This window comes from Thamnophis sirtalis, unplaced genomic scaffold, assembly GCF_051295495.1.
Source record: "Thamnophis sirtalis isolate CommonGarterSnake01/CBP01778 unplaced genomic scaffold, rThaSir2_p1.2 scaffold_1, whole genome shotgun sequence".
Taxonomy (NCBI): Eukaryota; Metazoa; Chordata; class Lepidosauria; order Squamata; family Natricidae; genus Thamnophis; species Thamnophis sirtalis.
This window is the reverse complement of record NW_028261381.1, coordinates 183,736,876-183,802,241: the sequence shown is the minus strand read 5'-3', so window position 1 is coordinate 183,802,241 and position 65,366 is coordinate 183,736,876. Positions and strand designations below refer to the sequence as shown.

At 54.8% G+C, this 65,366-nt stretch overlaps 2 protein-coding genes across 3 annotated transcripts; both read left to right on the top strand.

Annotated features, from left to right (window-relative positions):
* The first annotated feature begins 18,534 nt into the window (after positions 1–18,534).
* SLC5A5 (solute carrier family 5 member 5) lies at positions 18,535–38,665 on the top strand. Its single transcript, XM_087703422.1, has 16 exons — positions 18,535–18,690; positions 19,317–19,765; positions 26,888–26,953; positions 27,328–27,379; positions 27,956–28,023; positions 28,170–28,324; positions 29,278–29,418; positions 30,556–30,685; positions 31,330–31,418; positions 31,514–31,626; positions 32,624–32,694; positions 33,243–33,329; positions 33,777–33,982; positions 36,499–36,602; positions 37,060–37,130; positions 38,278–38,665. The coding sequence occupies exons 2-16, from the start codon at positions 19,388–19,390 to the stop codon at positions 38,473–38,475; spliced, it is 1,929 nt and encodes a 642-aa protein (XP_087559548.1). The 5' UTR covers positions 18,535–18,690; positions 19,317–19,387; the 3' UTR covers positions 38,476–38,665.
* A 5,511-nt stretch (positions 38,666–44,176) lies between these two features.
* CCDC124 (coiled-coil domain containing 124) lies at positions 44,177–50,477 on the top strand. 2 transcript variants are annotated; one of them, XM_087703421.1, is made up of 5 exons: positions 44,177–44,211; positions 47,680–47,856; positions 48,521–48,710; positions 48,821–48,932; positions 49,126–50,477. In XM_087703421.1, the coding sequence occupies exons 2-5, from the start codon at positions 47,698–47,700 to the stop codon at positions 49,328–49,330; spliced, it is 666 nt and encodes a 221-aa protein (XP_087559547.1). In that variant the 5' UTR covers positions 44,177–44,211; positions 47,680–47,697; the 3' UTR covers positions 49,331–50,477. The 2 variants fall into 2 exon arrangements, with proteins under 2 accessions (XP_087559547.1, XP_087559546.1); XM_087703420.1 differs by lacking the exon at positions 44,177–44,211 and adding an exon at positions 46,983–47,385.
* Positions 50,478–65,366: the final 14,889 nt, after the last annotated feature.

Below are 65,366 nucleotides of genomic sequence, written 5' to 3'. Positions count from 1 at the left end.
AACAGGTGGCAAAAGGAGTGGTGTAAAGGGGAAGTTAGTCCATAATGTTTGCAGCTGGTTTGCATCCCTCCAAGAAAGGGATTCAGTTACTCCCTGTTAAATCCTCTCTGTTTCCTGGAGAAGCATTTAAACCAGTGTTTCTCAACCTTGGCCACTTGAAGATGTCCGGATTTCAACTCCCAGAATTCCCCAGCCAGCGAATGCTGGCTGGGGAATTCTGGGAGTTGAAGTCCAGACATCTTCAAGCGGCCAAGGTTGAGAAACACTGGTTTAAACTGAATGAGAGAGACAGAGATAATAGATTCAGACCATTTCTGCCCCCGGCAATCTGAAACTGACCAGGCTATCAGCACTTCTACCACAAATGTTTGTACCGAACCACGGTTTGCTCTAACCAAACAGGGGGTAAGGAAGTCGGGGAGCTTAAGACACGAGGCAGATTAGGCGGAACGCAAACAAGGGATCAGTCGGTCACAAAGGACTCGGGATGCCTGTACATCAGCACGCAAAGTACGAGGAACAAACTTGAAATCCAAGTGGATGATACGATACCGTGGCCATTACGGAAACTGGGTGGAATGAAGCTAGAAGAATTTACACTGTTTTTTAAAAAAATCCTGGACCCAATAAAAGAGGAGGTGGAGTTGCGGTATATATAAGAAATATTTCTGCTAGGTTGGCAGAAGCTGGGACAAGTCACGGGAGCTCACTCCGTTATGCGGCGCTAGGGATTTGAACTGCCGACCTTTCTGATCGACAAACTCAGCATCTTAGCCACTGAGCCACCCCGTCCCTACAATTGTTGCCGTAGGATTATATTATAAGCCACCCAACCAAACAGAGGAAATAGATGAACTTTTTGCTAGTCAGCTAACTAAGGTATGTAGGAAAAACACCACAATGGGGGAGGCAAACTTTGCACCGAGGGGAAGATCAAACAGATTCCTGAAAAACCTAGCAGACAAATTTTGTCTCCCAAAAGGTAGAGAAGGGAACTAGAGAGTCAGTCATACTGGACTTAATTGTCAACAACAGACTTAATTCTCTCTGATTCTCTCTAACAAGTGTTGAAGTCACAGGGATTTTTTTGGGGGGATGGGACCATGTGATATTGGAATTCAACATGATACAAGCACAAGGAATGGTGGGGGAGGGGGGAGAGGAAATCAAACTAGAGCCTTGGACTTTAAGATTGGATGAGAATCCATGGATGAGAATCCTCAAGGGGAAAACAACCCAAGAAGCTGTTGCCCACCCCCCCCCCCCCCCGCCTCGAATGGTATGACTGCTGTGTGTTTTTTAAATTATGTATTGTTATGTTCCGTCTTTTTTACTTCTTGTCTGTACCCCCCTCCCCTGATTTGAATTGTGAGCCGCCCTGAGTCCCCCTTGGGGAAAAGGGCGGCATATAAATGTAATCAAATCAAATCAATCAAGCCTGGGAAACTTTGGAAAGTGAGATTATAAAAGCCCAGTCTAGCACAATTCCATAACCTCTCTCAAAAGAAACCAGCATGGCTGCACAAAGGACTCTCTGATAAGCCAAAAGACAAAAAGACAAGTATAAAAAGTGGAAAGAGGAGCACGGAACTAAGGCAGAATATTAGCAAATAACCTGAACCTGCAGGAAAGCTAAGGCTCAAAATGAACTATGGTAAATATCAGAAATAACAGCAGAAAGAAAAGCTTCTTTCAACATGTAGAAACTGTGAGGACAATTAACCGGTGGAACAGAGTTTGCCCCCAGAAATTGTAGATGCTCCGTCACAGGAGGTTTTTAAGAATAGACAGTCACTTATCTGAAACGGTGCAGGTTCTCCTGCTTGAGCAGCGGGTTGGACTAGAAGACCTCCAAGGTCCCTTCCGGCTCTCTTCTATTCTAAAGGGGAAAAAATCAAGGAAACGATCAGTCCATTAATGGGAGAAAATGGCAAGAAGGTGGTGACAAGCAGCAAAGAGAAAACGAAATAGCTTAACTCACTTTTTGCATTTGTCTTTACACAAAAGAAAAAAATAAATACTCCACCTTATTAAAAAAAAACCCACCATAAAATGTAGATTAGGAGTGCAAGATAAGATAATGGTAAGAGAACACCCAAGAACACCTGAGTTCAAATCGCCAGGTGGCTCAGGTGGATAACACACCCAGGGTTCTTCGGAAGGGATTGGCAGCCGAGATCTCAGAACCACTGAACGGATCTCTTTCAAAGATCCCGGAGCAACGGGGAACTGCCAGAGGACTGGAAAAGAGCTGGCGTGGTTCCCATCTTCAAAAAAGGGGGGCAAATAGATCCCGGAAACCACAGACCTCCTATCAGCCTGGCCTCAACACCTGGGAAGATTCTGGAGAAGATAATCAAGCAACAAATCAGCTAGCAACACCTAGAAGCAAAACAAATAATTAATAATAAACAAAGTAATAGCCAAAAGCCAACGTGGGTTTGTCAAAAACAGATCCTGCCAGACTAATCTCATTGCACTCTTTGACAAAGGGACGAAATTAGTGGGCCAGCCAAACGCTGTGGACATAATTTACTTCGATTTCAGTAAGGCGTTTGATGAAGGAGATCATATCCTACAACTTGATAAGATAGAAAAATGTGGGGTGAAAGAGCTTCACCCCTGGATGGATTTGTAACTGGGAAAGGAGCAAGAGGTGCCAGCCAAGGGGAGAAGCAACCTGGGATTTTCCCGACGGAAGAATTGATCAGTGGAATGGCTCCCCTCCAGAGGTTGCGGGGGCTCCAACACTGGAGAAAAATGTGGACAGCCGCTTGTCTGTAACATTACAGGGCTCTCCTGCTTGAGCAGGGGGTTGGACTAGAAGACCTCCAAGGTCCCTTCCGTGTCTTTTATTCTTTTATTCTGACATTATCCAAAGCACCAAAAGGGAGGGCAGAAAATAACAGATAGAGGAACATTAAAGAGCGATCCAGCTTAGAAATAAGAAAGGATTTCCCGAGAGAGAGGGCGGGAGAGGGAGAGGGAGAGAGATAGAGAGAGGAGAGAGGGAGGGAGAGGAAGAGAGAGAGGGAGAGAGATAGAGAGAGGAGAGAGGGAGAGAGAGAGGGAGAGAGATAGAGAGAGAAATAGAGAGAGGAGAGGGGGAGAGGGAGAGAGAGGGAGAGAGATAGAGAGAGGGGAGAGGGAGAGAGAGAGGGAGAGAGATAGAGAGGGAGAGAGGGAGAGGGAGAGAGAGGGAGAGAGATAGAGAGAGGGAGGGAGAGGGAGAGAGAGGAGAGAGATAGAGAGAGGGAGAGAGAGGGGGGAGGGAGAGAGATACAGAATAGCCTGTCTCCAGGAATAGTGGTTGCTCCACCGGACTAGACTGGACAACCATTTGACCTGGGTCCCTTCCAGCCCTCGGAGTCTATATTCCAAAATGGGCCATACTGGAGTTAAAGAATATTATTTAGTCTGCAAGCTATAGAGAACCATTTGGTGTTGTGGGGTTAAAGGCCCTGCATTGGAAACCCAGAGGGGGTGAGTTCCAGTTCTGTCTTGGGCACGAAGCCGGCTGCCTAGTCCTCAGGCCGGCCCTTCTCAGGGGAAGGAAATGGCAAAGCGGCATTTCCGAAAAGATTGCTGAGAAACCTTGAAGGAAATTCTCCCGAAAGATCCCAGGAATATGCAAATGAACTTCAGGCTGGGAAATAAAAGCCCGGAATGGAGTGGATGGAAGGGAGGCTCCAGAGACCGTCCGGCACCCCCCTTCGCTCAGAGACGCCAGCTGGCTGTGCCTGGGAACCCAGAACCCCCATCGGCCACCTGGAGCGGAGCTCCTTCTAGCCCAAATGGGCCTTTCAAGGGGTGTGTGGGGAGGGGACCCCACAGAAGACGGGGCCAGGAACCCCTGAAACAAGGCGGGAAATTAAAGCAGAGGGAAGACCCGGATGGAGACAAGCGCTCAGGAGGTGATTGTAAGTCTGGGCAGGCTGCCAAAAGCTACGACTAGAGATAACAGCAGGTCTTGAAAACACCCAAGGAATTCAGGCTGAAAATATCAGAACTCCGGTTTCCCTGCCGATTGGGGTTGGGGAAGAGAGGAAGGCAGAACTCGGGGCCATCGCTTCAAGCAAACCATGCAACTGTAGGAGCTTCAAAGGAACATCGAGTACAGGAAGGCCTGGGGCTTCCTCCCCAGTCTGCTTGCAAGCCAGGAACGCTCAAGCTGGCTCTCGCCTGCCTCTTGCCTTCCTTAATGGAAGAAATTCCGCTTTCTGGCAGCTGGCTTCCGTCTCCATTCCTCCTCAGCGACTGCCTCCCAGCTGGAGAACAAGCTCAGGAAACGTTCTTCCCAGGAGCAGCCCACCCTGCACTAGAGAGCCAAAGGCACAGGGAGCCCCCCCAGTTGGCGGATGTTGAGATCCATTACCAGTTCTGTGTATAGGGCGGCTATATGGCTGTCTGGAAACAGAGGCCCAGAGATGGATGCTAACAAAAACATTCTTGTTAGCAATAAAAAGTTTTCCTGTTAATTAGCGTACCACTCTGTACTAGTTTATTTAGCAGGTAGCACCTCAAAGGAATGCAGGAATGCGAGCTGCTAGCTTTCCCCCACTCTCCCTATCTCTTCACTTCCCTCCCTTCTCATCTATCCATCTTCTCCTGCCCAAGGACAAGCAGCCCCCTTTTTCTTATCCTCTTTTGCCCAGAGAGGAAGCCTTTTGCCACGCTGCATTATTATTATTATTGGATTATTTAGTCATGTGCCTTTTGATGTAATTTGTACACACCTTCTCTTTGTTTGGAACGAATAAGAAGGGCCCCACAGGCATTGCTCGGGGCCAGCCAGTGAAGCTCACCCCAAGAGAGATTTGTCCGGTGTCTTTCTTCTCATTCGGCTACAAACATGAGCGGCCCATCAGAAGCGTGTAAAAGCCGCAGGCGGATGGCTCCCGAGCTCCCTGGGGTTGCAAGGAAAGGCCGAGGCTCTCCCATGTTCAGGAGCAGTCTACCTCTGAACTGCTTAGAGATAACTGGCAGGGCAGGAGAGAGGGTGGCTCTCCTGGAGAGAGTCCCAGGGCTTCAGGGTGGGTGGTATGTTCAAACACATCTGGCTAGTATTTCTCAACCTGGCTTAACTTTAATAGGCAAGAATTCCCCAGCTGGAGAATTCTGGGAGTTGAAGTCCACCTATCTTAAAGTTTAAGCCAGGTTGCAAAAGTGGCTCAAGGAAAACCAGCAGGTGGACAGAACTCTACCCCATAGCCAAGAGCCCACTCTCCCCCCCCTTGTCTTGAGAAAGATTCTTAGGGGGCCCGGACACCCCTTATCTGCAGGACAAGCCTTGGGGCTCCAGATCAGAATTCCCCACTGAAGACCTCAGGAATCCTGTGTGTGCGCACACACAAACACACATACACCCCTCTGCCACCTAATACTTGTTTGTGTGTTTCACTACTGTATGATTACTGTCTGCATTGAACTCTGGGGGGGGGAGGGGGGAGGGGAGGGGGAATGCTTGGGGTATCTCCCCGAGATGCTGCTCCAAGGTTTGCCCAGCAGGGAGAAGAAGGCAGCTGCATACCAGCCTATGCTTGAAGGGACCGTTCTGAAAACATCTGGCTTCAGATGGATGAAGATGTTTAAAGATAAATCAGCTAAATGTTGGAAATGTCACCAGACACCAGGCTAGTACTAGCAATAGCAACAGCAGTTAGACTTATATACCGCTTCATAGGGCATTCAGCCCTCTCTAAGCGGTTTACAGAGTCAGCATATTGCCCCCAACAACAATCCGGGTCCTCATTTCACCCAGATAGATAGATAGACAGATAGATGATAGATAGAGATAGAATAGATAGATAGATAGATAGATAGATAGATAGATAGATAGATAGATAGATAGATAGATAGATAGATAGCAATAGCAGTTAGACTTATATGCCGCTTCATAGGGCTTTCAGCCCTCTCTAAGCGGTTTACAGAGTCAGCATATTGCCCCCACAGTCTGGGTCCTCATTTCACCCACCTCGGAAGGATGGAAGGCTGAGTCAACCCTGAGGGTGAGATTTGAACCACTGAACTGCAGATAATGGTCAGCTGAAGTAGCCTGCAGTGCTGCATTTAACCACTGCGCCACCTCAGCTCTTTTTAGATGTGGATCTGTGCAGAAGCAAAAAATATTGGACTAAAATACATACTGAATGTGGCTGGAAAAAAAATGCTACAACAACATATTGACTTAAAAGCTTGAAATATTTTTGCTGGGGAATTTTACTAGAAAATTATAGTAAAGAAAATGTTTTGCATCTTGGAGCGAAGGGAAGGGACGCGACAAAGCGGGTATGCAAACAGCAACCTTTATTTAGAACAGAGTGACTACGATTCAACGTGGCGTGGTTCGCGCCAAACATTTATACCTCCGGGTTTGAACGAGGAGCCAATGGGCCGTCGAGTAGCTCGACCAATCGGGGCGAGGATTGAACCGGCTCCGCCCGGGAACCAATCAGAAGGGAGTCCTTTATTCCCGCGCTTGGATTTCCCGCGCTAGTATTCAACACCCCTCCCCCCCTAGTCAAAGAGTTCCCTTAGGAAGGGCAAACATAGTCTTGTAAGTAGGTGGGACGGTGACGTTCTCGTCCCGACCTTCGTGGCTCCCCGGCGGTTGTCGTCGGGGGGGGAACCGCCGGCGGAGGTGTGTCCGTGGCGGGGCGGTGAATCTGCGATGCAGTCCCGTGAGATGGCGCTGGCCCCGGGCCCCGTGCCCGATGTCCATTTGCCCGGGGTGGCGTCTCCGTGGCAACAGGAGCGTCCGACAGTGGCCCCGTGCAGTCTGGTTGGGGTGTAGGTTCAGAGTCTCGATAAGGGCTTCGAGGAAGGGAGTAGCCGGGTGAGGCGCGTCTGTCCGAAAAGTTCGTATCGGCTTGTCCCCCGTTCCCCGGGTGGAGGCGGTCCGTTGGGGGGAAGGTCATCGAGGGTGGCTCAATAAATCCCAATAAATACCTAAATACCTAAATACCTCATGCTGAGAGCGGGTGTCTGAGAGGCTCGGGCCGTCTGTTTCCGCGGGGAGGCGTCGCCTTAACTGGTCCACGTGGCGCCTCCATTGTGTTCCGTCGGCCAGGCCGACCCTGAAGGAACAGGGGCCAGTCAGAGCAGTGATGGTTGCGGGAACCCACCGTGGATCCCCAGAGAAGGAGCGGGCCCATACAGGATCCCCTAACTTAAACGCGTGGGAAGGGAGGGCCCCCAGGTTGCTTGGCAGATCCCCTGCGTAAAGTGGATGGAGCCTGTCTAGGGGGGTTCGCAATCTCCTACCCATCAAGAGCTCCGCGGGACTTTTATTAGTCGTTGGGCAGGGTATGGAGTGCTGGCTCAAGAGGTAAGCCGCCACTCTTTCTTGCCAGTTGCCCTGGTCCATGCGGCCCAAAGCTTCTTTGGCTGAGCGAACTGCGCGCTCCGCCCGGCCGTTACTAGCTGGATGATAAGGGGCGGTGGCTGCGTGTCTGATTCCTTGTTCGGCCAGGAATTCTTGGAACGTGGTGGAGGTAAACTGGGGCCCATTATCTGAGACTATCACATCCGGTAACCCATGGGTGGCGAACATCTTACGAAGGGCCCTCACTGTACTCTCTGCTGTGGTGGAGGTCATGATTACCAGCTCCACCCACTTGGAGTAAGCATCGACTACTATCATGAAGTTTCGGCCGTGGAAGGGGCCGGCAAAGTCAATGTGTAAACGGGACCATGGGCCTCTAGGGATTTCCCACTCACGAGGGGCGGCTGTGGGGGGATTCGGCCTAGAGTTTTGGCAGATCCTGCATCGGCCTACGTATTCTGCAATTTCCGAATCTAGCAAGGGCCACCACACATAGCTACGGGCTAAGGCTTTCATTCGCGCTATGCCTGGGTGGTTTTTGTGGAGTGCGGGCAGGATTCGTGCCCGCAGGGCTGTGGGGATCACTACCCTATCCCCCCAGACAAGACAACCCCCGTGAAGGGCGAGTTCGGCTTGTCGTGCTTTAAATGGTCGGAATCCTTCCGCTACCTTTTCCGCGGGCCAACCCCTCAAAACCCATGAAGCTACTTGGGATAGGACGGGGTCAGCCTTTGTGCAAGCTGCGACGTCCGCGGCAGAGACGGGGAGGTCGGATTCGGCGATGGACAAAATAGAGAGCGCGGGCACGTGGGCTGTGTCCGTCTCTGGCAAAGGGCAACGGCTCAGGGCGTCTGCGTGCCCTAGCTGCTTACCCGGACGGTATAACAGCGTATACGAATACGCTGTTAGAAACTCCGTCCAGCGTGTCATGCGGGGAGACAAAATGGGGGGGGGGGGTTGGCTTGTCGCCTGCCAGTAGCCCCAGGAGCGGCTTGTGATCCGTGACAAGGGTGAAATTCCTACCATAGAGGTAGTCATGGAACCGCTTAATGCCGGACACTGCAGCCAGGGCTTCCTTATCGATTTGGCTGTAGTTCCGCTCCGTGGAGGAGAGTGTCCGGGAATAGAAAGCTATGGGGGCCTCTGAGCCGTTCGGGAGGGCATGGCTCAGGACCGCCCCTATGCCATAGGAAGAGGCGTCGCAAGTCAGAACTAGGGGCATCCTATCGCTATATTGAATTAGGACTGCCGACGAGGTCAAGATGTCTTTTATAGCCGCGAACGCGTGCGCTTCACGGCTACCCCATTGCCAGGCCGCTGACCGGTCAAGCAGTCGGTGTAGTGACTCAGCTAGCGACGCCTTATGGGGAATAAAAGGGGCGTAGAAGTTTAAAAGCCCCAGGAACGCCTGCAATTCCGCCCTAGAGGTGGGTGCAGGTGCGTTTTTGATGGCGGCAACTTTGGAGGGAGTGGGGTGGATGCCTTGGGCATCAATGAGGAACCCCAAGAATTCTACTTTGGGAACAGCAATTTCGCATTTGCTGCGCTTTAGTTTCAGTCCTGCCTCCCTAAAACGTGTGAGAACCTCCCGCAGTATTTTTAGGAGTTCCGAGTGGCTGGGGGCTGCGACCAGGACGTCGTCGAAGTAGGGAACGACGCCTGGGAGCCCGTGGAGCACCCGCTCCATGAGGCTCTGAAAAATTCCCGGGGCAACCGAAACGCCGAATTGGAGGCGGCGGCAACGGAAGGCCCCGCGGTGGGTGACGATGGTCTGGGCTGTAGCCGCATCGTCGTCTACGGGAAGCTGCTGGTAGGCCTGTGCCATATCTAGCTTGGCGAAAATGCGGCCTTGCCCTAAGGAGTGGAGTAGGTGTTGCACTACGGGAACCGGATATGGATTTGCCTGCAGGGCCAAATTGATGGTCGACTTATAGTCGGCACATATTCTCACCGATCCGTCGGGTTTGACCGGGAGGACTATGGGGGTTTCCCAACGGGCGTGATCTACGGGCTCGATTACCCCCTGCTCTATAAGCTTATCAAGTTCGGCGTCTACCTTTGCTCTCAATGCGAAGGGGACCCTGCGTGCCTTCAGCCTAATGGGAGCGACCTGGGGATCGAGGCAGAGGGAAATGGGGGTGCCCTTATAACAGCCCAATTTCCCATCGAACACATCTGCGAACTCATCTAGAATGCTATCTACGGTGAGGGGGACTACCCTGTGCACCCCCTCTATGGTGAGGCCCAAGGCGGGAAACCAATCCAACCCAAGGAGAGCGGGCAGATCGTTCCTGACGATTAGAACTGGGAGTTTCCCCTTAAAGTCTCCGTATTCCACCTGGATGTGGAATATTCCTGCCGTGGGAATCCCATTTCCCTGGTAGTCTAGGAGGGAGACCCCGACGGGGCGCAATTGGCTCTGGGGAACCCCGGGACAAAGGCGGGAAAACAAGGCCCAAGATAGGAGAGAACAGGAAGACCCGGAGTCCACCTCCATTCGACAAAGCTGACCTTCGAGTCGGACGGCGGTGCTGATTTTGTGATCGCCGGCGGGAACGTGGGAAGCCTGGTAGACCACGCAGTCGGCGCCGGAGGGCTGGTAGGTTGAGTGGCAGTCCTCAGCTCGCCTCGCAGGACGTGGCTGTTGGCGGCGTTGCGGTGCCTGGCGCTGGTCGCTGGGCTGCATGAACGATGGGGCTGGCACGAGAGCCCGGCAGACCCTGGCGAGGTGTCCTTCTCCTCGGCAGCGGCGGCAGACGGCGGAACGGAACGGGCAGGATGCGCGGCTGTGGCGGCCGCCGCATCCGCGGCAGAGTGCGTTTGAGACTGGCTGAGCGGGCGTCGGTGGTTGCTGGTGTGGCCTCCGCTTCGGCTGCGTCCTCATTTGTCCGACGGTTTCCTCCTCCTCATCTTCAGCAGGAGAGAGATCGTCGACGAGGTTCGTCTGGGTGGAAGGCCCCGCGGCGGTTTGCGCGGGGGGTTTCAGCTGGAGGCGTTCGATGTCGGCCGTGGATTGTTCGGAGAGCTCCGCTGCTCGCGCGGTCTCCACGGCTTGCACCAAGGTGATTTTGTGGTTCCGGAGCATGCGGCTGCGCAAATGCACGTCGCGGACCCCGCATACAAACTGCTCCACGAGGTTCTCCTCCAGGTCTGCAAAATCGCACTGGGCGGCCACTGTGCACAAAACCTCTAGAAACTGGCTGATGGATTCGTTGGGCTTCTGCACTCGGCGGCGGAAGGTGAAGCGGCGTGCGATCAGAGAGGGTGAGGGAGCGTAGTGGTTCCTCAGCCTGGACATTAGCTCGTCCCACCCAAGTTTGTAGGCTGGCCTCGGGGCGGCCAGGGCTCTCGCAGAGGCGAACATGGAAGGCTCACAGCAGGACAAGAAGAAGCTGCATTTCTCCTCGTCGGTCTGTGCCTGGTTCTTCGATGCGATTAAGTAGCACTCGAAGCGCTCCATGAAGCCGTCCCATGATTCTCCGGCGGATCCGAATGGCGCGAAAGGAGGAAGCGCTGATGCCATCGTGGTGAGGAGCCAGAGAGGGGGAGGAAGAGGGCGGAGAAAATTTTGCGTTCGCTGCCGGAGTTCTCAGCCTGAGGATAGCGTTCGTGCTGGTTCAGACGCGGTGGCAGCTGGCTTGTTCTTCTCCGTGGTCGCGGGAATCGGAATCCCATCCTCGTCGCCAGTTTTGCATCTTGGAGCGAAGGGAAGGGACGCGACAAAGCGGGTATGCAAACAGCAACCTTTATTTAGAACAGAGTGACTACGATTCAACGTGGCGTGGTTCGCGCCAAACATTTATACCTCCGGGTTTGAACGAGGAGCCAATGGGCCGTCGAGTAGCTCGACCAATCGGGGCGAGGATTGAACCGGCTCCGCCCGGGAACCAATCAGAAGGGAGTCCTTTATTCCTGCGCTTGGATTTCCCGCGCTCAACAAAATGTATATTTGCTTATTCAAGTTATAACAGCAGCTAGGATTCTATTTGCACAAAATTGGAAAAGTGAAGAGGTTCCCTACAGAGGAGAATAAGAAAATATTAGAATGTGTGCAGAAATGAACAGATTGACATTGGCTATCAAAGAGGGGGGAAAAATGAGAAAATTGAGAAATGCAGAAGGAAGTTACTCATAAAATAATGGAATGTGCTGAAATGAGCAAATTGACAATGGTTAGATAAAAAAACATGGAAATGAAAGATACTAGATCAGTGTTTCTCAACCTTGGCCACTTGAAGATGTCCGGACTTCAACTCCCAGAATTCCCCAGCCAGCATTCGCTGGCTGGGGGATTCTGGGAGTTAAAGTCCGGACATCTTCAAGTTACCAAGGTTGAGAAACACTGTCCTAACCACTGCTGGGGAATTCTGGGAGTTGAAGTCCGGACATCTTCAAGTGGCCAAGGTTGAGAAACACTGTACTACATAATGTTATTAATACAAGAGTAATAGAATGATATTGAATATAACATAAAGATATATTATTATTATTGGATAGATTGACGATGATGTAATGAATTATAAATGAACCCAATATTTAGTATATCTCGTTTAAAATGAAGGAATAATAGTGATAGTCAAACAAATGAGGTATAAGGATAATAATGTATACAAACATATTCTCTTTGACAACATGGGATTTTATATAAATTGCGAGTGACGGAAAAGATGCACAAAAACCTTGTGGCCAATCGACACACTGAATGTGATGGAGGATGGTTTTATGTTTTGTCTCTCGCTTGTCTATGTCTGTCTAAAAATAAAAGCCTTTGAAAATTAAAAACAAAAAAAGTTTCCATCCATTGTTCCTGGCCTTCAGGTGCCTTGGCAAATAGTTTGACTCCTTCCTCTCTGAGGACCCACCGGAGACTCTCTGGAGGGCCCCCAGGACTGCAAACCGCACCGGTGCCAGCCTCCCCCTTCAGTGGTCAGCCGCCTGAAGCGTGCCCTGCATCTCTGGCCTGGCATGGTGGGCACACTCAGTGCCCGGGTAGCCTTCTGGAAGGAAGGCTTTGATGTAGGCAGGGAGGCTCTCTGCTTGGCTGGCCGGTGTGCAGCACACAACAACAACAGTGGCGTGTGTTGTTTCTTTATCCCCAGGGTTTTCACCCCTGAGTCACAGATTTCCACACAGATGTAGAGATTGTGTGCGTGCAACACAACCCTCCACTCCTGCTTGTCTTCCGAACAAACCACAAACTCCCAGGATTGTGTTCCAATCGCCAGTTTTGTCCCCGAGGCTTCCAGGAGCACCAGCCACATCCTGCGCCCTGGGGGGAAGGCATGGGACAGCCCCCCCCTCCTTAATTCTCCCTGCTGCCCCTCCTGCTGCTTTCCCCACCAGCCCCCCCCCTTCTCAAAAACCCCAACTTCGTCCCTCCCGAGACGCATTGCCCGGGGAAGGTGCTCCTCCCTCCCTCCTCTGATCCAAAATGCCTTAAGGAAGGAGGTCTTGGGGAGGCAGCCCCCCCTCTCCAGAGACAGCTAGCACAAAGTCCCCAGCTTTCCCCCAAGGAGCCGCCTCTCCAGCCAGCAGCTGGGCCCCGGATCCTGGCGTTCTGCAGCCCCTCCGGCCCTCCCATTTCTTCTAAGGTGAACCCAGCCTCCCTCCCCACCCCTTCCTGGAAACTGACCATCAGGGGCACCCTTGGCATCCCGTCCGATCTGCAGATGGCCGGTTTGGTTCCTCTCAGCCCTCCCTCTTGGGCACCCCCAGGGGATTCCTGGGAGCTCCACGCATTTCCCGCCCCAGGAAGGCTGTGAGTCACCTCCACGGGAAGCCCCTGGAAGGGACGGTGGAGGGACCGGCTCCTCTCCTCCTCTTCCTCCACAGCTCTTTCTTCCTGCTCCTCCTTTCCCCAAATCCTTCCGGACGGAGGGGCACAACTGGCTGCGAGTTCACTTTAGTTGCGTAAAATAGGTTTCAAAGTATTTTAATTCTTGCCATTCACAATTCATTCTGTGCCGCCTTCGGCATCCTTTACGGAATGATTCTCTCTCACTCCCACTCGGTGGGGAGTTGTGGTAGGTCCCCTCCTGCCTTGAGCCAAGCCCCCTCTCCTCCCCCAGGGGTCTCAGGGTGGGCAGACCCTCCATGTCCCCCAGCGTTGCAGGCATGGATCTCCTATCCCAATTAGCCAGAACCCCTGAATCGGACTCTGCCTCCCGGCTATCCCTTGGGGAGCCCATCGCCAGGTGTGCAGGCCAGGCTGCAGCTCCGTGGAAGTGGCATTGCCCTGGTGGGCGTCAAGAAGCAGATGAGACCCCACAAAAGCTCCGGCTTCCTCAGCGGAGACGCTGCACAACCGAGGGGCTAAGGAGGCAACCAACCCCCCTCCCTTGAGGACCCACCACCCCACATTGCTCCCCCACTTCACAGGAATCCTGACCCGACCCCCGACCCCCCCACTGAAAAGGAAGTTGTGGGAGGCTGGGCATTCCCCAAGCGCAGAAGCCCCACTGACTTCATGGGAAAGGGAGGAGGGCGAGGAGGGTCCAAGGACAAGGGAAGGTGGAAGCACTGTGGCCGAAAGAGGACAGGAGGCAGGGATGGCGGCTCAGGGATGAGAAAGCCCCGGATCAGGAAACCCACAGGCTTCCCAGAGAGCCATGAGCCTCCCCCCTCCCCCCCCGAGACAACGAGGGTCCCGGACAGAGAAGGAAGCCCAGCCGAGGCCTCCCCCGCTCCTGCCTCCTGGGCCCCAAGGCAGCCCCCAAGCTGGGAATAAGAGAGTTGGAAGGGACCCTGGAGGTCCTCTAGTCCAACCCGCTGCTCGGGCAGGAGACCCTGTACCACACCAGACGAATGGCTGTCCAGGCTCTTCTTAAAACCTTCCAAAGGAATGTGCTGAAATGAATAAATGGACATTTGAAATCAGAGAACAAGAGGATGAACAATTTTATAAGATTTGGGACTTGTTTTATCAATGGATACAATTACCATAATCTTGAATTGTAATAATAGAATGTGATAGGAGATATTATAAAGACATATTACTTTTATATAGATTTTATAGATTTATAACAATGGAGCCGATGGACAGAGAATGGAAGGAGTTAGCTTCCTCCCATAATTGGGGCATACCAGGGGTTGTGACTTTAAATATATACCTTTCTCCATGGCTCAGCTGATAACGGATCAGAGCCTGTGGCTTAATGGTTAACACATCTGCCTAAGAGGCAATAGAGCACAGGTTCGATTCCCAGTAAGGGTATGGCTTGCTGATGAGAGCTAAATAGCTTGAAATAGATCTATACTAGTCTCCATTTATTTATTTATCAGCACAAATACTACATACATACATACATACATACATACATACATACATACATACATACATACATGAATTGAATTGAATATATAGATTCTATAGATTTATAACAAAGTAGTGGAATATTGGTATATATATATATGAATTGAATATTTAGAATATTCTGTTTAAAATGAATAAGTGTAGTTTGAACATATGAGATACAATGATAGAGATGTATTTATGTACACTTGATAGATATTTTGTGGTTTTACATATAATTGATACACAAATATAAAATGTTGGTGAACCTTTTTTTTTCTTTTTATATATACTGCAAGAAATACCAGAATGAAAGTTGATACCATAAAGATATGTTATTACTAAATAGATTTACAATGATGTAACAGATAATTAGCATACATATGTATTTAATATTTAGAATTCTAATGTTTAAAAGGAGGGGATTGTGAGAGTAAACTGAATATATGATTTACAATGATAATCAATGTATTAACGTACATTGGGTTGAAAACTACTGATTTTATATATAACTGAAAGCGGTGATGCACAAATGTTTGTGACCAAACGACATGCTAAATAGATATTTAATTGATGATATTTTGTATGTTATATGTATGTTTTTGCTTGTTTAAAAAAAAAAAAAACTTCCAGGGATAGAGCACCTACAAGGTCTGGTGGCAGGAGGTTCCACTGGTTAACTGTTCTCACTGTAAGGAAATTCCTCCTTATTTTTAGGTTGGTTCTCTCCTTGATTAATCAATTGGAATAGAGTTGGAAGGGGCCTTGGAGGTCTTCTAGTCCACCCCTCTGCTCAAACCATCCCAGACCCAGGCAAATGGCTGCCCAGCCTCTCCCGGGGGGGGGGGGGAAGGTAGCAGCCTTCCAGTATTTGAGGGGCCTCCACAAAGAAGAAGTGGGGGGGGGGTCAGCCTATTTTGCAAAGCCCCAGAGAGCAGAAGGAGAAGCAACAGGTGGAAGCTGATCAAGGGGAGAAGAAACGGTGGAGAAAGTTCCTAACAGTGAGGACAATTCATATTGGAATTACTTCCCTTCAGAAGTTGGGGGAGGCTTTCAAGACCGGGCTGCCATTCGTCAGAAATTGTTTAGGGTCTCGTGCTTAGATGGGGGAGGGGTTGGACTAGATGACCTCCAAGGTCCCTTCCAGCTCTGTTATTCTGCGTTCTATCTTAAAGCCTAAGGAGGAGCCCAAGAGAGAGAGATCCCTTTGACATTTGCCCCTCGTGAAGGAGGGAGCTTCTCCTTCAGGCCCCCCAACTCCACAGCCAGCTGTCTTTCCTCAGCCCCCCACCCCCCGCGCCCTCTTTGCACCGGCCAAAGCCCCTCCCCCTCAGGAAGGAATCGCCAGTCAAACATGGGCTCCTGGCCAGGCCCTTTCGCATTTCCTTGTGGCGTCTTTATCATCCTGACTCAGCAAAGAGTAAGAAGGGACCTCATAGGTCGGGGGGGGGGGGTCTCCAGCCTTGGGAACTTTAAGCCTGGCAGACTTCATTTCCCAGAATTCCCCAGCCAGCAAAGCTGGGAGTCGAAGCAAAGCTGGCTGGGGAATTCTGGGAGTTGAAGTCCGCCAGGCTTAAAGTTGCCAAGGCTGGAGACCCCTGTCATCGGCTGAGTGCAGGGTCCAGTGAAGCCCTTTGCACCAATGGCCTTCCAGCCTCTCTTAGAAGACCTCTGGGGAGGGGGGACCAGGCTCCTTCACAGCAGGCCCATTCCTGGGGCGTGTGTGTGTGTGTGTGTGTGTGTGTAGACAGCTCTGATCTCAGCAGTTTGAGCAGTGTGTGTGTGTGTGTGTGTGTTCCTGCCTTCTTCAGCCTGCAACATTCCGGAGTTGCCCTGCTGTCATGGATGGGGAGCCAAGAGCACCCCGCTTTCTGGGGTCCTCTGCCCACCCCACCCCCGTGCAGGTTCCTTGGGTGCTCTCCCTGAATGGGTGGGTGGGTGGGGGACTGTTCAGGGACGCTGGTCACAACATATGGACAGATTTAACCATAGTTTCAGTTGGGGGAATGTGACCACCGGGGCCAAGGGATGCCAGGGACTTTCCAGAAGCCTGGTGACAAATCAGCCATCGAGGGACACATAGAGGTCAACAACACCTGCAGACTCTGCAAAAGAGAGAGGAAGGGCCCAGCCCCCCCCCAGCACTCAGCACCCAGATCGGCAGAGATTAACTCCAATCAGGAAAACTGAGGAAGAGCCATCAGCAAGCAAGCCAATCAAAGGATCTGCAGGGCAGCCCCCTCAAGAGACAGGCAGGACCCCAGAATATAAACTGACAGCAAACCCCACCCCTTACCAGCACGGATGATGTTGCCTAGTTGGGTCATGAAACGTCAGCAAGAGAACAAGCTCAGAGAGCCCCAAGGACCCCCCCCCATTCAACCCTGAGCTACAAATATTCTCCATTATTGGTAGAAGATTGCTAGTCCTTTTCCAACGCCAAGAACTCCAGAAATCAAAAACCAAGATGATTAGGAGGCTAAACATACAAAGCTGGAGGCTGAAACATACGACGGACGGTTGCAGGAACCGGGCATGGCTGGTCCAGTGAAGAGAAGGACCAGGGGAGACAGGAGAGCAGCCTTCTGATACTTGAGGGGCTGCCCCAGAGAGGAGGAAGGGGGTCACGCTGTTCTCCAAAGCCCCCGAAGGCCAGAGAAGGAAGAATGGATGGGAACGGACCAAGGAGAGAGATTCAACCTGGAAATAAGGAAGAATTTCCTGACCGTGAGAACCATCAACCCATGGAAGAGAAGTTGCCTTTAGAGGTTGTTGGAGCTTCATCCATGGGAGCGACTGGACAGCTATCAGTCAGAAATGGTGTAGGCTTTGGGAGGGGGGGTTGGACTAGATGACCTACAAGGTCCCTTCCGACTCTGTTAATCTGTTAAATATTCTCTTTCATGATGGAAAAATTAAAATAATAATTAAAAAAAATCTGTCAACTCTTCTCCAAACCCCCCTTTTCTTCTTTGCCTCTTCTTTCTTCCCCCTCCCCTCCCCTGCACATTGCGACTGTCATAAATATGAATCTGTTGCCAAGCATCTGAATTTTTATCACATGACCATGGGCAATCTGCAATGGTCGTAAGTGTAAGTCACTTTTTCAGTGCCTTTATAACTTTGAGCGATCACTAAACAGATGGTTGTAAGTCGAGGACTATCTGTACTATAAAAAAAAATACATTTTCCTTTCTTCAAACACCCCCCAGCCTTGCTCCACAGGGGTCCCCCAATCAGCTCCTTCGGACTTCTGCCCCTCCTCCACCCCAAAAGGCCTCAGGATCTCTGCCCTTCTATGGTTCAGGCAGCCCCCAAAGCCCCCCCAGAAAGCTTGGCCTCTTCGGCCAAAGCCCCCCCCCCCATACCTCTTCCAGCCCGTCCACGTCGCGGAGCGCCGGGGCGCCCCGTCCTTGATTCAGGCGGGCGTCACTGACCGGGACCACAAAGCCCATCTGGCCGGTGGCAGCTGCGGGACCGGAATGGCTCTCGGGGCGTCTGGGGCGGAGCACACGCGGGAGCCCGGCGCTGCCCTCCGGCGGGGCTCCTCTTGTGGGCTCGGTGACTATTCGCCACGGCCAACTCCCCGCAAGGCAAGGGGCGGCGGGACCAGAGGGAGAACCTCCAAGAAACGGTGGGAAGGAAGGAAGGGGGGGGGGAGAGGGACAGAAGGGAAGGGAAGGGAGGGCGAAAGGGAAAACGAGTTTTATTTCGGTGAAACCGTCAAATAGACGCGTGAAATGTGTCCCACCGCCAGTTGCCCGTAACAAGTTGTCCGGTTCCCGCCTTGTGAGGCCGGGCCTCCCACCTACCCCCCGCCCGCCCGCCCCGGCGCCTCCCTCCGGGTCGACGGCCGAGCGCTTCTTAAGGCGCCGCCGAGTGCGGGACGCCCGCAGCTTCCGATCCGGCGCCCCGCTCTCCTCCGCTTGGGAAGCCGCGCGGCTCCGGACGCAGCGCTCGCCTTCCGCCCTCGGGAGGCTCCGGAGTCGGGGAGGGAAGCGTCCACCGCCTCCTGCTCGCTTCCCCGGCGCGCTCTGCCCGTTCTCCGGCTCCCTTCTCGCCTCCTCCGCTTCAGGTGATCCTCCCGGAGATCTTGTCTTCAACGGATTCAATGGAAATCCGCTGCGCAGATCAACGGGGCAGCTGCTGGGATCCTCCGCCGGTTGCTTCCACGATCTTTATTCTCCTGGCTGTTTGTCCACCCGACCGTCTCTCGTCTTTATTAACTACCTACGATCTGTCTGTCTGTCTGTCTGGTCTCTATTAACTACGTGGGTTGGTCTGTCTGTGTCTCATCCATCTTTCACCTATTGGTCTCATCTTCAGGACGGTCCCTATTCTCCCTCCTTCCCTCTGAATGTCCACTTCCTTCTGCTGACTCCTCCGTCGGCCTTTCTTGTCCGGCCCCAATTCTGGGATTTCTCCCCCCTGTGGAGGCGTCCTCCTCCTCCTCCTCCTCCTCCTCCTCCTCCTCCTCCTCCTCCTCCTCCTCCTCCTCCTCCTCCTCTCCTCCCTGCCCAAAACTCCGCTCCTTTCACAAGTTTGGCCATTCGGAAGGGAAAACTCCCCTCTGCCCCGTTTCTCCCTCTGCCTTAACGGAGGGAGGAGAAGAAGGACCGTCTTCCTCCCGGGGGCTGCTCAGAGCTGGGCTGAATTCTGGCACCCCACCCCCCCACACTTTATCCCGCTTTCTCCCTCCAGGCGAGGCTGCCTTCTCTGGCCCGCCGCTGCCCACCGCCCGCCCGCAGGGAGAGGAAGAGGAGGGGAGCGGGATGGAGGCCCCTGCCGCAGGTGAGCTGGCCGCCTTCCAGAAGGAGCTGCGGACCTTCAGCCTCTGGGACTACGGCGTCTTCGGCCTGATGCTGCTGGTCTCCACGGGCATCGGGCTCTTCCACGCACTGTCCAGGGGCGGCCAGAAGACCCCCGAGGACTTCTTCACGGGCAGCCGGGCCATGTCGGCCCTGCCGGTGGGCCTCTCCCTCTCGGCCAGCTTCATGTCGGCCATCCAGGTGCTGGGCGTCCCGGCCGAGGCCTACCGCTACGGCATGAAGTTCCTCTGGATGTGCCTGGGGCAGATGCTCAACTCCCTGCTCACCGCCTACCTCTTCCTGCCCGTCTTCTACCGCCTGGGGCTCACCAGCACCTACGAGGTAGGGCGCGGGGTGGGGTGGGGTGGGGGAGGTCCAGCAGGGAATGGTTGGGGGGCTGGGGGGGTGTTCAAATCCGGCGCCCATCTCTGAATATCTATTTATTTATTAAATTTATTTTGCACTCCTGACCACTTACAATCTGATAAGATACTGCATTAAAATCAACAAAGAAGTAGGAGAGAGAGGGACTGGAAGTGGAGGGTCTTCCAATCTGGCCACCCTCTCCAGAAAGAAACCCCAGGCCAGTTTCCCTTCCTCTTGTGGAGGGGGATTTTTGTGAAGTCAGCTGGATGCTGACCCCCTTAAATTGAAACCCCACGTCCTCCCCCTCCCTTTGGATTCAGGCTTCCCTTTCTTTGGGGTGACCCCTTCCCTCTGGGTCCTGGCACCCCAGACAGCCCTTTCTCTTCCCAGCCTGGTTCCCTTTGTCCTTCTCTCCTCCTGGGCAGAGGGACCCAGCCAGGCTGCCTCTGGGTGGGGGCCCCCTTCCGCCCTTCTTTCCTGGGCCCCCAGGCTGTCCAAACCCCTCCCAGTGGAGCCTAAACAGAAAAAAGCTTCTAGCATCACCGATTTATTCAGCTTAACCTGTTCATCTTTCTAGATCAGTGTTTCTCAACCTTGGCAACTTGAAGATGTCCGGACTTCAACTCCCAGAATTCCCCAGCCAGCATTCGCTGGCTGGGGAATTCTGGGAGTTGAAGTCCGGACATCTTCAAGTTGCCAAGGTTGAGAAACACTGCTCTAGAGAGCTCACAGCAAAGATGACAAGGTGCCAATTAATACACACACTCACACACACCCTCTTACCAAAGCCTCAGAGCCAGAAAATCCTCTGACTGAAGCTCTGACTTCCACCCAGGCCGGCTGGCATCTGAGCCCAGAAAAAGGGGGCTGCAGAGAATGCTGGGTTGCCCCCCCCCGCTGGGTCTCCATACAGGGCCGGGGTGGGGGGCTTGGGGAAGCTTTTGTGGAAGGGGGGGAAGGTCTTCTGGACCTGGCTCACCAGGGGGGGGGGCTTCTTCCCATTGGAAGAGAATCACCTTCTGGGGCTGGTTTGTCAGCAGAAGAACCCAAGGATGGCATTGCCAGGAACTGGGCCGGGCCCCTGGGCTCCATAGAGAGCAACCACCCAGATTTCCTGCAGAAGGGGAGGATGGTGGGCTAGGAGGCGCTGCTTCTTGGGATGTGGTTGGGGGGGGGAAGCATCAATGCGCTGGAATGGCCCCCCTGCCCGGGCCAGGCAGCCCCCTCCTCCCTCCCTGCTGGGGTTCAGGAAAATGCTGAATTGTTTCTCCTGACTTCATCCTTCTCCCCTTTCTTACGTTGTTGTTCCTGCTTGTTGGTTTTGCTGCTCTCCTCCGGGTTGTGGGTGTGATGTTATTGTTTATTGCCAATCACAACTGTGGATGTTTTCCCTTTTTTTGTATCGTTTGTCGGCCAGTTTAAAAAATAACAACAACAAGGCAGGAAATCCACCCAGCCAACCCTTTTGTCCCTCCAGGAGGGCCTTGGCCAGTCAGAGACCCCGGCAGAAAAGCTCTGGGACCAGGGAGGGGGTCTCTGGGCAGTGGAGGGGGAATCTGCCCCAGAGTGGAGGGGGGGTTGTGCCATCTTCAGCCAGGGGGCTCCGAGAGGAACTGTCCAGAGTAACAGAAGCTCTATGAGTTGGGACTGGAGCAGAACAAAAACCCCAAACACCCCCCCCTAAATACAGGGGTTTTTCTCCCCCTACCAGGAGCTGTGCACGGTGCCAGCTGTGCAGAGTTAGCTGCAAAGGATTGGATGCCCCCCCCATGGGAAGGCAATGGGGTCCCCCCTGGTTCCCATCTCTCCTGCAGCCTAAAGCCAGGGGACCTCCTGGGCTTGGGGGAGGAGGAGCTGAGGGGCAGGAGAAACGGGGGGGGGGGGAAGCAGCTGTTCTTCGCAGGTGTTTGTGGGCTTGTGCTGATCCCTGCAGAAAAGGTGCCACTTTGAGGTTAACCACAATGACGAATGGCCTCACTGGGCAAGGCCTCCTCCTCCCCCCACACTTTCCTGGAAAGGTCCCAAGCCCCCCCCCCCCCCCCCCCGGCCCCACTCCAGGGTTTCTGAAGAAATCGCTCTGGTCCCAAAGGGGCAAATATGGGTGAAGCCAAAGCCACACTAAAGGCGGCTTCCATTCAGAGGAAGAGATTTCGCAGCCAAGTGTGCACAGGTGTTGCTCACAGCTGACCACAGGTGAGGCTAAAAGTCAGGAGGGTGAGGAGGAGGGGAACTTCCTGGGGCGTCACTCTCGCCGGGGGGGGGGGGAGGTGGAGCTGGCTTATTATTTCTCTTTATCTTCTTTATATTTATTTATTTCCCACCTTTATTATTTTGTCCAAATAACTCAGGTCAGTAAACAGACCCCACCCACCTTCCCCCCCCAGGGAGCCCACGGCTGCTGCTCACGATCCCCTCTTCCCCCCCCCCCAGGTTGCCTATTTTGCCTTCGTCTTGCTTTGAAATTGTTTTTGGAAACTTGGAAGATCAACACTAGGATAAATATTGAACTGGGGGGGGGCAGGAAAGGGCCCCCCTTCCGGGCGAAGTGGGGCGATTGGCAGGGCCGGTCAAGAGGGACGGGACGGTAAACAGACCCCTCCTCCCCTTTGGGCAGTGGGTGCCCCGCCCTTCTGAAATCCTGGGGTCAGAGTTCATGGTTGGGGAGCTCGGAGGACCCTGGCCTGGGGAGGGGGCTGCCTGCCCATCCCCCCAAAGACTGCCGGCCTTTCACCCACTGAAGCTGAGAACCCTGGAAGAGCCCAGATGTCCTTCCAGCTTATCTGCCCTGGGAGAGTCAGCGGATTCCTGGCCCTGAAGGAGGCCTCAGGCCGGCCTGACCCTCCGCCCTCACCCTGGAGCCTTTGTGGGTCTGGAGCAACACAAGGCAACACACATGCCTGTCCTTCTTTCTCCGGGAAGTTTAAGTTTGTTTAAGTTTAAGTTTTATTTTATTTATATGCCACCCTATTCCCTAAAAGGCGAACAACTTAAACGGGAAGGGGAAACATACAAGTACAAAATACACATATTAAAATGACCAACAACCATACCTGTCGAGAGGGGAAGGGAGCTCATCACCCCCAGGCCTGCTGACACAGCCAGGTTTTGACGGCTTTTCGGAAGGCCTGGAGAGAGGTGAGGGTCCGAATCTCCGCGGGGAGTTCGTTCCAAAGGGCCGGAGCTGCAACAGAGCCGAGGTGGCGCAGTGGTTAAATGCAGCACTGCAGACTACTTCAGCTGACTGCAGTTCAGCAGTTCGGCTCTTCAAATCTCACCGGCTCAGGGTTGACTCAGCCTTCCATCCTTCCGAGGTGGGTGAAATGAGGACCCAGATTGTTGGGGGCAATATGCTGACTCTGTAAACCGCTTAGAGAGGGCTGAAAGCCCTATGAAGCGGTATATAAGCCTAACTATTGCTATTGCTATAACAGAGAAGGCCCTCCCCCGGGTCGTAGCCAGGTGGCATTGGCTGGTAGACGGGACCCGGAGGAGGCCGACCCTGTGTGGGTTCCACCACAAAAGCGCGTAGGACAAAATCGCGCTCGACAAAAGCGCGCTGTGACGTCATCACAGCGCGACGAAAAAGTTCGAAAAATGTAAAAATAAAGCAAAAACCTTACCCTAAGCCCCCCAAACCTAACCCTAAACCTAACCCTAAACCTAACCCTAAACCTAACCGTTAAAGTAACGAAAAACGTAACGCTAACCCTTATCCTAACCCTAACACTAACGCTAACGCTCTAAAGCTAACCCTAACCCTTAACCTAACCCTAACCCTAACCCTAACCCTTACCTTTATGTGAATCGGCTTGCTTTAATTTAATTTTTATTAATTTTTATTTGAATTTTTCGATCTTTTTCATCGCGCTGTGATGACGTCAAAGGCGCGATTTTGTCGATTGCGCTTTTGCTGTCCGCGCTTTTGACGGGTCACGCCCTGTGTGATCTAATGGGTCTTTGGGAGGTAATTGGCAGCAGGCGGTCTCTCAAGTACCCAGATCCAATACCATGAAGGGCTTTATAAGTGACAACTAGCACCTTGAAGCGCATCTGGAGACCGATTGGAAGCCAGTGCAGTTCGTGGAGGATAGGTGTAACATGGGTGTACCGAGGTACACCCACAATCGCTCACATGGCCGCGTTCTGGACCAGTTGAAGTCTCCGAATGCTCTTCAAGGGCTGCCCCATGTAGAGCGCATTGCAGTAGTCTGATGGCCTGGCAGCTTTTCCTGTAGGAGCCCTGGGCATCTCCTGCCCGTTCAGCCTTTGTGGCCCCTGGCATTGCCCCTTCTGGCCCCACTGCCCCAGGCAGAAAGGGACACACACACACACACACACACACACACACACGCAACAGTAGCAGAGAGGCCCCAGAAATGAGCCCTTTGCAGGAACCGCCTCAGGGCTTGCTTGTGTGGGTGGGTGGGGGGCAATTCCCCAGGGCTGTTGTGGAAGCCCCTGCCTGCCCCTCAAGGGGTTTCCTGCCAGTCTGGGCAGAGGCAGCAAATGGCCCGGCTGGCACTTCTCCCCTCCCCCACTTGCATTTTGGCTTCCTTGCAAGAAAGGGGGGGTGGAGGGTTGACCAAGGAGCCTGGAGACATTTTGCCCAAGTTGGAGGGTTGTTTTGGGGGGGAGGGAAGAGGCCGCCTGTCTGTCCCTCCCTGACTCCCCCCGTTTTAGCCAAGTGGCCCCCCCTCTGCCTCTTTGGGGCTCACTCACAGGCAATGTCAGCAGCAGAGAGACCATTAATCATAAGGCACCCCAAAAGATGGCCAGAGGTTGGGGGAAATCCTTGAAAGTTTCCCCACCCAGCATGGGGATCTGCAGAAGAGACTTTCTGTAACTTCTGGGGCAGCCTCTCCCCCCCCAAATTAGCCCTTTTCCTACAGGGAATTTAAAATCCCCCCTCCCCCCTCCAAGGTCTCCCCCTGTCCCCCCCCCCCCACAACCCTTCATTGGCTAGTTCCCCTCTGCTGCTTCCTCTCTCAGCCCCAGGGGGGTTTGAGCCAAGCACCCGGAAAAAGCTCGCCCCTCGCCCCTCAGGTCATCCAGCCCCCTTGTAGCTCTGCTGCTCCCCCAGCACTTGGGCACCTCCCCAGGCGTTGGGAGACTCACTCCCGATTCCAGCCCCAAAGATTTGGGGAGCTGGAGAGAGCAGCAGAGAGAGGGAGCCCGTCCTGGCGGTGGGAGGGGGGCAAAGGGCTTGGGGTGGGGGAGAACTGATGCTCCTGGGCGAAGGGAGGAAGGACATTGGCGGCTGCAGTTCCCATTTCTTCAGGCTGCAGAGCAGGGGGTGGGGGTGCTTGTGCCAGGGGGCTTCGGAAAGGACGCCCCCTGCCTCTTGAGGCTCCTTGGCTCTTCTTTGGGCCTTGCTTAGCCTCCTTCCAGCTGCTGTCCCCTGTCCCTGGGGGCATCTTCCCCAGACGGACGTGGCTGGAGGCAGGGGGGAGGGGCTCCTCCAAGGGGGCCAGCAGGGATGCAAAAGTCCTCCAGGACTCTCCCCTGCCCCCCCACCCCCATGCAGGACGGGGCAAAGTGCCTAGAGGGCTCTCAGATGGGTACCAGGCGCCACCCCAAAGGCCTCTCCAGCCTCTCAGCCCGGCTGGAGCAGCACTGAAGGGCTTTCCAGGGGCAGGAGCTCGGGGAGGGGGGGACCTGCGGGGGAGGGGTAAAGAGAGAGCAACCCTGGAGTCAGACCAGCCTGCCACCCCCACCCCCACCCCGGTTTCTGCCTAAATGGTTGCTGCTTCCCAGCAGTTCCTCCCCCCCCCCCCCCCGCTCCCCCACAAAAGCCTGCTGGCTGCTCCCTGGCTGGGGTGTGGCTGCCCTTCCCAGGTATGGCAGAGAGGGCAAAGCCACCCAGAGAGAGGGGCATGTGTAAAAGAGGAAAGCGGGGGGGGGGGGCTTTGATTGCAGAGGCCAGAAGATCCAGGTTTCCTGGCTCCTCTCCTGGGCTTTAAATACGAGTCCCCTCCCCCTTCTGCCGGGGGAGGGGGTTGGATGAAGCAGGGCCCCAGGGCTCTTGTTGGGTGGTGGGGGAAGACCTGATTGAGGAAGCGGATCAGCTGAAGCAGCCTCTCCTCAGTGACCCAGAGGCTCTGCGGCTGGATTCTGCCCTGGGGGCTGGAGGGGGGGGCGTCTGCAACCCCCTCTGGGATCAGCCGGGCGTTGGGGCTGCATGACGCTCACCGAGGAGCAAAGATCCTGGGGCAGAGATGATCTCTGGGCAAGGGCTGGAAGGGGGCGGGGGGGGCGCACGGATAGCCTGCGGGGGGTGCACGGCCTCCTTGCGGCTTTGCTTGATCCCCCCTTCCCCCTCCCGAGGGCGGAACAGCCCGCCTCGCCCCACGGCTGCCCCTCCCCCGCAGCGCCGGGCCCACGCGTGCCCCGACGGCAGCTCTGCGCCCCCAGGGCTCCGGAAGGGCAGGGCAGGCGGGGGGAGTCCTGGCGGCCGTGGCGCACGCATAACCAAAATACGGGCGGGGGGGCGGCGGGGGAAGGGTCCTGGCTCCGCTTGCCGCCCCCCGTGTCTCGCTTTTTCGAGAAGCGACTGAACTGAAGAAGCGAAAGTTCTTCAAGGGAATCCAGGAAAGTCCCGTTGCCTCTCGACAAAAGCCCCCCTGGGCGAGAGGAGGGTCCTGGCAGGGGCCGCCCAGCGCCCCTCTGCCCTTTGGAGGGGAGGGGAGAGTGGTGGATGGAGGCTCCCTGGTGCCCTCAGCACTGAGAAATCTTGGCGCCCCCCCCCTCATCCTTGGCACAAATACTGCACAAATTGCTTCAGGATTAATACACCGCGGGGGGGGGGTGTCCTGCTTTCCATGCCCCTCTTTTGCATGGGCATTTATTCGGGGGGGGGGAGGCTGGTGGAGCTGTTGACATTTATCCCAGGAACTTCACTCTGATGCAGAATCTCCTGCCCTGCCCCATGTTTCCAAATGCTTCGAGTCCAGTTTGACCAGGAGGCATGGCATGCATGCACACACGCGCGCGCGCACACACACACACACACAGCCCCCCCCCCCTTCCTCCCTGGGAGCTTTGGCCTTTGGGAAGACTCCATCTGTAGTAGCTCTCCCTTCCCCCCGCTTGCCTTGGCAGTACCTGGAGCTGCGCTTCTCCAAGAAGGTCCGGCTGTGTGGCACAATCCAGTACATCATTGCCACGGTAAGTGCCCAGCATTGTGGCTGGCATTCCCCCCCCCCACAATCCCTCCCTGCCCTTGAGAGGGGGGGGGGGAGGTTCCTTCCTTCAGCACTGGCTGAAAGGAAGAGAAGAAAGAGCCCCTCACCCACAACGGTCCCCACACGCGGACTATCGGGGGCTCCCCTTGGGTCCCCCCCCCAAGATTCAGGTCTTCGGAATGGAAGAAGAGAAGGAATGAGAAGGGCCTCTCCTAGCGTGGACTCCCAACACTGGTGCTGCCCTTGTGGACACGCCAGGAGGTCTGTTTCTGCATTTGTTTGTTGGGCACTTCCCCCCCCCCCGCATCCCTTCCCTCTGTTTTAAAAGCCTCTCCTCCCCCCCCCCCACACATGCAGGTGCTGTACACGGGAATCGTCATCTATGCCCCTGCCTTGATCCTCAACCAAGGTGGGTCCCCCCCCTGCTCCCCACTCGGAACCGGGCTTGGATTCTCACAGCCCACCCACCCCCAATCACTCACCTGAAGGCCCCGTGGCTGGCCAGGGCAAGGCCCAGTCTCCCAACATGCTGAGGGGCTTGACACGCGTGTGACACGCGTGTGCGTGCTGGTGTAAGGCCCCCGCTTCTTCAGCTTCCCTCTCCAAGGAAAGTTCCTGAGCCCAGTGGGGGTGGGGGGGTGTCATCAGAGGGAGCCTCAACTCCATTAGATCTGATTTGCTTTGGGCCTTCTGGCCATCCCTGGGACTGAGCCCACCTGACTCAGGAAAGGGCCTTGAGGCAGGAAAGGGCCTCCGTCCTCTTCAGGGACTCCATCCAGAGGTCGAAAGGGATCAGGTTCCCCTGGCAGATGACCTAGCTCCCAGCCCCGGGCAAGACGGCCAGCAGTGCCAGCTGTGCCCCCCTCTGCCCTTGTAGGGGAAGCTGTGCCCCCTCCCCGGCCCTCTCCTTGGGAAGAGAGCCCCCCCCTTTCTCTGCTGCAGACGAGGCCAGCTGGGAAGATCTCTGATTCCTCTTTCTCCCCAGTGACCGGTCTGGATATTTGGGCCTCACTTCTCTCCACTGGCACAATTTGCACTTTCTACACCACCATCGTGAGTCCAAGGGGGATCCGCCTCTGGCCTTGCACACCCCTCCCTCTGACCCCCCCCAGAGGCTTTGCGGGCTGCCTCTGGGCTTCTGCCCCAAGCCCCAGGGGGTCTCCCCGGAGAAGCTGAGCCGGACTCCCCCTCTTTCCTAGGGGGGCATGAAAGCGGTCATCTGGACGGACGTCTTCCAAGTCTTCGTCATGCTGTCCGGCTTCGTGGCCATCCTGGTGCAGGGGACGCTGCTGGTGGGGGGGCCGGGCCGGGTCCTCTCCATCGCCTACAACCACTCCAGGGTCAACCTGGCAGAGTAGGTGGAGCTGCCGCCCTTCGGGGGGGGGGAAATTGGGGCGGACGGTGCCTGGCTGCAGGCGGCTCCCCCAGCCCCCCTTTCGAGTCCTCTGCTGGGACGGGAGGGGGGGGGCTTGGGGTTAGGGTGACGATGGCGGCTGAGCAAATGGGGGTCCCCTGGGTTTGACCTAGCACTCAAACGAGGGAAAAGGGGACCCCAAATGCTGAATGGGGCCATTTTCACCTGAGTCACTTAGGGCAGTGTTTCTCAACCTTGGCCACTTGAAGATGTCCGGACTTCAATTCCCAGAATTCCCCAGCCAGCATTCGCTGGCTGGGGAATTCTGGGAATTGAAGTCCGGACATCTTCAAGTGGCCAAGGTTGAGAAACACTGTCCTAACCACTGCTGGGGAATTCTGGGAGTTGAAGTCCGGACATCTTCAAGTGGCCAAGGTTGAGAAACACTGTCCTAACCACTGCTGGGGAATTCTGGGAGTTGAAGTCCGGACATCTTCAAGTGGCCAAGGTTGAGAAACACTGACTTAGGGGAGGTGGAGAAATGAATGAAGGAATGAAGTGAAGGAATGAAATGGTGAACGAATGAATGAGGAATGAGTGTGAATGAGTGAATGCGAGATCATTTTCTTTCTTCCTGAATCTCCCAGAATTAAGGAGATTGGAGGGTTACATTTCAAGGTGGATCCCTTAGATATTTTTTTTTCAATTGGGGGGGGGGGGGAACTATCCCTATTCCCAAACAATGGAAGTCAGGCAAATAACTTTGAGTTCCTTTTTAGGAAATCTAAAGCTGCAGCCCCTTCCCCCAGGAGCCCCCGTCTCTCTCTCTCTCCCTCCCTCCATGTGTGGGTGTATGTGTGTGTCCAAAACTTCATGAGGTCTAGCCACATGTCGCTTGGCAGATGCCCCTGAAGACACCCCTTCCTCCTGACTCTCCCTCTCTCCCTCTCCAGCTTCAGCCTGGACCCCCACAGCCGGTACACGTTCTGGACCTTCCTCTTCGGAGGGACGCTGCTCTGGCTGTCCATGTACGGGGTCAACCAGGCCCAAGTCCAGCGTTACGTGGCCTGCAAGACGGAGAAGGAAGCGAAGCTGTGAGTTGCTCCAAGGGGCTTCCCTTCCGCCCCACCTCCCTCCTGGGGATCCCTCCGCTCAAAGGCTGGGGGCTTTCAGCTGCTCTCCTGAAACCGGGGGGGGGGCTCTGAGGGGCCCCCGGGTGATCTTTTGAGGGTCACCAGCAGCCTCCTGCCGGCCGTCACTGGGGCTGCTCCGGAAGCAGCGTGGACGATGGGAAAGCCAAGCATGGTCATCCCCCCACCCCCCCGGCTGCCCACTGGAATGGGGCGAGAGGCTGTGCCAGGGTGGCTTGGCTGGAGGCCATCTCTGCCCAGGGAGGAGGGAGATTGCGGCCCTCCTTATCTTTTCTTCGGCTGCTGTGGTTATCAGCAGAGGGAGGCCGGCCTCACCCAGCAGCCGCTTCCCCCCCCCCCCGTCTGAGTGCCCAAAGCGAGGCAGGTGGGCGTTCTCTCTTGCGAGACCCCTCAGCCACCCCTGTCCCGGGGGGGTGGTCCCGGGGCGCTCGGCCTCTGCCCACCAAGGCCTGTTGTCCTTCCAGGCCAGGCTCTCTGGGCCCTGGGCCACCAGGCAGGAGGGGGAGGGGAAGGTCGGGAGCGGAGGGAGAGCAGCCCCCCTCCAGCCTTCGGGGGGCAGCTGCCTCCCCCCACCTTCCTCGCCCCAGCCTGCCTGGGCCCTTCGGCCATGTTCTGGGCCGCTGCATAATTTTATTTATCTTATTCATTTCTGCTGCCCGTCTGGTGTGGGACGACCCTCGTGGCTGTGGAGGCAGCCGGGCAGAGGGGTGGGGTCCAGGCAGGCTCTGGGGGGGGGGTCCAGTTTCGGCAGGTGGGCAGGTGGTGCTGCCGGGGGAGGGGGCAGCCCAGAACCTGCCACAGCTGGGCTGATGGGAGCAGCAGCATCTGTAGGATTGAGGCAGGGGGCACATCCCATGTGGGGGGGGCAACGTGGGCAGGGGGAGTGCGATGCCCCCGCCTTCTCCTGCCATCTTGGGGCCAAGCGAGGGCTGTGCCCAGGCACTCCACCCCCTCCCCGCTCGGTGTGACTGGAGGGCTCCCTCCCTCCGTCCCTCAGGCCCCCTCTGCCCACTGACCGAGGGGGGGGGGGGCGTCCCTCCCGCCTGGGCCTAACCTCTCTCCTTGCCCCCCTCCCTCCAGGGCCCTCCTGGTCAACCAAGTGGGGCTCTTCGTCATTGTCTCCTGCGCAGTCGGCTGTGGCATTGTGATGTTTGCGCTCTACAAGGACTGCGACCCACTCGTGGCCGGATATATTTCGGCGCCTGACCAGGTACGGCCCCTTCATCCGGGGGGGGGGGCAGCAGAGCGTGGCAGAGAAGCCGGCGGGGGGGGATTGGGCAGGCGGAGGAAAGGCGAGGAGAGTTAGGTGAACCCCCAAAGGGCAGAGCGGGGCTGCCAGGTCCGTGGGGGGCACCCGGGCAGAGGGTTCCCTTCTTGGGGAGGAGGGGGAGGCCTTGAGGGAGGGGCATGGGGGGGGGGCTCAAGAGCAAGTGGATGCCAAGGCCGCTCGTCTCCCTGTGCTGACTTTGCTGCCCCCCCCAAATGAAACAGAGGCAGACTCAGTTGGCACTTAGGCACGAGAGCACAAGTGGTGCCAGGGCTGAAGTCCAGAGAGGGAGGGCGACCTCTCCCCCATGGTTGCCAACCCCTGCGTCACCCGGCCATTCACAGACCCCCATCGGATGCCCCTTCCTCCTCCTCCTCCTCCTGCTGCTGCCCCTGTGCAGAGGCCCCTCCCTGAGACACCCCCCCCTCTCCTCTACCCCAAAACTGAACCTCCTGCGCAGGGCAGGGTAGCCCAGAATTCAGCCGGTCTCTCCTTCGGCTGGCGCTTCCTCCCTTTTGTGCCCTGCGGCCGAGGGGGGCTTTGCCATTCTGCCACTCACGGCTGCTCCTCCTCCTCCTCCCTCCCAGTACATGCCCTACCTGGTCCTGGACATCTTCGAGAGCTGCCCGGGGGTCCCCGGCCTCTTCCTGGCCTGCGCTTACAGTGGCACTTTGAGGTCAGTCTCCGGGATGGAGGGCGGAGGCTTTGCTAGGCCACAGCCTGCCCCCCCCCCCCACTGATGCCCTCTCGCCCCCCCCTCCTCCTCCGCAGCACGGCCTCCACCAGCATCAACGCCATGGCGGCCGTCACCATGGAGGACCTGATCAAGCCGAAGATGCCCACCCTGTCGCCACGGAAACTCGCCCTGGTCTCCAAGGGGCTCTGTGAGTGACAGGCAGGGGGCCCCATTGAAAGGGGGAGCCCCCCTTTCCTTTCTCTGGGTGGAAAACCAGGAGGGGGAGGGGTGCAAGCGTCAAGGCCCAGGGAATCCCAGAGGATTTGGGGGAGGGGGCCACCTGGAAACACCCTCCTTTGGGGATGGAGCCGAGCACAGAATAACAGAGTGGGAAGGGACCTTGGAGGTCTTCTAGTCCAGCCCCCTGCTGAAACAGGAGACCCTACACCATTTCAAACAAAGGTCTGTCCAGTCTCTTCGTAAAGGCCTCCAGTGTTGGAGCACCCACAAGTTCTGGTGGCAAGGAGTTCCCCTGGCTAATTATTCTCACTCTTAGGAAACTCCTCCTTGCTTCTCTCCTTGGTTAGTTTCCACCCGTTGCTTCTTTGGTGCTTTGGGGAATAACTCAACGCCCTCTTCTCTGGGGCAGCCCCTGAGATATTGGAAGGCTGCTGCCCGTCCCCCCTGGCCCTTCTCCTCCCTGGAGGCTCCGTGCCCGGTTCCTGCCACCGTCCTTCGTTGTGCTTCAGCCTCCGGTCCCCTAAGGACCTCCCTTGCTCTCCTCCTCCGCCCTCTTTCCAGAGCTTCCCCCCCCTCTTTTTCACCGCGAAGGCTGCTTCCCACGTGGGCCCTTCCCAAGGCCTCCAGGGTGGCATTGGCGCCTCACCCGCCCTCCGGGTTCTCTCCCGTGCCAGGGAAGACAGGAGCTGGTCAGAGGGGAGATAAGATAATCCCCGTCTGAAGGCAGGAGGAGGGCAGTGGGTCAAAAGTACAGGCTCCCGGGCATGGGGGTCGACAGCCAGGGGAACCGCCTGCCACATGAGGACTTTAAAACCCCCAGTGTTTCTGTCTTTTGGAAGGCTCAGACACCCACAACCTGCCTGGAAGTGGGTCCCATGTGTACCCCCCTCCCCGACCCCCCCAACCCCCCCCAGGCTTCCTCTGCTTCCGGTTAAGGTCTGTGCGTGTCTGTTGTTTCCTTCTAGCCTTAATTTACGGCACTGCCTGCATCACCGTGGCGGCTCTTTCGTCCTTGCTTGGAGGGGGGGTGCTGCAGGTATGCAACTCCCCCCCCTCGAGAAGACCCCCTGTGGGCCTCGCACTGCCTCCCTCCTCCCCATTTGCCCCCTTCCGTCCACCGTTTCCCTCTTCTTCTCCTTCCCCGACAGCAGCAGAGACCCTGCCTGGGGGAAAAGCCAGCTGCCCACCCCAGAAGTGCCCCCTCTCCTCTGGTGGGGGGAGGGCAGGGGGTGCCAGAGGGAGGGGTCCCATTCTCTGAATGGTGCCCTGGATCTGGGGGGGGGGAATTATGGCCACGCAAATACAAGGATGGGAGCAGTGCTAGAGCTTCCTGCCCCCCTCCCGGACCCCTCCCCATGATGGCTGTTCCTTTTGGAGACCCCCCCGTAACCTTTTGGTGAATGGACTGGAGAAGCGGCCGGAGGGGGTACGGCCCCCCTCTCACTCCCACGAGACCCCTCCTCCCTATGACTGCCCCAATGCCCATCCTGTGTGTCCTGGGGAGGGGCCGCGGTTGTCAGGTGGGCTAATTCAGTGCCCCCCCCCTCACACACACCCCCTTTGCCTCCTGTGCTTCTCCGGCAGGGCTCCTTCACGGTCATGGGGGTGGTCAGTGGGCCCCTCCTGGGCGCCTTCATCCTGGGAATGTTCTTCCCCACCTGCAACACCTGGGTGAGTCCCACAGGGTGTGTGTGTGTGTGTGTGTGTGTGTGTGGTGGCCCAGCTTCTGGCCACCAGTGGGCAGCACCAATGGGGGGAGGGGCAAGGACAGGATCCAGACCTGGGGGGGGGGTCAGTGCTCTGGAGGGTGGGGGACTAGCCGTCTTCCAGGTGGGGCTCCTGGGCTTGCTGGGGGGAGAAAAGGGAGGGTCCATTTTGACATCTGGGAAGCTATTGGGGGGGGGGGAATAAGGAGCAAGTGGGGGGAGGCCAACCTGGCTTCCTGCCTCTGCTTTCCTGGGCTTGAACGAAGCCGCTTCTGTGAGTCTGGCTGCAGAAACAGTTGTGGGAATACGTCCCCCCCCTCCTGCCCAGCCTTTAGCCCCCTCCCCCCTCCTGTCCCCCCTCCCCCAGGGGCAAAGCAGGATCTGACTGGAGCCTCTTTCTCTTCCCTTCCAGGGGGTTTTCTCCGGCCTCGGCCTCGGCTTCCTCCTCTCCTTTTGGGTCGCTGTGGGGGGCACCCTCTACCCCCCCAGTGCCAGCACCATGGGCGTCCTGCCCTCCTACGCAGACCTCTGCCCCCTCTACAACGTCTCCCAGGGGGCCAACAGCACCCTGCTCTACGGGCCGCTGCCCCCCCAGACACCCCTGGAGCAGCCAGAGAGGTCAGCAGGGCCACCCTCCAGAGTCCGCCCCCCCCCCCCGGTTCCCCTTTTGGGGTTTTCTCCTCACGCGCAAAGCCGGACTGGCACCCTCTGTGGGCCTCCTCCTGCCCTGCCCCTCCCTTCCAGCCCCTTCCAGCCCCTTCCAGCCCCTCCACCCCTTTCCAACCCCCTGGGGGAGAGCAATCCCCAGCCTGGTTTCCATTCGCTGTAAGGAATAAAAATAGGGGGTTTTCGTGTGCCAGAGCGAAGCAGGATAACAGAGGAAGAAGAGTTGGAAGGGACCTTGGAGATCTTCTAGTCCAGCTCCCTGCTCAAGCAGGAGCCCCTATATTCCATTTCTGAGAAACGGATGTCCGGTCTCTTCTTAAAAAAACCCAGTAATGCAGCACCCACAACCTCTAGTGGCAAGTCATTCCACTGGTTAATTTTTCTTACTAGTTTCTCCGTAGTTCCATGTTGCTTCTCTCCTCCATGAGTTTCCACCCATTGCTTCTTGTCCTGCCCTCGGGGGCTTTGGAGAATATGTTGAGCCCCCCCTCTCTGGGGCAGCCCCTCAAATATTGGAACCCTGCTATCATGTCACCCCTAGATCTTCATGTCATTAAACTAGCCATGCCCAGTTCCTGCAACCGTTCTTCATATGTTTTAGCACCCAAATCCCTCATCTCCACTCTAGGAATCTAGTCTCCACATCTGTTTTTAAAATAAATAGATGGGTGTTTCTCAACCTTGGCCACTTGAAGATGTCTGGACTTCAACTCCCAGAATTCCCCAGCCAGCTGAGATAGATGATAGATAGATAGATAGATAGATAGATAGATAGATAGATAGATAGATAGATAGATAGATGATAGATAGATAGATAGATCGATAGATCGATAGATCGATAGATCGATAGATCGATCGATAGATCGATAGATCGATAGATAGATCGATAGATCGATAGATCGATAGATCGATAGATCGATAGATAGATGATAGATAGATAGATAGATAGAGATAGATAGATAGATAGATAGATAGATAGAGATAGATAGATAGATAGATAGATAGATAGATAGATAGATAGATGATAGATAGATAGATAGATGATAGATGATAGATAGATAGATAGATAGATAGATAGATAGATAGATGATAGATAGATCGATAGATAGATGATAGATAGATAGATAGATAGATAAATGATAGATAGATAGATAGATGATAGATAGATAGATAGATAGATAGATAGATAGATGATAGATCGATAGATGATAGATGATAGATAGATAGATAGAGATAGATAGATAGATAGATATAGATAGATCGATAGATAGATGATAGATAGATGATAGATAGATAGATAGATAGATAGATCGATCGATAGATGATAGATAGATAGATAGATAGATAGATAGATAGATAGATAGATAGATAGATAGATAGATGATAGATAGATGATAGAGATAGATAGATAGAGATAGATGATAGATAGATAGATAGATAGATAGATAGATAGATGATAGAGATAGATGATAGATAGATAGATCGATCGATCGATCGATAGATGATAGATAGATAGATAGATAGATAGATAGATGATAGAGATAGATGATAGATAGATAGATAGATCGATCGATAGATGATAGATAGATAGATAGATGATAGATGATAGATAGATAGATAGATAGATAGATAGATAGATACATGATAGATAGATCGATAGATCGATTGATAGATGATAGATAGATAGATAGATAGATAAATGATAGATAGATAGATAGATGATAGATAGATAGATAGATAGAGATAGATGATAGATCGATAGATGATAGATGATAGATGATAGATAGATAGATAGAGATAGATAGATAGATAGATATAGATAGATCAATAGATAGATGATAGATAGATGATAGATAGATAGATAGATAGATAGATAGATAGATAGATAGATAGATAGATAGATAGATAGATAGATAGATAGATAGATCGATCGATAGATAGATAGATGATAGATAGATGATAGATAGAGATAGATAGATAGAGATAGATGATAGATAGATAGATAGATAGATAGATAGATAGATAGATAGATAGATAGATAGATGATAGAGATAGATGATAGATAGATAGATAGATCGATCGATCGATCGATAGATGATAGATAGATGATAGATAGATAGATAGATAGATAGATAGATAGATAGATAGATAGAGATAGATAGATAGATAGATAGATAGATAGATAGATGATAGAGATAGATAGATAGATAGATAGATAGATAGATAGATAGATAGATAGATAGATAGATATAGATAGATAGATAGACAGATAGACAGACAGATATCCAGAGAGATACGGGGGGGGAGGGAGGGAGGGAGGCAGAGCCTACCAAGGGCCCAGGGGAAGGACAAGCTTGCCAGGGGGAGCCCGGCTGGGCAGGGGAGGGGAGGGGGTGGCAGTGCTGAGGTTCATGGCTGGGGGGCTCCAGACACTCCCAAGGCCGCTGACCAAGGGGCATCCCTTGCAGGCCGGCCATTGCAGACGACTTCTATGCCATCTCCTACCTCTACTACGGGGCCCTGGGCACCCTCAGCACGGTGGCTGCTGGGCTCTTGACCAGCTGCCTGAAAGGTAAGCAGGCGGGCAGGGCGGCCCGGCGAGGGCCCCTCTGGTGGGGACGGGGCACCCTTTCAAGGACCCTCCGAGGGGAGCAGAAGAGCCGGAGAGAGGCTGCTGCAGCGGTCTTTCCAGGCAGGGGGTGGGTGTAGATGATCTCTCGGACCCCTTCCAGCCTTAGGTTTTATGAGGAGGAGGTGGGGAGCTTCAGTGGCTGGGCGTCCTCAGCCCGCAGTTCCCCTCTGCTGGAGTGAAAAGGGGTGTCCTGAGCACACTCTCCCCTGCTCAGCCGCACAAGGGGACCCAGGCCCTCTTTGGCACCCCTGGAAAGCCCCGGGGAGCAGCCTCTGCCTGCCAGGAGGGCCCTGGGCCTGAGGGCCAGAAGGGGCCTCCCCATGCCCTGGAACAGCTGGGCTGAGGGGCCGGGCGTGGCCTGGTGGGGCTTCCTGACTTCCCCGGGGGTTTCTTTCAGGCCCTGCTGGCGAGGGGAGCAAGCGCCCAGCGGTGCTGTGGTGGGATGTCATGAAGAGGCCGCTGGAGACGGTAGGGAGGAGGGCCAGAGGGCTGGGGCTGAGCAAGGTTGGGGGGGACGAAGCCCACCTCTGCCCTGGGAGTTGGAGGATCCGTCATTCCTCCAATAAGGCCCCTGGGAACGCAGGAGCCCCCTTCCTCGGGCTCTCTGGGGACCCCCAAAGGAGGTTGGCCTTCCTGGCTTTGACAACGTCCCAACAGGGCTGCCCCATCGATCCAGGGACCGTCCTTCTGCGTTTCTGCAGGGGGGGAGGCTGGGCAATCAATCAAGGGGGAGATTGACAGCTCAGGGCTGGACGAGGGGCTCCTGGCTGCTCTCTCCACCTGGCAGTTTCCTTGCAGACATTTCACGGCCCAACTAGGCAACATCATCAGTGCTAGTAGGGAGGAAGGATTGGTGTCCTCTGTGTCTCACCCTCTCCGTGTCTTGCAAGTGCTTCGCTTGGGCTGTTTACTGTCGGGGTTTTTGGCATCCCCCGGGATGGGATATGGTTTACTTCTTGATTGCTGCCCTGATGTTAATCCCGGAGCTAATCTATACCCGTCTGGGTCCTGGTGGCTGGTGGGGAAGAGTTTCGATCTATTTGCTCACTTTTCGGCTTGTTGAGTGTCTCTTTGGCACGGGATGTAGGTGTCCCATTGGTGGCCAATTTGTCAGAGCGCCAGGCTTCCAGAAACCCCCTGGGGTTTTGGTCTAGGATGGTTTAGGACAGTGTTTCTCAACCTTGGCTACTTGAAGATGTCTGGACTTCAACTCCCAGAATTCCCCAGCCAGCATTCGCTGGCTGGGGAATTCTGGGAGTTGAAGTCCAGACATCTTCAAGTTGAGAAGGTTGAGAAACACTGTCCTAACCACTGCTGGGAAATTCTGGGAGTTGAGGTCCAGACATCTTCAAGTTGCCAAGGTTGAGAAACACTGGTCTAGGATGGTCCCAGTTTCCCAGCTGAAACTCTGGTTGTTCTGAAAGGGAAGAGTCTCCCACCCGTCTCCTGAGGGCTGGGGAAGCGGCCCAGGGTCTTAGCCCAGACACGGAGGGCGTTTCCTTCGCCCCCCTCCAAAGCTGCTCTTGGCTTCCGGGCGAGCGGAAGGACGGTCGGCCTCACTCGGGTGGGGGAGGCCCCGGGGCTGACTCCCCCTCTTCTCCTGTCCCCCCCACAGACCCCCGAGGAGGACACTGCTGGTCCGCAGAAGGAGGCGCTGGACTCGGCCTCCCTGGCTCTTGGCTTCGGGGGGGAGGAGAAGAGCCTGCTGGCCGCGGGGGAGGCGGCCCTGCCCAGGGGCTCCGCGGAGTCCGTCTGCACCTGCCAGGCTCTGGACCACGGCTGCTTCCACCTCCTCCGAGAGACCTGCGTCTAGGGCCGGAGGGCGGCGGGAGAGCAGAAGGACATCGGACTCTCCAAGGGATGAAGGCAAAGACCCCTCCCTAAGTGGACGGACACATTCCTCATCCGGGGGCCGTTTCTCCCCTGCGTCTGCCTTACGCCAGCCGCTCCTGAGGGCCCCATGCCAAGTAGACAGGGGTGTGTCATTGTGCAAAACACACACGCAGCCAAGAGGGGGCGGGGGACTCCTCTACCCGGACAATACTTCTCTGCGTTAGAAAACGGAAGCCCCCCCCCCCCCGGCTCTTTCCAAGTCCATAGTCCACCCTTTTCTGAAAAGTAGCAAGTGGTGGAGAAATGCCGAGACCCCCTTCGTGGCCGGTTTCTGGGCTTCCCCAGGGAAGGCTGGGAACCGTAGTTTGGAGACGTGGTAGGTGGTCCTTGGGGGTTCTCCCAGGTGCCTCCTGCCAATCTCCCACCCAGCTCAGCTTCAGGAAGGGAGGAAGGAGGGAGGGAGGAGGTGCAGAAAAGAGCAGTCAAACCGTGTCAGGGGCTGCTGTTCTTTCCCCAGGAGGACCCTCCCCGAGGTCAGAGGTCAGGCCAAAGGGGACCCTACCTCAGAAGCCTCAGAGATAAGAGGCTGCCTGAAGAATTGCCCCAGCCACCAATGGCCGGGGGGGGGGTCTTTTAAAAGAGGGTGTCACAATGGAGGGAGGGGATTCTTCACAATGACCCTCTGCCGGACGCTTGGCTCTCCCCAGGAGCCTGGAAGAGGCCCCTGAGGGCCCCATAAGCAGGGGTCTGGGGGCCCCCGCCCTCTTCCATCCTCGTTCCCCTTCAAGGCTCTTTGGGGTCCCTAGCCCCAATCTTTTTGAGAGCCACGCGAGCTACCGGCCCTCACCCCTCTCCTGGCAGGGACTCCCACAGTTCACTTGGGTACCCAAAGCACGGGAGTGGCTGGATCCAAGGCAGGGTCTCACTTTAAAAGGGGGGCAGCCCCAGCGTGGGGCCTGGAGGGCTTCGTGTCACCTGCCTGGTGGCGGAAGGGTCTCCTCTGGACCCCTGACCACCTTTCAAGGGGATGCTTCCACCTCCCTGGTTTATCTTGGATCCTGGTCTGGAATCTGAAAACCTTCCTGCTTTCCCTTTCAGAGTTTTGGCTGGGTAGCATCCCCCCTCCCCCCCCGGCTGCCCCCAGCCCCAAACTGCACCCAAATGTAGGCCAGTCAGAGAGACACAAACCCTCCCCTAAGATGCAGAGGGGTGAGGTGGGGTGCTGTGAGGAAACCCATCCAAAGCACTTTCACCGGAATCCACCTACTTCGCAGAAAAGGAAAGTGGGATGTTTAAAGTAATGTTTGGTAAAAATGGCTTCAGAGGAATGGCTATAAAACCCAAACTTGGCAAGCTCCATCAGCCGGGGGTCCTCCTGCCAATCTCTCTCCCCCCCCCCAATAAACCAGCCTCCTCTTTACCAGCCCTCAAGGCTCCTTCCTGGCCTTGGGGGAGCTTGGAGGGTGGGGGGGAAGCGCCAGTAGGAAGTGCAATAAATTAAAGGCATGTTTTTTAAAACAAGTTTGATCGTCCTGTGGTTTTTTTTCCTGCAGTCGGTGTGTGGTTGCCCAGGTGTGTCCTCAGGCACTTGTTCCTTGCAAATGGGCACATTTGGTGCTTGGGTATTTGTGCCCCTCTGGATCGGGTGGGGCAGATCTGTGTCCTGTTTCTCACAGCTCCTTCAGCCAGGCAGGATATCCCCAGATGAATTCTTGGGGACCTCTGAACCCCTAAAAGCTGAGCTCGATTGTCTCCTTCTGGAGATCTCCTGATGGAGAGCCTAGCACAGTGTTTCTCAACCTTGGCCACTTGAAGATGTCTGGACTTCAACTCCCAGAATTCCCCAGCCAGCGAATGCTGGCTGGGGAATTCTGGGAGTTGAAGTCCAGACATCTTCAAGTGGCCAAGGTTGTGAAACACTGGCCTAGCAGGAGAATGGGAGGTCTTGATTTTCCCCCTCTCCAACCTGCAAAAGCAGGAAAACGATAAATGTTGGCCCATTGGATCTCCTGGTGGTCTCTCATCCTGGTCAAGGCTTTATGCAGACAGCTTGAATTCCGCACGTATTGCGGGCTTCGAAGCCAAAGGCGCCATCTTTGTACAGGTTGTTGCCCTTACAACGGCAAGGGTGGAGCAGACTAGCGGGCAACCAAGCCGTTACCATGGCAGCGGGTCCTCGTACAATAGCGAGGATTGGCGGCCAGGTGGAAGAGCCCTACGTCATCCACTTGGGCTCGCCCATCGTTAGGGACAGGACTTCGCAGCGAGAGATGCGCAAGCGCAGAGAAATCCCGTGTCGGACCACCACCGGTGGCCATCTTGGTTTTGGGCAGCCCTTTTGTTCCTCTCCTTCCCGATCTATCTCAACGCTGAAAAAGCCTTCCCAGGCAGGGGCGCGGCCGTCTTGTTTCCTCCTCCCTACTTTCCACGCGGAGAGTTAGGAAAGCGCGAGAGACGGGAACGGCGGCCAGGCGAGAGAGAGGGGAACGCGGGCCTGAACTCCATTGGAGTTGCCCTCAACAAACATGGCGAACTTAAAGGGTCGCGACTTGCTGCTGGGATGGGATGCATTCTTTTTTAAAATATATATATATTTGTATTCTTTTTATACAAAACAACACACACAAAACAAAGCAAAAGAAGAGAAAAGAACAACTTTCCTCCGTTTCATCAAGCATGTCGTTTGGTTACAAGTTTTTGTGCATCAATTCTTAAGCTCAGGATTAACATCACTGGTTTACATGAAACATAACTGAATATTTCGCTGTCATTATGAGCATTATGTGTTCAAATTACCATTAATATTCTTTCATTTGTAGCAATCCTTGTTTCCTTAAATTCATAATTATCAAATAACAATGAGTCTTTAAAGTATTATAGCGTCACCTACCTCTAAGGAGAAAGAGCGAAGAATAGAACAAAGAATTCCCATTGATTTATAGTATACATTCGTATTTTCAATTGACCATAATGCCACCAATCATCCAGAATTCCAAGAATAGTTTCCCCCTATTAATTATTGGTTAAGTATTTCAATTCATGTATATATCAGGTGTTCCTTACATCATCATTGATCCATTTAATATACAAAGATGACATGCATTCTTATGGTATAAGGCAGTGTTTTTCAACCACTGTGCCGTGGCACACTAGTGTGCCGTGACATAGTGTAAGGTGTGCCGTGGGAAAATTACTTTATATATAGTCAATATAGGCACAGAGTTAATTTTTTTAAATATTTTCTAATGGTGGTGTGCCTTGTGATCTTTTTCATGAAAAAAGTGTGCCTTTGCACAAAAAACGTTGAAAAACACTGGTATAAGGGAACCAAAGCACACGGTTACTTTAGAAGACATTATATAAGAGAGGCTTTGTTATTAAACTGGGAGAAGGTTAAGAAATTGCATTATTCCAGTCTGGATATCAACCATTGAAGCCTCTTCATATTCAGTAATATACAAAAAGGAACAAACAGTTAGATATGCTGAACTATTAAATACAGAGGGTGAACTTAAATCCATTCAAGATTTGAAACAGGAAGGAATCAGGAAGGAATTGGTATTCATATGTGCAAATACATTCTAGATATAATGAAGATCGAAAAATGGAGGGTTTTTATGATAAAATGACTGAGTTAGATAAAATCTTAACAGGTACTGATGAAAAAGTAATTTAAAAACTCTCTGGCTACCTATTAGAGGTGAAACTTCAGGAAGAACAAGTCAAAGAAACTATGTTAGCCTGGGGGCGGAATTTTGGGCATGGGATTGACCTAGAGAAATGGCAAAAATTGTGGACTCAAAACTATAAAATGACAATGCCAACTGCATATAAAGAGAATTTGTATAAGATGTTTTACAGGTGGCACTTATCCCCAACGAGAATTTCAAGAATGTCTAAGAACAAATCCGAAAGATGCTGGAAATGTCATCAGACGCCAGGCTCATACTACCACATATGGTGAACTTGGACTGAAGCTAAAAGATATTGGACTAAAATCCACATGTGGTTGGAGAAAATAATATATAAACACATAGACTTAAAATCAGAACTTTTTTTATTGGGAATCATACCAGAAACATACAATAAAGACTTGAAATATTTGATTGTAAATGTCTTAACAGCTGCTAGAATTGTATTTGCAAAAAATTGGAAAAATGAGAAAACACCAACACAGGAGGAAACTATTTGGAAAATAATGGAATGTGCTGAAATGAGTAAACTTACATTTGAAATTGGAGAACAGGAGGATGAGCAATTTTATAAGGTATGGGATTTGTTTTACCAATGGTTGGATAAAAAAAACCCTGGAAATCAAATTGTTTATTTATGTACTACCAGAAAGTTATAGTCATTGTTATGAAAGGTTTTTTTTTGCTATGAAATAGTGTTTGATCAAACATATTATATATAAAGGACAATAGTGCATTTAAGGTATAAGAGTAGGATGATTTGAACCCTATGTATAATTGTAAGTATTGACCATGTTATACTGGAAAGATTTTTATATTGATGAAAGAAATGTCCTTCTGGGTTCAGCTCCAAGTGGGGAAAAAGACACTGGAGACATGGAGGCTGCTTGGAAAGATGGTTTATTGGTGGACGGGACCACATGGCTTGAGCCCTGAACAGAAAAGGTGATCACATGGTTCAATGTTGGTGGAGAAGAAGAGAAGGGCTGAGGAAGGGGCTTGCTAGGCTTTTTATAACCTGATCAGTCCCACCTCTGTGCTTCCTGTTCCTGTGTAAGAAATGCACTCTGATTGGTTGTCAGACTCCCATGGGGCCATGCAAGGGCAACTCTCTGGGCTGTATTTTGAATCCAGGTTTGGTTGAGTTCTCAGATGCTATGTGGTCAGTTGGGGCCAATATTATCATGCTTTCCTGTAACTGAAGTGGAGGTCTTTATTATATAAAGTGGACTAGCTTGGCCTTCTTAATGGCCCATTAACAATGTGGGGATGGGCAGGAAGCTACAGGCAGCTATTCTGTCTTTTAAAACATGTTCCTTTCTTTTCACATCCAGAGAAATATTCTGCCTTTTCAATATTTCCTAGGATATTTCATTTTTCTGGGAGAGGGCTGGGTGATAAACTTCCTACAATATGTTAAAGGGACTAATGATGATGTAATGAATAATTGATACATATATGAATTGAAATGTTCCATAACTTCTTGGATTAACAATGGAAAACTATTTCTGGAGTTGAATATGCCACATTATAAGTATTGTATACTCCAGTGTTTCTCAACCTTGGCAACTTGAAGATGTCTGGACTTCAACTCCCAGAATTCCCCAGCCAGCGCTGGCTGGGGAATTCTGGGAGTTGAAGTCCAGACATCTTCAAGTTGCCAAGGTTGAGAAACACTGGTATACTCTATGGATGATTAATATTAGCGGTAACCTGAACACATGATGCTCAATGATGATGATGATGATGTATTTAGTTATGTTTGACCAGTGATCTTATTTTTAATTGTAAAAACTGATGCACAAAAGTTTGTAACCAAGCGACATACTGGATGAAACTGAGGAAAGCGTTTTGTACGTGTTGTTTTGTTTTTCTTTGTTTTAAAAATTAAAAAGGAATATTTTATTTAAAAAAAAAACATGGCGGCGGAGGAGCGGAAGTCGTCAGTCGTTTCCGGCCTGAGGGGCGGGGCGCGCCGTGACGCCCAAAGGCTGCGACTCCCCCGGCGGCGGCGGCGGCGGCAGGTAGGGGCTGCAGCGGGTCGAGCCCGTCCCCGGCCGAGAGGAGGGAAGGCGCGGACTCTCCCGCCGGCCCTCTCGGCCTCCGCTCCGCCGGAGAAGCGGGGCCCGGGAAGGAGGGCCTGTGCGCGGCCCGGAGGGGCTCCCGGCGACCCTCTCTCCTCCCCGGGGAGCCCCGAGAAGGAGCCCCGGTGAGGGATGGGATGGGCGGGGGGTGGAACGCCCGGGAGCCCCTTTCTCCGCCCCAGCGGCTTTCAAGGCGCAGGAGGGGGGACAACTACAACACCCAGGGTCCCCCGGGCCAGAGGACCCGACCGGCCTCCATCCTGGGGGCCCATGGGAGTTGTAGTCCCCCCTCCTGCGCCCTGAAAGCCCTGGTTGGGGGGGCGCGGGGGGGGCGGAGAAGGTCTCGTTTTAAATGAGATTCGGATGAGCAGGAAATAAAGGGTGGATCCCATTTTGGGCCTGGAGCCAGGAGTCGCTTTAGATTACAGTGTTTCTCAACCTTGGCCACTTGAAGATGTCTGGACTTCAACTCCCAGAATTCCCCAGCCAGCGAATGCTGGCTGGGGAATTCTGGGAGTTGAAGTCCGGACATCTTCAAGTGGCCAAGGTTGAGAAACACTGCTTTAGAAAGGAGGGGTTTGGGAGGAGGGAGACGCGTTTCGAACCCAGAGCAGGCCATTAATCCCACTTGGGACGGGTTGACTTTGGGGTGTTTTTCCCACCTGTGGGGAGAATGGTTGTGTGTGTGGGGGGGAAGGAGATTTAAGTAGGTTTGGATTCCCCCCCCTCCCACCTTCTGCCTCCTAAGGTAGTTTTACACCCACACCCATCACTTCCCCCCCCCATGTCGGGCCTCGTCCGGACCTCCCCCCCCTTCAGGCACACCCAGGGAGGGTCTCTCTACCCTCCCCTCCCCCAGCCTCTTTGAGGGGAGTGGCCCACTCTGGTGCGGATCCTGCCTGCACATCTCTACGTAGGACCACAGTGGAGCCCCCCCCCCCCAATTTCCTTTGCATTAGTTCAATTGCGTTTTATGACCTTTGATGCCCCAGTTGTTGAGTGAATCCCTGCCGTTGTTAGTAACACGGTCGTTAAGTGGATCTGGCCTCCCCATTGACTTTGCGGGTCGGAAGGTTGCAGAAGCTGATCGCATGACACACACACACCCCCCCAGGACACGGCAACTGTTGTAAGTCAGTTGCTAAGTGGCTGAATTCTGATCACATGACCAGGATGGGGGGTGGATGCTGCAACGGTCGTCAGTGTGAAACACGGTCGTAGGTCCGTCGCTTTTTCCCCCAGTGCCGCCGTAACCTTGAATGGTCCCTGAGCGAGTGGTTGTTAAGCGAGGTCCGGCTGTAAGGAGCTGCAACACGGAGCCTCTTCTTCCCGGCTTCTGTTCCCCTGGAGAAGAGCGGCTGAGCCCAGCTGTCCTGCCCCCCCTCGGCCTTTGCCTCCAGGCGGGGCCTCTGGGGGGAAGCCCAGAGAAGCTGGGAGAGCGGGGGTCTCAAACCCAATTCCACCGGGGTTGTGTTTGGCCTCGGGTGGGCGTGGCCAGTTCCACACCCACAGGGGTCAGGGGCACCTATGGGGGCCAAGGGGTCAGGCAGGACTTCCCTCAGAGCCTCCCTCCCTCCCATTCTACCCTTCCTTTTTTCCTTTTCCTCTCCCTTCTCCTACCTTCCCCTCTTTCCTCATTTTTCCTTCCTTGCTCTCTCCTTTTTTCTTCCTCCTTCCTCTTCCCCCTCCCCCCTTTCTGTCTCTTCTTGAGGCTCAAATGCAGAAGGGGAAACATTTTGTTTTGCTAGCCCTCTGCCAGAGAAAACGGGGTTCGGGGGAAACACGCGTGGCCTGATTCCCCTGGGATCAGTTTTCGGCTGCGACGGCCTCCTGCAGCGCTCTGAGACGGAAAACGGAGCCCCACCCGAACTCCGTTTCGGCTGGCAGAGGCCCCTGTGGGCCCGTCCTTTGCTGCTTCCAGGGCAGCCCCATGGGGCAGGTCTTAGCCCCCCCCCCCCCCCCATGGGCCGGATGCAGACCCCGGGCTTTGAGTTTGACACCCCTGTTACAGAGGCATCTCTTAGAGACCCCGAGGCTTATCTGTACAAGCAGTCCTTGACTTACAACAATACATTCAGTTATGACACCGGAAGAAGTGACTTACGACCGTTTCCCACACATATGGCCACGGCAGCATCCTCACAACCATGGGGGAAGAATCTCAGGCGGCTGGCAATCAGCGGGTGTATTTATGGCAATTGCCGCATCCTCCCTGCTCCCTCCCCAGGCAGCCTCTGGCCAAGTCAGTGGGGGAAGCAGCACACTCAATACCACCACCACCCCGGACAGCAGAACCTCGCTTAATGACCGTGGTCATCTCAACAGGCGTGTAGCTGAATGTCTGTAGAGATTCTCAGTCTTCCAGGTCCTGGTTGCCCCAAAGGGCTTTTTCAGGAGGCAGCCGGACTCTCCTGTTTTTCCTTGAAGACGTTTCGCTCCTCATCCAAGAAGCTTCTTCCGGTCGTGCCCGGATTGGGAGGGGGGGAAATGGAAGGGTTTATATTCAGTTCCAAGAAGATTACACCTCCATTGGCATCCTGAGGGGGCAGAGGGACCCCCAAGCGGCCTCAGGGACTCTCCGAGAGAACAGCAAGGGGTATAAATCCTTCCATCCTCCACCACTCAATCAGATCCGAAGAAGCTTCTTGGATGAGAAGCGAGACGTCTTCAAGGAAAAAGAAAGTGAGTCCAGTTGGCCCCTGAGAAATGTTAACCTTTGGGTTAACAGTGGTAGCAAAAAAAGATTGTACAGTTGGGCCCCCCTCACTCGGCCACGGAGATTCTGGTCATAATTGTAAGTCAAAGACTTATTGCATTTATATTTTATGTATATTTACGCCACATAGTTTGAGTTAAAAGACACCAAAATTGCTACTTTACTTCTTCTCAAGTTAAATAAAAGGAGGGGGGGGGGAAAGAGGGGAAATCCAAGATTCCCAAGCATGCTGGCTCAGGATGATGGGGGCTGTCGCTCCTCCCTCCCAAGGCAGCCAACTTGGGGCCTTGAGAAGGAAAGACTCCCGACTCCATCGTTGGGGAAAAGGTTCCTTTGACTAGAAGCCAAGCGGTTCGGTTCCAGTCAGTGAAGGCAGAAGGAAGAGAAAATCCCTTGAGGTTAACTTCCCTCTCCCCCCCCTCCCCAATATCTCCCCCTTGTCCAAGTCCCCTTCGGAGGAGGCGTTTTGGCCGCTGTCCCTGCAGAGGTTGGGGAGGCGGGGGGGGGCCTTGGGCCGTCTCCAGATTTCCTTCTGTCTCTCCTTTTGGTTCCCCCCCAACACTCAGTTGTCCCCCCCCCCATAGCGAATGTCAGGCTGGCAGCTGGTGGAGCCCAGGGCCGAGCGGAGGAGGAGGGCGACCCCCCCCGTCGCAGCCCCTTTAACCCCCTTCTGTTTCTGGCCGGCTGCGCAGGCGCGAGCACCCTGCGGGATGCCCAAGAAGTTCCAAGGGGAGAACACCAAGTCGGCCGCTGCCCGGGCAAGGAAGGCCGAGGCCAAGGCGGCGGCTGATGCCAAGCGCCAGAAAGAGCTGGAGGATGCCCTCTGGAAGGACGAGGACAAGCACGTCATGCGCAAGGAGCAGAGGAAGGTACTCCGGCCGTTCATGCCTAAGGCAGGACTGGAACTCATCGCCCCCTGCTTCCCAGCCTGGCGCCTTAACCACTAGACCAGTGTTTCTCAACCTTGGCCGCTTGAAGATGTCCGGACTTCAACTCCCAGAATTCCCCAGCCAGCATTTGCTGGCTGGGGAATTCTGGGAGTTGAAGTCCGGACATCTTCAAGTTGACAAGGTTGAGAAACACTGCACTAGACCAAACTCCAGGCGGCAGAACAGCCAATGCAGCCCTGGGTCTTTCAAGGCCTCCGGGAGCCCCAGGCAGACTGAGGAAAGGCTCCCTTCGGCCTGCAGGGCCTGGAGAAAGACCTCCGGGGAGGGGAGGGGGATAAAGACCCCCAGAACTGCCTGAGGTCCCCTGGGGGAGGGAGGGTGGGGGGCAGAGAGGCTGAGGCCAGGCTCACCAGGCCAGGCAGCTGCAACTCCAGAGGGAGCCTGAAGGAAGGAGGGGGGGTGGAGGTCAGTGGCCTGGAAGGGCCGGATCTTGCAGCCTCTGGGGGAGACATGGGGGGGTTGCCACCTCTGTCTTAGGCGGTTGGTCCTGCGCCCCCTTCCAGAGCCCTTGGAGGGTCCCATTGAGGGGCCCCAGAGGCTCAGGGGCCTTTTCTGAGCAGCCGTTCTTTTGGGGGGGGGGCAGGAGGAGCGGGAGAAGCGCCGCCTGGAGCAGCTGGAGCGGAAGAAGGAGCTGCAGCGGCTGCTGGAGGAGGAGGATGCCAAGCTGAAGGGCAGGGCACCCAAGCCCCCCGGCCCCACCAAGGTCACCCGGGCCCAGATCGACGAGGTCCTCCGCAAGGACCTGAAGGACAGCCCGGACGTGGCCGCCGGGGGTGAGCCGGACCCCAGTGGGGGCTGGGGAGGGGACCCCGAGGGCCGGGCACGGAGGAGGCCTTTCCCCCGGGGAGGGTTTAACCCTGCCATTTCTCCTCCCCCCCGGCAGAGAAGCCGAAGAGCCACCTGGAGCTGCCCCTGGAGGAGAACCTGAACCGGCGGGTGCTGGAGGAGGGCTCCGTGGAAGCCCGCACCATCGAGGAGGCCATCGCGGTGCTCAGGTGGGGCTGGGGGTCAGCACTCCTGCGGGAGCCCCTTGCAGTTGGGGACTCTCCTCTCCTGGAGGGGCTGGAAAGCGGCATCTGGACGGGGGGGGGGGCTGCTGGGCGCCAGAGGAGAGGAGCCGTTCCTGGGGATGGGGGTCCTGTGTGGTGGTGGGGGAAGGACTGACCCGGAGGACTCCCCTCCCCGCAGCGTGGCCGAGGACGCAGACCGGCACCCGGAGCGCCGGATGAAGGCGGCCTTCTCGGCCTTCGAAGAGGAGACCCTCCCCCGCCTGAAGCAGGAGAACCCCAACATGCGTCTCTCCCAGCTGAAGCAGCTGCTGAAGAAGGAGTGGATGAAGGCCCCCGAGAACCCCATGAACCAGCGCCACGCCTCCTACAACAGCCAGAAATGAGGGCCCCCCCCCAGGACTGGAAAACCCCCTCCCCCCCCTCGTCCCCCTTCCGCTCTCCCCCCACGTGCCCTGGAGGGCAGGTAGGGCCCCTTGGGAATGGGGCAGGGAGTGCCTCCCCCCCCCCCCGAGAGACCGGAGCCCACTTGCCCCCTGCGGCCCAGTCCCCCTTCCTCAGCTGGTGGGGAGGGGGGGGGCGAATTCCTCCCAGGAAGCTCCCCCCCGTTCTTCCTTGTACCCTCCCCCCCCTGAAATGGGGGGCAGCCCTGCTCCCCCTCCCCCATCCAGCTGCCCAGCCCAGGGAGGCTGGGGGAGCTCCACCCCCACCCCCAGTTCTGCCCTCTCCTGAAGACCCCCAACGCAGGAGGCCCCCTTGAGGTGCAGGCTTCCCCCCCCCAGCCCCTTCTGCAGCCGGGGTCAGGATTCTGGGCCCCTCTTGCCCTCCCCAGCCCTGCAGGGGGCGGAGCTGGTCCTCCTTCGCTTCTCTTTGGGGGCCCAGAGCGGGGCTGTCTTCGGCCCCTTTCTCCCCCAAAGACCCCTGCCTCTTCTGCTGACCCGGGAACCCCCTAGCAGCCCCCTGCCCTTCAATGACTCCCGCTGTGGAGGCCCCCTGGGGTGGGCTGGTCTTGCCTTCTCCATCCCCCACCCCAAAGAGAGTGTAGGGGGATTCTCCTGGGGGCCCTGCTGCCACCCTGTCTGGTGGGTGCCAGTTTTGACCTCTGGCTGTGGGTCTGCAGTGCCCCCTCCTCCCTCCCTCCCTTTGCCCTCCTGCCCTTTCCCACCTCTGGCAGCTCCTGCCCCCCCCCCTGCCCCCAACCCTCACGGGGCATTCGCCCTCTGGGTCACAGAGTGCCATTTGCCTGACTTGAACCCTGAGCCAGCGGGAGCCGTTTGGGCCAGAGCTGGGCTGGGAGGAGCAGCCACCGCCTCTGGCCAGCCTTGGCATCCGTGGGCACCTGTGCCAGCAGAGCCTCCCCTTTCCCCCACTGGGGCCTTCGGAAGACCATCTGCAGGGAAGGCCTGGGGGGGGGGGCTGTGCCAGGTGGCCCCTCCCACTGCCGCTTCCTTCGCGTTCAGGGAAAGTTCTGGACTTTTAAAACATGGACAGATACCTCAACCCCAGGATGAAATAAAAGAGAATTGTGCCCGCCTCCTCTGCCCTCCACTGCTCTCTCTCGCCCAGCTGGTCTTTGCCCTCGTTGGACTTGGTGGCTTGAAAGGCGGGCAGCATATCCCCCCCCCCCAAAAAAAAGCCTGACCCCACTACATCAGTCCTTCCCCCCCCCAACAACCTCCCTGGGGTGCTAGAAGAGGGGCTGGGGGGGGGGGCAAAGGTTTGGTTTATTAGATTTATATGCCACCTTTCTCCCAAGGCAGTGTTTCTCAACCTTGGCCACTTGAAGATGTCTGGACCTCAACTCCCAGAATTCCCCAGCAGTGGTTAGGACAGTGTTTCTCAACCTTCTCAACTTGAAGATGTCCGGACTTCAACTCCCAGAATCCCCCAGCCAGCATTCGCTGGCTGGGGAATTCTGGGAGTTGAAGTCCGGACATCTTCAAGTTGACAAGGTTGAGAAACACTGTCCCAAGGACTCAGGGCGGCCTACAACATTAAAAGAGAAACATAATACAAAAGTTAAAAAGAAATTAAATAGAATATCCCAAACAAACCCAATTAGAATTGACAATGACATTTTTTGAAAAATATTCGAATTAAAATTAACCAATAATTTGTTTTGTTTTGTTCAGGCCCCAAAGCCTTCAATGCGGAAGGGTTCAAATCCCTCTGCCTGGAGGTGGCCCTGGAGAGGGCTGCCCCCCCTTTCCCCAGCAGCACTTTTCTGCAGGGGGTGGGTGGGTTTCTAGTGCCCCCCCTGCAGCTCCCTGGGGGTTCCTACTTCCCCTCCCCTGCTCACTCCAGGCAGCCACCCTCCTGCACAGGTGAAGCTGGGTGGGGTGGAGGGGCTGCACTCTGCCCCACCCCTTCCTGCAGCAGAGTGGGGGGGGACTCCCCCAGGACCTTGGCCCTTCCAACCCGCCCCCCTCCCAGCCCTCTGCTGTTGGAGGGGAGGGGGGGGGAGGAGAGATGCTGGTGATTGGCAGCCTTACTCCAGTCCTCCCGGAGGAAGGCGGAGTGGTCCAGGCCAGCCTTGTTGTCATGGCAACGGGGCATCTCCCTCTGCAGAGGCGCGGAGGGAGGGAGGGGGGAAGCCGGGCGGGGGGAGGAGAGTCACGCGGTCGCGGGCGGGATTCCTCCGCAGAGTCCGGGCTTCCCCGAGCGAAGCGGGGGCGAAGGGGCAGCGGGGGCGCAGGAACCTCTTGCATCGCGGTTATTTTTGGCTCCTTGGCGGAAAAGGAAGCGCTTTCCCAGCGGGGACCCCCAGCCGTCTCCCGCCGCCCCCTCCCCTTCACGACGGCTGTGCTGGGAGGGGAGAGGACCCCCGGGCACTCCTCCCAAGCGCGGGGGGGGTGGGGTGGGGCGATGCGGCGCGAGCAAGGATCGACCCTTCGGCTTGCGGCCCTGAAGTAGTTCCCCCCCCTCCTGAAAGCGGACTTTGATGCGGGGGGGGTGTTCCCCATCCATGATGCAAGCCGAGCTTCCCTTCTCGACGGGTCCCCTGGAAAGCGGCCCTTTGGGGCTCCGGAGTCCCGGGAGGCGCTCACCACAAGCCACCCGTCTCGGCCTTCTGCCAGCCCGGGGGAAGCGAGGTTCGGGGGGTCCGTGCTTGGCCGGGGCAGATCCCCCACTGGGGGCCCTCCGTCCTCCAGAAAACACGGGCAGCCGCGGGTCTCGGTTGGGCGGCTCGCGGGGTGGGGGGGGCTGTGGACCCCCAGCAGGAGACCCGCTGCGGTTGCGAGATGCCGCTGGGCAGCAAAGACCCCCGGAGCCGCCGTGGAGGCAGCTGGGAGCGCACACCGGAGGGGGAGGGAGGGAGTTCGGCCACAGCAGGCCTGGCGCTCGGCTTCTCTGCTCCTCCGGCCGCCTTTCTGCAGGGGGGAGACAGAGAGAAGCCGCCTTGACCCCAAACAGACCCTCCCTGCCCCTTTCTTATTTCCACGGACACCGCGCGGTCCCTTCGGCAGATTCCGACGGCGGAGAAAACCGGGAGCGCGGGGGGTGGGGCAGGTGGTGGGGGGCAGCGTCTGCCCTGGAAGGACCGGAGCACCCGCTGACCCTCCGGCACCCCGGGAGCCCCCCAGCTGCCTCCCGATGCTTGCGGGGTCTTCCTGCCGCGGCCTCCCCGCACCCCAGCGCCTCTCCCGGGGGCGCCGTTTCTGCAAACGGGGAGCCTTAGGGGGCCAGGCGGCCTCTGCCGGGGGCCGCCCTTGAGGAGGGCTTGGAAGCGGCAGGCGGTGGCGCCCGGGCCGTTGTGGCGCTCCCTTCCTCCGCTGCTCTGCGCCGGCCTCCCGGGGGAGCCACGGGGGAGTTGCCGCCTAAGAGCCCGGAAGAGCCGAGAGGGCGCCCCGACTCAGCTAAGGCTCCTCGGGGGGCGACACCCCCTGCCTCTGGTGGCCCCCGCCCTGGGGCTGAGGAAGCGGCTCCCCCTCGGGCTGCCCGGCCGAAGGAGCCCCGTCGCTCGGCTGACCAGCTCTGGGCTTTAGTGATGGTGGCGGGGAACAATTTTCTCCCCTCCCAAGTCCGGTTTTCCTTTGATGGGAGGCGGTTCTCGGCAGGAGGAGAGGCGGCCGCTTCCCTCCCCTCTTCGCGGTCCAGCCCCGGGCGCTTCCTCCGCTGCCCTACGTGGGCGGCCTGCCTGGAGTGCGGGGAGAAAGAGCCGGGTTGCCTCGGGCGCTTCGCTCGGGCGAAACTCGGTTCTGCAGTCCGCTCTGCGAGGCCCGGTCCCGTCCCTTCCCCGCCCGAGCCCCGGCCACTTTAGCTCCTTTGTTCGCCCGGGGCGGGCAGCGGAGGCGGCGGGTGTCTTTGGGGGGCCGAGGGTGAGCGGGAGCCCCGGCAGAGCCGCCCAGGCCCTCTCGGGAAGACCCCGGTCTCCCAGGGGCAGAGCCATTGCGGGCGGCCCAGGGGCGCGGATCGGGCGGGAGCTCCCGTGGAGGCTCCTGTGCTCGCCTCTCTCCGGCGGGTCACGGCGCCCGGAGCCGCAAGGCCCCGGCCGCCCACCGCTCGCTGCCTCTCCCCACCGCCGGACCGCGCTGCGGGTGCCGCGGAAGAGCCCGCCCGCCCCGAAGGGGACCCCGCCGCAGCGCCCTCCCCGCCGGCCCCTCCCCGCCTGGCTGTCTTGTGCGAGGAGGAGAGGGGCTTCCCCGGCGCCGCCGCCGCTGCGGGTCCCGATGGCGGGCGGGGGTCTCGGGGAAAGCCCGGCCCCGCCCCTCCCTCGACGTGCTGGCTGGCGGGAAGGAGCCCCGCCCGCCGCCCCCTGCCTGGCGAGGCGATCCCGGGGGCTCCAGGCAGGAGCCCCGCCCCCTCCCCGAGCCGCCGCCGGGGCTTCCTCTCCGGCAGGGCGGGATCCCGGCTGCTGGGGCGCGGCGGGGCTTTTGTTCCCGGCTGGCGGGCGGAGCGGCGGCGCTGGAGCTTCGCGGAGGACGGAGCAGGTATTGGCGCAGGGCGAGCGGCGGGGCGCGGCGGGGCCTCGGCGCCGGCAGAGAAGGGGCGCTCGCGGGCTGCGACTCCTCCCGCCGCGCGCTCTGCCTTTCGCCGGGGCGAGGCGAGCGTTTGTGCCCGGACCCCTCCTGCTCTGCGCGGCTGGTGGTGGCGCCCCCCCCCCACAAAAAAAAGCTGCCCCGAGCTGTGGCGGGGGGGCAACTTGCGGTGGCGCTGTGGGTGCCGCGTTTGCACTTCGGGGTTCCCAAGTTTGCCGAAGTTGGCATCGCCAGGAGCAGCCCAAAGGGCCGGGAGTCTTTCTGGGGGTGCCGCCGCTCAAAGCCTCCCCCCCCCCGCTCAGGACTCCCTCCCGTCCCCTTCGCTGCCTCTCCCTTAGCAGCCGCCCCGGGCACTCGTGCGGGGGGGGGCAGGAAACGTGCACCGCAGCCCCCCCGCCCCGTGACTGCTATTTCCCACTGGGCAAGCGGGCTGGGGCGGGGGGGGGTCGTTTGTGGTGGGATTTGTCCAGCAGCTTCCCTTCTGTGTGGCTGGGTGAGTTGGCAGCCCCCTCCCCTCCCCTCCCCTCCCCTGAATTGGGTCTTTTGATCCTTTGCAAGACTTTGTGGGTTGACTTAATCCTAACATCCCCGCGCGGAAAAAGACACCAATATAATATAATATGCCGAAATCTAATCTAAGAGATGAAAAGAGCATCTCCGGGAGAAGCTAATAAGCATTTTAAAACTTCCTGCTGTTCTGGAGAGCGAGGAGGGCGGCATACAAATGTAAGAGTAGGAAAGAGGGGAGGAAGGGGAAGAAGAGGGGAAGGGTAAAGGGGAGGAAGGGGAAGGAGAGAAGGGAAAGGAGAGGAGGAAGGAAGGAAGGAGAGAAGAAAGGGGGGTAGGAAGGAGGGAGGGAAGGAAGGAGGGAAGGAAGGAGAGAAGGAGGGAAGGAAGGAGGGAAGGAAGAAGAGAAGGAGAAAAGAAAGGAGGGAATGTAGGAGAGAAGGAAGGGGGAAGGAAGGAGGAAAGGAAGGGGGAAAGGAAGGAGAGAAGAAAGGAGGGAAGGAAGGAAGGAGGGAAGGGGAAGGAGGGAGGGAAGGGGAGTAGGAGAGAAGAAACGAGGGAAGGAAAGAGGGAGGGAGGGAAGAAGAAGTAGGACCGTTGTAAGATAAGATGGATCTTCAAGTATATTGTCAACAGTAGGGAAAAATTGTTATAAATACATATTATTAATAACAGTTATGAGATCATATAATTGTGAATGTATATATGAAATTGATAAAATAAAATAAAATAAAAAAAGACAAATTCAATAAATAAATAAAAATGATTCCCAATGCAGGCGGGGGAATTCTGGGAGTTGAAGTCCGCGGATCTTAACCTTGCCCGGGAAGGGCGCTTCCCTTAAGCTCTTGAGGCTCCCGCTAATCTTGATCCCTCGGGCACAACAAGCCAGTCTTAAATTTCCTGTGCAGGGAATGACAGCCCATCTGGCCTGGAGGGGTCTGTGATGGCAGAGAGAGACACCCCCTCCCCCCCCCCACGGGGCTCAGCAGGTTCACTAAGATAGATTGGGGATGCCGGTTTACACACCCCTGTATTGGGTGGGTGGGTGTGTGAATTGCTGGGTGGCCTGTGGGTGGGGGGCATCCCCTCCCCCACCCTGGCAGAGAGAGCAGGGGCACCTGTCTTTCTGCCTTAAGGTCTCTCCCGCCCTGGGTGGCCCGGAAGAGCACAGACCTCCGATGGGCAGAGATGTCCAGAGTTTGCTCCCTTTCCTAAAATCCCGAGCGTGGCCTCTTGTGCCAGGGTGAGGCCTCTGTATCCCTGGCACCATGTTCCTGCCAGTTTTGGGCAAGGCCTCTGTAGGAGATCCTCCAAAGGGCACGCGGGGGTCCCTGGCCCTGAGGGGGGGTCTTTCAGGATTTAATAAAGGAGAATATTTGCAGATCAGAGTTGAACTTTGGGGAGGGGGGTCCTTGGGCTCCCTCAGCTGCGTTTTTTCCCCTTGCAGACGTTTCGGTGCCCAAACTAGGTAACATCATCAGTGCTAGGGACTGCCAATGCTGGCTACTCGCACAGCTCCCTACTTTGGGCAATGAAACGTCTGCCACAAAAGAACCGGGGAGCACGAAGGGCCCCTCGTTTTCAGAATCCCCTGAGGGGAAACAGGAAATATGCCAGACGGGGGGGGGAAGGGAGGAAGCGGGGCTCCCCTCCTGAGCTCAGGGGGGCTGGAGCCTTTCGCCCCCCCTGGCATCTGGGCTGCGGCTGGCCCGAGGGAGCTGAGCTGGGGGCTTCCTGGGCACAAGGCTTGACCTGAGGCCGGTGGGCGGCCATTGGGTGAGCGGTGCCCTTGTTCGGCCAGGGGGATCCCAGGCCCGGCTGGAAGAGAGAGGCCTCGGAAGGCCTTGCTGGCCTTGCTCAGCACAAGGGGGCTTCCGTGGCGCCCCCTTAATCTGGCCGTCCCCCAAAGTCATGAGGACTGGAAACGGGTTGAGGAGGGAAGCCGTTGTTTGCCCGTTGCGTCACGCCCCGCCCGGTCTGGCTGGCTGGGCTGGATCCTCGCTCTGGATTGGGACTCCCGGAATCCGCCTTTATTCCGTGGGGATCAGAAACATGGAGCTTCATAAAAGGCTTTGCCTGCCCAGCTGCCTTTGCAAAAGGCCTCTCTGAGCCCTTCATCATGGGGGAAACCCATGCGCCAGCCGTCAGCCAAGGCCGTCAGCCAAGGCCGCCTTTGCCTGGCAGCCCCGCCCGGCCCCTGGGGAGTTTCTAACTGGGAAAGGGGGGGGAGGGCTTCCACCAGCAGCCGAGGAGGAGACCCCTCCCCTTCTCTTTCCAGCCCAAGGCTGCCCTTAGCAGCCAGCCCTCCCCAGGGGCCCGAGTCCCTGCCCAGCGGCTCTTTTGATCCCTCTGCCAGGGGGGGCAGGTGGGCAGCCCAGGGGGGGCTGTTTTGGGGCAGTGTTTTCATTTCCACAGGAACCGTCTCCAAGCAGGGCTGCAGTAGCCCCCCCCCCCTCCCCAGTCCTCTCCAGCGTGTTTATTAATAGCTGCTCCTTTGTTTGGGGAATGAATGGCTGGCAGATGGTGGCAGTGACGGGAATCCCCTCAGCCGCTTCTGGTGGGCGAGGAGAAGAGGGAGAGGGGGGGGAGGAAGGCGGGAGCGGCCATGCTGGGAAAGACCCTCCTTGGGGGTCTCCCCTGGCACAGATCCAAGCCTCTCCTGGCTTTCCGACTTTGGGGGACGGGCACGGCGGCCCCGTGGGGGGAGTTTGGGCTGCAGCAGAGGGCGGGTGGTCCTTTGTGCCCCGCCTGGCATTCCTTGCTCAGGGGGACCCAGATTCTCCCCACAGAGGATGGGGGCCACCAGCCTTTGGGCCGGGGAGAAGATTTAAAGCCTCTCCCTTATTGTGGAGATCAGTACAGGCAGCCCCCGACTGTCAAACCTTTGGCGACCGTTTGGAGCCACAACGGTGCTGAAGAAAGTGACTTACGACGCTTTTCTTAACAACCGCTGGTGCTGCGTTGCAGCCCCCCCAGAGTCCCCTGGTCCACATTTGGATGCTTGGCAACTGGCATGTACGTGCGCCTGTTGAAGCATCCCAGGGTCACCTCTGGTAACCCTCTTAGCCAGTTCTGGCAAGCGAACTCAGTGCGGGAGGCCTGGATTCACTTAATGACTGTGGTTCACTTAACAACTGAGGCCTGAAACATTGTGAAATGGGGGGGGAACTCACTTACCATTGTCTTGCTTAGCAGCAGAAATTGTGGGTTCAGCTGTGGCCGTAGGTGGAGGACTGCCTCTGTCTGCCCTTGAAGGGTCCTTCCTTCTTCCTTTGGTTGGAAAGCTCAGAAAGTGAAAGGGGACACAGGTTCCACACCCCCAACCCCCCCCCCCAAGACTCTCTTCCATTTAAGATGGGGAGTCAGGTCCAAACGGTCGGGAATCTCAGGGAATCTCAGGGAATCTGCTCTTCTTCGTGGTAACTGGCCCCAGGGGAGGTGGATTGATTTAAGAAGAAGCACAGAACAACAGAGGTGGAAGAGACCAATACAATTAAAGTAACGGAATAATAGAGTTGGAAGGGACCCTAGAGGTCTTCTAGTCCAGCCCCCTGCTCAAGCAGGAGATCCTAGTATACCATTTCAGAGAGCTGACTATCCCGTCTCTTCTCGAAAGCCTCCAGGGATGGAGCACCCAGAACTTCTGTTCCAGTGGTTTATTTTTCTCACTGTCCGGAAGTTTCTCCTTTCACTGCTAGTTGCTTCACTCCTTGATTAGTTTCCATCCGTTGTTTCTTAGTTTGCCTTCTGGTGCTTTGGAAAATAGGTTGACCTCCTCCCTCCCCCTCTTCTTTGTGGAGGCCCCTCAAATACTGGAGGACGGCTGTCATGTCACCACCAGTCCTTCTTTCCCTTAAATTAGCCAATTCCTGCAATCTTTTGGCCTCCAGTCCCCTAATCGTCTCCATTGCTGTTCTCTGCATTCTTTTCAACCTCTTTTTTACATCGTGTCACACAAAACTGGCGACCAGAATTTAATTGTATGGCTGCCTGACTGAATGACAGGAGGCGGCTTCTATTAAAACTTCTCCAAAGACAGGGGAAAAGAATGTAAAATGCACAACGTATGATGCTGATGTGACATTAGAGGGAAGCATGTGAGAACCAGGCTTGGCTAGGGTTAGGCTCAGCTATTGGTGAGGTCATGAAGAACCCATTCCTTCCGTCATGTGTCAGCGGGAAGAGCCCACACATTGTGGGGCCTCACCCCCATAGAGGCCCGGCTGATACAGCTTTTCATATCTGCTTCCAGCAATGTTTCTTAACCAGAGCAAGTTTAAGATGTGGACTTCAATTCCCAGAATTCCCCAGTCAGCTTTGCCAGTCTGTGGGGGACTCCATCCAGGGCAGACGCCCCACATTTGTTTCTTAAACTTGCCCCCCACGGCGATCTGAATTCTCTTGGCTGCTTGCAGAGAATGCAGTGTAATAATAACCATTCCAAATACCCATTTAAAACCAATCGCTCCCATCCCAGGTCTATCGGCTAAGAGAACCACCAACCCATAAAATAAGAAAGTGAAGAGTTTGACTGTAAGGGGATTCGTTCTTTAGCAGAGGGAGGGTGTTGGGAAAAACGGTTGCAGTTGTCTTGGTGTGCAGTGCTCTATTGCGTCGTTTTGAGGGTAGGAGTTGAAACAATTTATGTCCAGGATGCGAGGGGTCTGCGAGATATTCTCTACTATTTACATGGCAAGGACAAAGATATAGAATAGATACAATCGATAAGGCAGAAGCTTTCTATGCAGAATATTTCAGAGAAACGGCTGAGAAAACTGGGAAAGATGAATTAGTGGCACAACTACTGGATGCACCTACAACTGAGACTGGAAAAGTAGAAGGAGCTGTAGGTGGGATTGAGAAAGAAGAAGGTGCAGTGGGGGGGGGGCGGTGTAAGTCACAGAGAACAACGAGAACCCAGATCGACTAGAGCTATAAATCCTGTATATAAAGTATAAATATGGAGGAAAGAAAAATGGTTACAATCAATATTAATGGACTTAACTCAGCAATTAAAAGAAAAATATTTCACAAATTAGAAAAGTTAAAACTTGACATAATCTGCCTACAAGGAGAACATATTCAAAAGAGATATGAACATCTACTAACACAACCAAAGCTTGGGAAAATGTTTCCAGCACTGGCGAATTGCAAGAAAAGAGGAGTGATCTTCTATATTAAAAATAATATTGCAGCAAAATTAATCTATGCAGATGAAGAGAGAAGAATTTTGATGGTGGAAATTATGGATATCAAAAAAAACAAACCCACTTCTAATTGAAATCTATGCCCCTAAGGAAAAACAAGATGAATTTTATAAAAAAATTGCACAAAACAATATCGGATTTAGACTATGTGGATATTTGTATGATGGGAGATTTCAATGGCATTGTGAACCAGAACATGGATTACAAAACACACCAAATAACAAAGATAAATAGAAAATTGCTTCCGAAATTTTTCTTCAGGATGATAGATAGATGATAGATGATATATGGAGAGAAAGAAATGCCAAAAAAGAACAATATATTTTTTATTCAAATAGACATTCATCATTCTCCAGAATTGACATGATATGGGCTTCAGCAGAATTGATTTGCAACATACAAGAAATTGAGATTGGAGCGGACCACAATCCAATCACAATTAAACGGAAAGGCCAAAGGACAAAATCTAGATGGACATTAAATAATACCGTATTGAAAGAAAAAGACTTTGTACAAAAAATGGAAAAAGAACAAGCCCTTTTCTTTAAAGAAAATAGGAAAGAAGACACATCAATGCAGAATCTTTGGGATACAATGAAGGCTGTTACTAGAGGTCTGATAATAGACTATACAAGGAAAAGAAATTCAAAGAAAAGACAAATGCATAAAGCTTTAGATAACGACTATAAGATACTTGAAAAAGAGTTACACACAAAAAAAGATGTTAAAATAAAAATGGATATAATCAAACATAAAATGGATCTACTGGAAAAGGAAGAATGGCACAAAAAAGTAGAGGCAATAGAATTACTTTGAAAATGCAAATAAACCAGACAGATGGCTGGCATATAAGCTGAAAAAAGAGAGAGAAGCAAAGAAAATATTCCAATTAAGAGATGAGCAAGGACAAATTCAGTATGGAAACACTGAGAAAAAAAAATTATACAAGACTACGATGCTAAGCTCTATGAACAAAAGAAAGTGGAAGAGGGAGGAGTTAAAAAGTATTTACAGGATGCTAATCTTTCTATCAGACGAAACTAGAACAATGTTGGAAAGTAAAATAACAATGATGGAGCTAACGGAAGCACTTAAAAAACAAAATAATGGAAAAGCCCCAGGTCCGGATGGACTAACTGGGGAATTCTACAAAACATTTGAAGAAACCTTGACTCTCCCACTCTTAGAAGTCATGAATGAAGTGATATCTGAGAGCAGAATACCGAAATCATGGTCAGAAGCATACATTGCATTGCTACTCAAGGAGGAGACAGATTTAACACAAACCAAGAACTATAGACCAATTTCTTTATTAAACTCAGATTGTAAGCTATTTGCATCTATATTAGCAGACAGACTCAAAAAAATACTTAAATAGCTTTATTCACTCAGACCAAAATGGTTTTTTTTTACCAAAGAGACAAATTAAAGGCAATATGAGAATGATTTTGAATACTAAGAGCCAAGGTGGCGCAGTGGTTAAATGCAGCACTGCAGGCTACTGCTAGATCAGCAGGTCAGCGGTTCAAATCTCACCAGGCTCAGGGTTGACTCAGCCTTCCATCCTTCCGAGGTGGGTAAAATGAGGACCCAGATTGTTGGGGGCAATATGCTGACTCTCTGTAAACCGCTTAGAGAGGCCTGAAAGGCCTATGAAGCGGTATATAAGTCTACTGCTATTGCTATTGCTATTGCTACTTTGGAATACTGTGAGGCTCATCCCGAAAAACAAATGGCTTTGATGTTTCTCGATGCACAGAAGGCCTTTGACAATGTGAACTGGCAATTTATGTTTCTACAACCGGAACAGATGAACTTTGGTAAGAAATTTATCCAAACCACACAAATGGTATATCATAAACAAACAGCAAAGACGATGGTGAATGGAGAACTGACAGATCCTATTGAAATAAAGAGAGGTACGAGACAAGGATGCCCATTATCACCGTTACTCTTTGTCTTAACCTTAGAAGTTCTAAACAGAAAGATTAGAGAAGAAGAAGAAGAAGAAGAAGAAGAAGAAGAAGAAGAAGAAGAAGAAGAAGAAGAAGAAGAAAGAAGAAGAAGAAGAAATAGAAGGTCTCCACTCTTGATTGTCTAGCATTGTAAGAGGCGGTAGTAGGGGAGGGTTTATCCTAAGGTCCACCACCATTTCTAGGGTTTTGAGGGCGTTTCAAGAGAGGCAGGTAGACTTTTCTGGTTTTTCTTCGGAGATCTTTCACTTGTCATCCAAGAAGCTGCTTCTGGAGAACTGAAGAAGCTCCTTGGGTGAGAAGGGAAATGCCCTCAAAAGAAAAACCAGACTACCTGCCTCTTGTAGAAACACCTCTGGGGCAACCGTGACCTGGAGGACGGAGAATCTCCATAGAGCAGTGTTTCTCAACCTTGGTGACTTTAAGTCCTGTGGACTTCAACTCCCAGAATCCCCCAGCCAGCTTTGCTGGCTGGGGGATTCTGGGAGTTTAAGTCCACAGGACTTAAAGTCACCAAGGTTGAGAAACACTGCCATAGAGTTTCCCAACAGTGAGGACAATCCACCATTGGAACGGCTTCCCTCCAGGGGTTTTGGGGGTCTCCACCCCTGGAGGCTTTTCAGAACAGCCACTTGTCTGCCTGAGGAGCAGGATGGACTAGAAGACCTCCAAGGTCCCTTCCAACCTTCTTATTCTATGTTCTAGAACGCTCAGCCACAACGGGATTTATGGACAAGGCAGCTCGGCCTCTCCTGTGACTTTTAATCCCACCCACCCCCCTCAGCTCACGTCTCTTTCTGACTCCTCTGGACTGGGGGGGTGGGGGTGGCAGGTATTTCGGTGGCTTCCTGGCAGCGGCCTTGGCCGAGGCGTCTGACTCAGAGACTCTCCTCTTCCCAGCTGGAAGCCTTGACTGCCCTGTCTGTCAAACGTCCTCTTTGCCCTCGCGGCGGTGCAATTCCTCAGGGCTGTGGGTGCCCTTGTCAGGCAGGGGTGTGGAGAAGGGCGCGTGCAGGGCCAAGAAGGGCAGCCAGGAACGTTGGGCGGGAGGGGCTCCCTTGCTGCCTCCTCTGCCAGCCTCCCCTCCAGGGCATCTCAGGGTGGTGGAAGGGGCTGCCTGGCCCAAGGCCTTCAGGTCTGGCAGGAGGGGTTCTCAGATGCCCCTGGATGCTTCATCTGAAGAGGATCTCCTGGGCTGTTCATGGGAGGGGGGGGAGGCAATTCAAACGCTTGAAATCTGGGGGTGGGACAAGGGGGTGGCATGAGCCGAGGTGGCGCAGTGGTTAAATGCAGCACTGCAGGCCACTTCAGCTGACTGCTAGTTCTGCAGCTCGGCGGTTCAAATCTCACCGGCTTGTGATGTTCCCGTGGTTCGCTCATGAGGCCAATGTTGAGAAAAGATACGGACACGAGCTTTCTCGGGATGAGGCGACCCAGATTGGGGTCTGGGAGCCCCTTTTATTGAGATAGGACAAAGGCAGGAGGAGCAATCAGCATGTGATTTAAGACAGCCTGTCAAACTACAATTGCTAATCTGCTGCTCAGGGAAGTTCTGTCTATATATGGTCAAATCCTGGGCGTCGTTGGGTAAGGCACATCTAGAGCGAACGATCAGGATGTTATGTTACGCACTATCAGGATATCAGGATGTTTAGATTTAGATTTAGATTTAGATTGTTTATTTGTATGCCGCCCTTTTCCCTGGGGGGACTCAGGGTGGCTCACAATCAAAAGGAAGGGGGGGAAAACAGACTTTTACATATAAGACAGTACATGATTAAAACGCAACATTCATACCATCCATAACTCCATGTTATGGAGTTTGTTTTTTCCTGTGTGGTTCAGCGTGGCTGCGCATGCCCTGTTATGCACTGGGCCACGGGTGACCGCCACACCTACACAAGGAGTTATATGATAACACCGGCTCAGGGTTGACTCAGCCTTCCATCCTTCCGAGGTGGGTGAAATGAGGACCCAGACTGTGGGGGGCGATATGCTGACTCTGTAAACCGCTTAGAGAGGGCTGAAAGCCCTATGAAGCGGTATATAAGTCTAACTGCTATTGCTAAAGCAGGAAAGATGTCTGTGTGTATGTCCATCACACATGAACATCCCTGGAATGCCCCCTCCGCTTGTGCCTGGGATGGCTGCAGAAGCCGCCTGCCCCTTCACCCTCTGAAACACCCTTCAAGGCTTGCGGGGGGGTGGGGGTGGGACAATGGGGGGGAGGAGCTTCTGTGAGCGAAGGCAGAAAGTTTCCCCAGGCCCTGGGACAGGATTAGGTGGAAGGATTTGCATACAGGGAGTCCTTCACATGGGGCCCGAATAACAGAAAGGACCTTGGAGATCATCTAGTCCAACCCTGTGCTCAGGCAGGAAATCCGCTACCATTCCAGACCAGTAGGTGTCCGGTCTCTTCCTGAAAACGTCCGTTGATGGAGCCCCCTCAAGCCGTCCCTCTGTTTACTGTCCTCCTCACTGGGCAAGAGGATTGATTTAATAACAGAATCACAAAATAGTAGAGATGGGAGAGACCAATACAATTAAAATAACGGAATAGTAGAGTTGGAGGGGACCTTGGAGGTCTTCTAGTCCAGCCCCCTGCTCAAGCAGCAGACCCTAGTATACCGCTTCAGACAGCTGACTATCCAGTCTCTTCTGAAAAGCCTCCAGTGATGGGAGCAACCACAGTTTCTGGTGTCAAGCTGTTCCACCGGCTAATTTTTCCTCACTGTCAGGAAGTTGCTCTTTAATTCCAGGTTGCTTCTCTCCCTGATTAGTTTCCACCCATTGCTTTCTGCCTTGCCCTTTGGAGAATAGCTTGACTCCCTCCTCTTTGGGGCAGCCCCTGAGATGTTGGAAGGCTGCCATCTTGTCATCCCAAATCCTTCCTCACATTAGACTGGATGAGATTAGACGGTTTGTGCCTGAGGGTTGAACTGGAGCGGGGGGGAGGGGAAATTTGGTACTCTAGAGCCGAGGTGGCGCAGTGGGTAGAGTGCAGCACTGCAGGCCACTTCAGCTGACTGTTATCTGCAGTTCAGCGGTTCAAATCTCACCGGTTCAGGGTTGACTCAGCCTTCCATCCTTCCGAGGTGGGTGAAATGAGGACCCAGACTGTGGGGGCGATATGCTGACTCTGTAAACCGCTTAGAGAGGGCTGAAAGCCCGATGAAGCGGTATATAAGTCTAAGTTGTATTGCTAGCTTGGCTATTTTCCTGCAGGGGCTTCATTTGGATGTTGCACTCAAAGAAAACAACCAGGGTCAGAGAAATTTCTAGGCAGGACGGAGCTTCTGCCATCCTCCTTGTTACTCTGGGGTGGTCAGCCATGCCCTCTGCTGGGGCTTCGGTTCTCATTTGTGAGCCTCTCCCCCCCCCCGCACGCCCCCCACCCCCAATGCAACCCCTGTAAAGTCAAATCCTCCGGGGGCCCTGATACAAGCCCCCCCTCCCCTCCCCTGGGATCTCTGCCCCTAGCCCTGAGCCCGGGAAGGGTCTGGTGCGGATTCTCTCCCGCTGCTTCTCTGAGCTTTGCACCTCAGGGGTGGTCCCGACGCAATGCAGGTAGTCCTCAGGCTCACGACAACCCGTTTAATGACCATCCAAAGTTACAATGGCAATGAAAAAGGGACTTACGACTGTTTTTCACACTTACGGCCGCTGTAGCCTCCCAAGGTCACCTGATGAACATTTGTACTGATGACGGCTGCTCTGCCCTGGGGGAGCAGGTGACGATGAGGCCCTTTGTGG

Excerpts from the sequence above, each read along its gene's own strand:
- SLC5A5 (XM_087703422.1), top strand. The coding sequence starts at position 19,388 with ATGGAGGCCCCTGCCGCAGGTGAGCTGGCCGCCTTCCAGAAGGAGCTG. Across the intron at positions 19,766-26,887 it reads GGCTCACCAGCACCTACGAG|TACCTGGAGCTGCGCTTCTC; the intron begins GTAGGGCGCGGG and ends TTGCCTTGGCAG. Across the intron at positions 31,419-31,513 it reads GCTTACAGTGGCACTTTGAG|CACGGCCTCCACCAGCATCA; the intron begins GTCAGTCTCCGG and ends CCTCCTCCGCAG.
- CCDC124 (XM_087703421.1), top strand. The coding sequence starts at position 47,698 with ATGCCCAAGAAGTTCCAAGGGGAGAACACCAAGTCGGCCGCTGCCCGG. Across the intron at positions 47,857-48,520 it reads TGCGCAAGGAGCAGAGGAAG|GAGGAGCGGGAGAAGCGCCG; the intron begins GTACTCCGGCCG and ends GGGGGGGGGCAG. Across the intron at positions 48,711-48,820 it reads CCCGGACGTGGCCGCCGGGG|AGAAGCCGAAGAGCCACCTG; the intron begins GTGAGCCGGACC and ends CCCCCCCGGCAG.